The following is a 72,089-nucleotide window of genomic DNA, read 5'->3' on the forward strand; positions in this document are numbered from 1 at the left end:
TCCTATTTTAATAAGATTCTACAAATTAGCTGCAGAATGTAGCCTGATTCCACAGCTAATTGTGAATTCCGCAGCTAATTCCGAGGTTTAGCATGTTACAGGCATCCAATGAAGAAACCAACCACATGGGCATCTCTGGAATTGTCCCGACATGGATCCTATCCTAGTCACCCAGCCTAGATTGATAAAAAATCAACTTAAGACCTCAGTCAAAATCCTAGTTTTAGCATATTTTTCCTGAAGTCTTTGCTACCTGAAATTGAAAATCATTAATCATTCTTATAAAATTTCACAATTTCAAAGAAAAAAAGGAAACAATCAATGACTATCCCCAATTCCAGTTTTCCCTGTGGCCTCAATAGAAAATTTGCATACCTGTTTGAGCTTTGGCCTTGAAACAAACCTGCAAAATCATAGAAAAAATAATAATAATAAAAATAAAAATAAACCTGCAATGTAAACAATTCTCCCATTTTTATTGCAGCTTGAAATATCCTCTGTTCTTTGGCTTTAACCTCAAAATTGAAAGTTGTGGGATTATTCTAAGCTATGAAGAGAAAAAGCAATCAAATAGTAGATCATCACCTTCACAGTTTCTGCACAAAAATCAGCAACTGAAGTCAAAAGTTGTAGATGAATCGAGGCTCAGTTCCATAATTATAAACTATCAATATTTTACTACCCTTTCTCCTACTAAGCTTCAAAATGAAGATCTCCTCGTGTTTGACACTTGAACAGCTGAAACTTATATCAAGGTTATCTGACAGAATTGAGGAAAACTTATAGATAAAGATCGATGGAAGAGCAGTATCATTTTCTAGAAAACTACCCATAGCTCAACATGTGAAAAACTTAGTTTGTTTCTATGAAAACATGGGATAGTTACTATAGAAGATGTTTACTTGCTGCCACTCATTAATGTAGATATTGCAATCTTTGAGAGGTCGATTGCTTCTGATGCTGGAGGACAATTGTATGCCATTTTGGAGATTTGTTTCACTGGTTCATACGCTAAGAGTACATCTGAAAACAATTTTTCTCTCAGAAAATCATTTCATAGCCAAATACAGCGACTCAAGAAAAATGCAAAGCATTGAAAAACGTCAAACTTTAACTGCATGATCCGGCCAAACGAAGATGAATTTGGGAAAAATAAAACATGGGTTTTTTTGGAAATAGGGTCAATTAGATAACCCAAAAATCGTTTTAATAAATTTGAAGCGATTTGGGAGATTTTCCCAGTTCTTTGAAGCCCATTTTTGCTTGCTGTGGGAGAGAAAAACAAATTTTAATTGATGAACAGTCTATTGTTTTAACTCAGCGTGCTTGGAAAGGACAAAACCAATTTGTGAACCTAGTATGTGCTGGAATTCAATCTTATTTACGTGTCTTTAATTACTAACAGTCTCATGCAACCTCCGTGATTGTACTTCAGTTTAATGGCAGACAGCAAAGACATATCCCAATTGAATATGATACTTCTCCAAGCACCTATTTAACGGTTAATTTTGTCACTTGAACAAGTTGGATATGGCTCTTTTACATCCGTATTATTCTGAGCTTCTCTCTTACACCTCCGCAGCTTTCCTATGTATACAAGCACTTCGATTTTTCATTATGTTTCCGATTTTCTCTATTTACGTGGGCATCCACCCATTTCATATAACTTCTGCACCGATTCACACATATAGCCACTCCATTCTTTTACCTTGAATGTACAGCTACCCATATCCATAATCAATTTTCTGCCCAGTCTCATATGCATAGTTGTTTTACTTCCCATACCCATAGTAATTTTTGTTCCTGTATACCAGTTGTACCACTACCATTTGCACAATTTTCTCCATGCAGACAATGCAGAGAATTAAAAAAAAATAGCAGAGAAGCTCATGACTAATTGGTCCTGTGCACCAACTACGTCTTGGGCTTTCTCCTTGGTACTTGACTGCATAAAATATTTTTTCAATAACTTAAATAAGAAAACTGGTGGTTGGTTGTCTTTTAGCTATAGAATGCAGCTTGATTCCACAGTTAACTGGCAATCCCACATCCGTTTTTATGCTTTTGTAGGTTACAGGTGTCGAGAGACAAAACGAGCCACATGGGTAGCTGGGAAAATTTCAGTGCAAGGATGGTGTCCCATCCATTTGATCCAAATCGATGAAAAATACCCCAGTCAAAGAGAATTCAAGGTGTGTGTTATCACTAAGTTGCCGCATGTCAAGAGAAAAAAATTGAATCAATGAAATGAATAAGTTATTTGATCACTTTTCTAGAGGTATTGATTAATTTTTGACTGATGATGAAAGATGAATGGCTAACTTTTATTCAAGATTTTTAGCTATAGAAACTATGCACATTCCGCAGCTAAAGTCCAATTCTGCAGCTATTCTCCAATTTCGCCGCTGAAAAAACCTCATTGTTCAAATCAGCCTAACTTTCTCATACGAAATCAGATTTTGATGATTCAAGTATTATTGGAAAGATCTCAACAAGATCTACACAATGAGAAATCCACTATTAGAGTTTGAAATGGTAAATGATGAAATAAATTGCTGAAAAGAAGCAACATTCAACTTGAGGCACCAATTCCAAAGCAGGTATAAATTCTTTTGATTTTTCCTTTGAGAACTTGTTTCATTAATACAAATTCTTAGTTTTGTATCTAAATATCATAAATAGAGAGATTGATCACCTCTCTCCTTTGGTAATATTACATTCCATTGTAGAAGAAGTATTAGTTTTTTTTGTAGGTTCCAAGAGGAAGGACAAATGACTACAAGAGAATGGTGTCCCTCTAAGAGACCAATTTGTTTCATAAGAGGATGGTGAGCAACAAAGAGGAAATATGTTGATGCAAAATCAGATGCAAACACTTGAAAAACTTTCAGATACTATTGTCTCCATCATATCCATATTTCATAATAAACCATTCATCTCATTTTCCTCCATATTTTCCATTTACATTCACATATACTTCCCATTACCTTTTCTCCATTCATAACCCACAAATAAAAGCAAGAGGCTCATTCACATGCTTATTGCCTATTGCAATTTCTACTCTCCATTGCCAACTTCCATTTTCATCTTCCCTTTCTTGTTATTTTCAGTTCACAAATAAGCCCTGCTTCAATGCAAATTATTGAGTCCATAGTCCTTTGAGTCTAAGTTCCTTGTAGAGACACCTTGAGGCTTGCATGCCTTAATGGCAATTTCTCATGATGACAAAGAATGGGAATACATTAATGTCCCTTGTTCATTAGATCTTCCAGGTGACTCGACATCAACAAAACTATTCGTACCTAGCAAGATGTGTTTGGGCATCTTAACTCTCATTGTCATCAATGGTGAGAGTTCTCGTGTTGACTAGTGGCATCCATTAATGGCCACTAAGTCAACAATTTCCTGTTATGTTCGACATCAAGACATTTTTTCACATGGTAAGAATTGTGCCAATGAGTTTTGAAGACATGAAGACTATTATTTTCAGCTTTTTGGAGTAGATTCAGCAAGTTTTAGTAGAAGCAATAAAAAGTCATCTTAACTCTTTATCCATGACTCTTCCTATTCAGCCACTTGAAAAAGAATATGATCAAAATTTTGCAGCCACCACACATACAACTCATCCATTCCAAAGGGTAAGTTAAGGTACGTCACTTTCTAACTCTTGACCATAGAATTCCATAAAAAGCTAGAATGATAATTGTTGGAAAAACATTTCTCTTCCTCATTTCATAAGATTGTGAATACCATCAGTTGGGAGTGGGGGGAGGGGGAAAATACATTCATATTCATATCTCGCCATGTCCATATCATATTCAGGAGCCCACATACTTCCCAAAAAAGTATATTAACTATTACATTGCTATTATGAGCATACAATGGCTTTTCAAAAAGTGCTTAAAGGATAAATTGGATACAAACACAATCATAGTTGTCACACAATAACCAACCATCATGCAATCCAATAAAGATACACTTTGTAACAATAATCAAAATATCATTATGCAAAGTTCAAAGATCAAAGTAGAATGCAACAACAAAATATGGTTGTTAGACAAGAACCAACCATGTTGCAATTCAAGAAAAACACTTTGCAAAAGTATGAAGTTATCAAATGATATCATGCAAAGTTAAGCCAAGGGTCAAGGGTCAAAAGAATTAATGTAATATATATTGCATGAGGACATGCAATAGCTTCAGTTGGGGGGTATGTTGGGTCTTGAAAATGTCATTCATTTCCATTACACTTTTACTATTATGTCCATTATATCACCTCCATTTCACTACTATGTCACTACATTTATCCCACTTTCCCTATCATTGGGCCACATTTCTATTTTTCCAAACTTTATTAATTATTAGCCTTTTAAAGTGAATTTGTGGTTAAAAATTAGAAAATAATGTGCATATGCTTATACCTAATAACTGGGTTGAGATTGTTGACATGTGTAGGTCAAAAGGAGGCTTCTACAAGACCTTTATGTGGCGCCCTAAGGCCAAATTCGAATTTAGGTGGAGAGAATCATAGGATCATGAGGATATGTGTCACATCTCCTAATTGTATTGAAACTCTAAGAAGACATGTGTCTTATTAGTTCCTATTTTGATTAGGACTCTAGAGGTAGAGGGAGAGATTCATGGACTCTCATTAATGAGATGGATTCTCATCTTTTTGTATAAATAGGAGATCTTTCTCCTTCTTTTGTTAGCTTAGCTTGTTAGTTCTTAAGCTTGTAGATTTTTCGTAGCTCTTTAGCTTGGAGCTTGTAGCTCTTCTTTGATGTCTTTGGAAAGATTTGGAGAGCTTTGTTGTACTTTGTAATTTTGAAGAATTTGAATAAAGATTTGATGTTCTCAACATGGAAGGAGATGTGAAGTAGATGTCATGGAGCACATTAGAATGTAAGGTAGAGTAGATTTTGTTTTGAAGTTTTGCTTTGATTTCATTCAAGTATGTCATTTTATTTCTTTCAAGTTTGATAGTTTAGATTTTCCATTCATGCAATTTTAATTCATGCAAGTGTGTTCAACTGGTTGATTGTACATTAGTTTTTCTTTACATGTTATTGTATTTGCTTAGTTTTTGCATCAAGTGGTCATTTGAGACTTGCTTCTTCTGCTGAACTTTAGCTTTTAATTCTAGTTGTTATGCTTTTATTTTAGTGAGATTTGTTTACTACTTTTAGAAAATTTAGATATCAGTTCTTCGTGCTATATGATGATATCTCTGGTGCCTTTAGCTTAACCCCATTTTAGAAGTTAATTGGCGAGCTACTGTGATTATAGGTGAAGTAATTTGATTTTGCTTTCATTAGCCTACAAGTAGATAGTTTAGATATCATTTATTCATGCTACATGATGATATCACTGATGCCTTTAGCTTAACCCCATTTTAGAAGTTAATTGGTGAGCTATTGTGACTGTAGGTGAAGTAATTGATTTTGCTTTCGTTAGTCCTCAAGTAGATAGTTTAAATGTCATTCTTTCATGCCATATGATGATATTTCTGGTGTCTTTAGCTTAACCTTTTTTTAGAAGTTAATTGATGAAATATTGTTATTATGGGTGAAATCAGTGACTATTTTCCAGCTTCCTTACTTTTTGGTTTTGAGTGTAGTAGTTTAAATTTTATTTCTGTAATTAGACAGACAGCAGAGACAGTAACCTCATTTTTAGTACTTCATCTTTTGCTTGATTTATGTAGTTGCATGTTTACAGTTTTGTTCAAGTTTCGAATTTATAAATAGCATGTTTTGAGAACTTTGAAGTGCTAATTTTGGAAATTATCATAAGAAGCATGAAACTTCTCTTCGACTCTACATCCACACTTGATCTTTAAAAGCATTCTTAAAATTTTAAACTAGGATTTCCATTGCATTAGAACACTTTAGGAGACCAACAAGAAAAAAACCCCAAAAGCAACATAAACTATAAAACAACGAAGTAAGAAAAAAGGTTAACTAAGCACATATGGTGCACCACACTTCATCAGTTTACGATACCCAGATTGATAATTTATGTAGAGCAATTTAAGTTGTTAAATTGACTAGATAGAACCCCTGATCAAACATAGGGCAACTTGCCACTAATGTCTGCAAGTACCAAGGCACTGAATGTGTTTCTGGGTTATCTTCCTAGATAGAGTGTTGAAGTCGATAGGAAGAAACCTGTCGAAAGGTAGGCAATAATGTGTCCTACATCAATCGACACGAAAGGGGACAAGAATGATTTTGTTTTTTGAGGAATCTTTTGAGCATTTGGGCCGAAAAAATGGAGGGCATGATGAAAGGATATGTTTGATGGTTTGATGGAGGAAAAAAATGGTTAACCCTGGAAAAATAGAAGGCACAACAACGGTTTTAACCAGACAGCACTAGACTCATGAACACTATAGAGTGTTAGGATACAGAGATGCAATTATGTCAGGGTATATAGGCTAAACTCATAGGATGGTAGGGTTCATATTGAGAGGCCGTCAAAAAGAAGGTTTATCTTAGGGAGTGCCATGTTCAAAGGAACGACTGCTGCCAAACCACGCTTTCTAATATGAAATATAGTTATATTGTCCACTTTCCCCATCTGATTAATTTATTAAGTCCAGACGGGTAAACTCATCAATCTTTCCATATTTAAAGATTCTGAAAAGGACCATAAAAAGAGTGAATCTCTGCCCTATCTAATTAGTTTAATGAGTCCAGATAGGCAAACTTGTCAATTTTTTCATGTTTTAAGAGTCTGAAAAGTATCATAAAAAGAGCAACTTTATACCTTGTCTGTGTAATTTAAAGAGTCCAGACTAGACAACTCAGTGGTCTTTTCATATTTAGAGACTCTTAAAAGGTCATAAATAGCAACTGCATGGTGGTCCCTTTGTCATAGTTGTTAATTGGGTGCGACAAAAGGTTAATAGTATAACCAGATTAGTTACTTTTCCATTTAGTTAATCTATTGAATCCAGATAAAGAGAAACCTATTTTCAATAGATGTCAACCTCATTTTGTTACGAGTATGAGGTGACAGACTAAACTCATTTTTCATCGTGAATTTTTAATGAGTCACGCGATGACAAACTCAATACCTTCATCAAAATTTTTAATGAGTCAAATGAAGAAAACTCAGGGTACCCTTTTTAGTTTAGTGAGTGAGAAAAAGAGGGAAAAGAATTGCTCATTCCTTCTTCATAGATTTAATGAGCTCGAAGGTGGAGAAAAAATCGGGGATTTTTCGATTTAAGAGCGAGAAATGGTCCCAAAAAAGAAAGTTCTCTTGTTGCTGTCGTATATTTTTAACGAGCTCGGTAACAAAAACTTAAGATTTTTTGGTTTAACGAGCGAGAAAAGTACCTAAAATAATTCTTGGGTCATCTTTATAAAGTTTAACGAGCCTAAAGACAAAGCGCAAGAGTTTTTCAGTTTAAAGAACGAGAAAAAAATACCTAAAAAGAATGCTCCATTGGTCTTTTTCAGTTTAATGTGCTGGAAAAAGATCAAAAAAGAGTTGCTCAGACCATCATCGTATAGATTTAACGAGCTCAATGATGAAAACTCAGAGATGTTTATATTTTTTAAAGAGTAATAAAATATCACAAAAAGTGCTCTAATCTTCGTTGTAGTAGTTTAACGAGCCCAAAGAAGGAGACTCGAGGTTTTTAAGATTAACGAGCAAGTAAAATACCATAAAAAGAACACTCGATATTTCTTGATCTCATGCTTGACATTAGAAGGTTCTATGCCATGCATTTCCTCATAACACCAAGGAAAAACATCGTGGAAGTCCCGAAACAGGTCAGTGAAGCTCACAATTTTCTCAGGATTTTGATTGGCTCCAATATGTATGTTTTCCACGATGCCTGTCATGACAGAAATATTGATGAGAAATGTTTTCGAAATATTGCCCCTATTTCCTTTCGAGTTCAAAGTGTGGATAGTTGTATATGGTGAGGAAACTATTTTTGGTGCATCAGGTGACAGGATTTGAAGAGGCATCATGTATGAATCAGATATCGAAACACGATGGTGCGAGTCCTCCCAAGGTCTCTTTTCTAAAATCGTGATCGTTCGAATAGATTCATCCATAGGTAGGACCTGATTGAGTGGATCGAAAGGAGTGGTTAGTGGTACCGATGGCCGAAACCAAAGTGACCAGAGATTCAGATGCAATTTGAATGGCTTGGTAGGTTGATTCAGTTGGTGACAGCGGCATTTGTTCTCCGTAAGTGTCAATGTATGAAGGAGCCGGTAGGATCCATGGATCAGTCTATTCATGAGGAATAGATGAAAGCATATTGACCATCTATGAAACATTTGGCTGCTGAAGAGGGAAACAATCCATGAGGGAAGAAGCCTTCAAAATACTGGTACCAATACTGACATAAGAGTCAGGCACACCACCCACTAAGGGTACAAAGCTGCTAGGTAACGGAGAGTAATCTGGGGTGCAAAAGGATAGCTGGTCCACTGTGACTATCTTTCCATCCAAGGGAAAGAGTATGATATGGAAGACCGAAGACACAATGGCCTTCATGGCATAAGTCCAAGTGCGGCCAAAAAGTAGATTATAGTCAATTTTATGATCCACAACTTCAATATCTACCGTTACGGTTTTCCCACTCAAGGTGATGGGATAGCTAGCTAGGTAACCTTTTGGGATAAAGGTGTGCCCGTCAAAAGCTTGAAGGGAATTCGACGGTGGGGATAGGGTTGGAAAACCCAGGGCGAGACAACATGAAGCCGACATGATGTAGGTAGAAGCACCTTCGTCGATGACAGTTCTGTGTATACCTTTATCTTTTGAAGTTATATGCACTTGCAATGCAAGCTGGTGAGAAAGGGGAGGTTTACACTTGTCCATGTCGAAAATAGCAAGCATGGAATCCTCTGGGTCGATACTACCAATAGCCAAAAGAAAAGATTCCCATTGTGTCGGGCATGTTTGTAATACTTCGAGTGCCGATATAGCCGACGACACTTGCACCAAATCTTCTACAATGTTGTAGTTTTGGGTGGCACATGCAGATGTATTGTGTGTTGTGCGTCGAAGTGCCCCTTTGGGGGGTCGAATTACAAGGTCCATAACCGGCCTTTTGATATGCAAATCATTGGGCGGCGGTGGGTTTGGAATTGAGGAAAGTTCTTTTGCAGGAGTGACAGGAGCTCTATACGATTTGGCTCATGTTTGTAGATCTACCATTTCAAATGTGAAAATGGTAGAAGATCCTTCACCAACTGAAGGATGCTGCGAAGTGCCGTTGCCCCCTTGCGAGGGTTGCTATTGGTTTGCAATAAGGTTTTGCTATTGTTGAGCGGGGAAAGGATTTTTGAGGACAGCGGGGGTCTGGCTAGTATTCTTTCTAGCAATGTGTTCCGTGCATTCCTAAAGATGCGGACAGTGATAGGTCACATGGTCTTCAGCACAAATTTTGCAAGGAAATGTGGTGGGTTTATCCTTTCTATCATCAGTAGGCGCAGCGACCTTCTGTTTTGGGTTTGGCTACTTTGTTGACTGCTCCTCAGAAGGAGCGGTCTTTTTCTTATTCTTCTTTTTCTTACCATCGAGATTTTTTGTAGATTGCACAAAGTTTATCGTAGTGGTAGGAAGAGAAGTCGATTTGGTAGTAGTGGAATCATTAGGGTTGCTAGGGGCATTGGCGATTATGTCGTAAAGAGTGCCAAACTATGAATATATTAGATCTAAGTGTTGAGCATGACGTATGGAATGGTCTTGTCTGACTGCACCACCTAGAGTGACATCTCTAGTGATTCAAGGGAGTAAGGACTTGCAGAACCAGTCCATTAAGAGAAAGTCTGGGATGGGAGCTTTGCCTAACCTCCACCTACTTCTCCATTCATGTATATGATCGGAGATGTGGGTGGTGGTATCCTGACAAAATTAAGTGAGGAGCTCTGTCCCAGTCTCATAGCAGATGGGTAGCTGGAAGTGCGTTAGGAATTCCATCGCTAAAGCATCAAAGGTGTTTACTAACGTGTGTCATAACTCAATATACCATTTCTCTTTGTTGCCAGTGAGGGTGCGGGGAAGAAGACGTAACCAAACACTATCATCCACCATAGAGCTTGAAACACACTAGAGATGGTAGGTGGTGATATGGGTGCCCGGATCCTCCCCTTGTTTTCCATCGAACTTTGGGTTGTCCATTGGTATGTTATGTGGGATCGGTGGCCATTATAAGTTGTGATAGATGGGGTCATTCTCCAGTTTGTATAAGGCGCGCATATCGAACATTTCCAAGAAAGGGAGAGAGTTAGGTGCCCCCGACTTGGACCATGGTGATGACGGATGACTTGAGGAGCTTTGTGCTCCTCCCATTGTTTGGTTCCCCATATTATACATGGGTTGCGTGGTGTAGCAGTTTCTTTGGGGTATGGTGTTGTAGAGTGGATTTCCATGAGGATTTTGATATTGGGGTATAAAATTTCCCCAGTATAAGTGGTACCCCCTTGACTCATTTGAATATGTGAGTAGGGTGCCCCCATGGATTGGTTGGGAACCCCTTGAGGACTCCTGCCCAACACAGAACTAACCATTTGTCCTTGATTGACAGAGGGAATGCTCATGTCAATTAACGACTGACCATGCATGCCTGAGAACGAAGGGGGAACTGTTACATTCCTAACCAGCATGTGCATATTGGGAACCCCCCCAGGTATATGGATCTGGGTGTTTGAACTGTACATTGGCAGCTGACCATATTGTTGGTAAACAGGAATTGTGCCCATAGTGCCGCATTGAGTGTTATAGGGAGCACTGTATGTGGCACTTGTCGAAGGTATGCAGTTTGACACCATAGGGGTGGAACCCGACATTGGCTGGGTTCCACTCATAGAGGGTGTCATGTGAATGGTTGTACCTGGGACAAACAGGATAGCGGGATTTTCCATTACCGGTGTTGTGGTGACTGTCGACTGGGGAAGTGGTGGAGGACCAAAAGTGTCCTGAAAGTTCCACAACCCATTAGTCGTCGACTAGATAGATGGAAATGTTCCAACTACTAAAGCCAGAAGTACAGGTACCACGAGAGCCAAGATAGGTTCCAACGGATTCATGAGCGGAGGGTTGGAGGGAGGAAGAAATCCTTCGGTAAAGAAATCCTCCGGCAAACTTGAATCGTCGGTTGTCCAAACAGATGCCATGTGAGATTTAGGAGACTGATTCCCCAAAGATGGGGAATCCGGTTCAATGAAACTCGACAGAAGTCGTAGCAATCATCTAGATTGACGACCAGGGCCAGATGTAGCCATGGTGACTGTTAATTTTTATCAATAATTTTTATCTTGATATTTGTTAAAGTCTCAAAATGATAACACACCAGTGCCTAAAAATAATATAAAAAATACACCAAATGGATCAATCAGCAAATAGAGGGAAATTGCCTTGTCTGATAAGCACTAATCACTAGAGATGAAACCTAGTATCTCAATGAATAACAGAGAGGGATGACCAGATGTACGGTTACGGTTACTTAGAGCTTTACCCAAACCTCAAATTGAGGGGCCAAGTACTCTTATGAAGATGAACACCCTCCCAAAAACTAAAGACAGAGTAGATCTCTCCATTTTACGTACCAGGACAGCCTGTTCCAATCACCTTGTGTAAGTCCATAAAATTTTGGCCACTAAAGATACCTCAGATCATAGACACCACCGGGGGGGACATAGTCGTAGACAGCACACTGTGTGGGCAGGATACCTGAGTCCCCGACTCAGTTCCGAAATCCCCGAAGGGACCCCCAATACACAGAATACCCAAAGGATTTGTAAGAGAAGGCGGGCTACCTTCACTTACAGTCTGATGTTGTCTCACATTTCGCTTCGCTTTTACTAGAGTGGTCCCAATAGTATGAGTGTAGAAGGAATTTTTCTCTCGTTTAATGACACCTGTTTGGTTTTCGACCTTGGGCAATTCACTCACATGCTTATCCCAAGATCCTAGCCTAACTAATGTTTGTTTGCTCAAAAGAGTTACTAATTGACTTTAGGTAATTTTTATGTGTACTTGATTATTGTCTTTGGTAGGGGAGTTGGCGTATGGAATGTGATGACACTCTTGACTCAATAAATCATGCAAAAACAATGCTTTGAATTTTTTTTTCAATTTGATGCAAACAAGTTGTATTCTACATATTCATATTTTTCACATATTCATAGTATCTTGCATGCATCTTTAGTCTTTCAACACATGCATAACTAAAAGATTGTTTTCCAATGTTTCCTAACAACTACTTGAAACCAAAATGAACCAACTTATAACTATTCAAACAAAAGGATGAATAAAAATTGTGAGTTTTTCTTTCAGAAAAAATGTTTTTAAGAGAGAAAAACCAAAATCATTTTCCTAAAAATAAATTTCTAGGCCACCAATTTTGCTGAAAAATATAGTTACAAATCTTATTTCAGCCCATCAAAAGATTTCCTATCCCTTTTGGTCCACAAACATAGCTAAAAATCAAGGTATTGGGAGACTAACGCTCTGTACCAATGGCTACAGAGAGTTAGTAGTCCCACTAACGCTCCCTATGAATAGGCACAGTGCTTCATAAAGCTCTTTGTAGCCTGCTAACCTGCGTTAGTGTGGGAAATTAGTCAAAAAGAGGGCTTTCAAGATCAGATTCTAAGATGAATGCATACAAGAAAGATGCAGCAAGATTCTTGGTGGGTCAGAAAAGGATTGCAGAAGTATAGGGAGATCTTAGAAAGAGGAGAGAACCCAAAAGAGTCTGGGTAAACTGGGAACTAGATGTATAGTCCCCAGTGGAGTCGGCAATTCTGCTATGGGGTAAAATGCATGGTGTATGGAGAATGAAAACTACCCTCAAAGGCCTTCCTGGAACATTCAACAGACTATAACATTATCTGCAGATGCTACCAAGTTATACACATGTTCATAGACAAATATCAATTAACAAAGTATGGAAAGAGGATTACCTCAAGTCTCCTTCTAGATTTGTTTGGAGATCACAATGCAGCCAAGCAGAACTCCCTCAAAGCCAGCTCCAAATCAATTCCTGCACAAAGGAAAGGAAAACACAATCACCGCATATAACCTTGAAAACCAATATATGAATACACAATGAACATATATTTGCATACAACTAAGCTACTCATATAAACAAGTATCGACTGAACAACTTAATGAACTATGTTACCGACACCATAGAGTAGGGAACACAACTACAGTTCCATATTAATAACGAAAGAGTGATTACAGCCATCTGTTGTATCAGTCTTCCTTTGCCCCTTCCGCTTCTCTCTCTCTCTCCCTTCCTGCTCACTTCTTTAGATATGAGACAGTTCTCAATAGCTAAGTAGGCTATCCTTTCAAATGCTCTAACCTCTTTCATAATGAGCCTCTCATTTCTTATGTAGTAATCAAGTTAGGGTTACCAAGCTCCTCATAGAGTTCACTAGGGAAAAATCAATGAACTTGCCCTGCTTTTCAGCTATTTCCCATTTGCCTCCTTTTTTCAGATTAGAATTTCTCCAAATAGGTTGATTTTGGATGTTTCTCTGCTTTTCTTGAGTAAATTTAGGGACAAATATATAGATATTTGTGAGTCAATTCGTTTCTTTGACCCTTGGAACTTCCCTTAGTTTCACTAACGCTATCACCTGACTAGCAACATGCTTTAGTAGGGTCACTAACACACCTCCGTGCCCAGTAACAAGATTTATAAAGCAGGTTGTTAGGGTACAACCAATGTTAGTGTGGAATCAAGGTCTATAATTGTGGTCTTTGCTTTAGTCATCATGTCTTTCCCTTAATGAGGAGGTCATTTCGTTGTATAACAGCTACGCCAGGACTCACTCCCCTAAAAATTTGCACAGAGGCTGCAGACCTTGCTCGTTCTGCCAACCGAGAAAATTTTGTAGACACGTTGGACAGATACTGAGTGCCCGTCCTTATCTCACTTAGAAAATTGTGAATTCTTTCTAGCTAGCCCTCCAAGCAGTTGACCGGCTGCTCTATTGCCCAGCATTTTTCTCTAGTCAAAAAATGTGCATAGGTGATCAGCTGGCCAGCTTCCTAGCATTAGCATAGTTTTTCCTACTAGTAGCTCCCAGCAGCTGACTGCCAATTTCCTCCAGGAATTACACACTTTTGGCTGCCAAACAATAGCTCCTGACTTCCAGTTCCCCTCAGGAATTGCGCAAGTTTTTCTACTAGTGACCCAGCAGCTGATTGCAAGTTCCCCTCAGTAATTGTGCATTTTTTGCTGCCAGTATCCCAACAACCATTTTCTAGTTCGCTCGATGAATTGCGCAGTTTTAGCTGCCAATCTCCTATTGCTAGCTCATTTTGGAAATTGCACAGATTTTTTCTACCCAACCTTCCCACAACCCGGACCGTTCCTCCCAAAAATAGTGTAGTTTTGTCCTCCAGCTGAGCCAGACCCTACGAACTGTCACTATCGATTTGGATTTCCAATCTTCATCACCCAGTGACTCTTGCACAGTTTTCATCAGCAGTCCCCAGAGCTTCCATCCTTACTAGCAACCTTGTCATCTCTCCCGGTCACCCGCATCCGAAATGATCATGCATCATGGTAAACTAGGAGGTTTATGGATTTGATTTCGTCTCGTCATGAGTGACTACAGAAACAAGTACACAAACAAACATGGTGCAACGACAAATGGTATGAACAAAGGGAGAACATGTAGAAGGACAGGTTCATGGACGAACGAATAATGATGCATGTGAAGAGATGTGTTTGTGGACGAATGAGAAAACATGCAATATGTGTTCATGGATGGACGAACGAACATGCACTTTTTGCGAACGAACGAACCTATCAAGCCTTCCAACAAACAAGCAAGGAGCAATGTGAGAATGCAACATCAAGCGAGTCAATGACCATTGAAGACTCCACGAATCTTGCCATGTAGAGGTGAAGCTGTGACACACTGTTGGGCAAAGGATCCCCCGCGTGATGGTTTTGGGGCTTAAAGCCCACAATTTTGGGGTATTGGTATTTTAAAGGCTCCCCGAAGTGTGCAGAGCATGAGGTTTAATGAGTCAAGTCAAAGGGTAGTCCACCCAAAAATAAGGTAAAATAATAGAAAGTGAGTTGGCCTGCCCATGGACTGCGGACCATGGGAATGTATAAATAACGCAAGGCTCTAGGTGTAGAAGGTAGCTTTTGAAGTTTTAGATGGGATTTGAAGTGTTATGGGTTGTTGATGGTGATATTTTCTCTGAGTCTGTAAGTCCAAGTCGAGGGTTGTAGTGGTAGTGGTAGAAGAGGCTTTGTAGCTGTGTGCGCAAAGGCCTGGTAAAGTCCGTAGCTATGTGCGTGAATCCCTGCAGATGAGTGCACAGGGTGGAATTGGATTGTACTGGAACACAAGATTAATAAAAGATAAGTGTTTCTGAAATATTGTGCATCTACCCATAGATCTGTGTGGTTGTTCTTCTTTCATGGTTTTATGCATCTCTTAAGGTTTAGGTTTGTGCACGCTAGTTACAAATATTGAATGATTAATAAAATCCCCTGAGTTAAGTCAGATCCATAATAAAACCATATTGAGGATAAGGAATCTAGATAGCACCTCTTCACTAGGGCTACGCGAAGGTTTGATAGCTGCGCGAAGCAGTACAAGTGTGAAATATCGATTTGCGACCTTTCTAGACCTCATCAAGACATCCCTAAGGTGTGAAAACCTGGTTCTAGAACCCTCCCATACTACCTCAAGTGAGACCTCAGTCCGCGCTCCACGGAATTTTTCCAAAAGGGCCGGTAGTTTAAGGGATTTGTTTGGCTAAACATTTCTAAACCCAGGTCAGGCCCTAATAAGCCAACAAATGGATCCGTTGCTAGGACCAAGATCTACCTAAGGGATGTTTAATGTCGGAACACTGGAACCGTACGATGAAGGAAATTGAAGATTGGTTCGATCAGAAGCTTCATGAGTTCATAACACAGAAAAATAGAACCCCATAGATATTTGAGAATAGGTGGCTGGATCACTTCATATATATGGAAATCCACGAGATCTTCTTCGCAACCTTCTCTTTAGAGTTGTACGATTGGATCGCAACACTAGTAGATAGCCAGGGAAGGTGCAAGCTCGATCAATCGATAGTGTGGACTCCAGAGTTGGCACGCAGGCTAGAGGCATCTGAAGATAAGATCACAGGGGCTGTAGACCATTGGTTGGATTGGTTAATAGGAGGGTTTATCACTAAATTTGCAATAAACACGACTGTTAGCTACAGCGAAGCAGAAAGATGTTTTCTCAAGGGACCATAAGGTGAGTACATCAAATCGTTGAATACCTAGTAAAAGATGTTGTTATGTGAAAAATGGGTGATGTGAATATGTTAATGAGTGGAATGATGCAGATCGGAAAGGTCTGCAAAGGTATCGAAGGGTTAGGAAACAGTCATTTAATTTCACTTCCGCGAGCAAGCGAGGAAGAGTGTGCTTGTGTTTCTTTGAGGAGTGCGGTTAGTTTGTTAAGACAATGCATTCTGTAGTTATCATCCCCACTATAGCCACCACTCGTTTCACCTCCTTCACCTCCATCTTCACCCACACCACCTCCACCAAACCAGTAGTTTAGCATGGCGAGTGTGATTAGGATGCCTATATTCAGACAAGTAGGGAACGAAGATCCAAATTAGTTTTGCTTCGTAGTAAGAGCAGTGTGGGAAGCACACGAGGTTACGGATGATGACATTAAGAAGGTTGCATTGGTAAGTGTGCTATAGGATGGTGCACTGACATGGTATATCAAGCACTTGAATGATCACTCGAACACCGAAATAGTGGAAATCCAAATTGTGTTGAATAGAGAATTTAACCGGCCGAAATTAGAGACGCAGTCGATCATTGGATTTAAAGAGATTGCAATGCTTCCAGGCGAAACTCTCTGGGATCTAGATAAGAGGCTGAAAAGTATGATCCATGAGGCTAATATGACACTGATAGATGTGTAGCACCACGCATGTTTTGTGGCGTCTTTGACACCACACCTGAGGATGGCACTGTCACAACAAAAGCTCTCAACCTAGGTAGAAGCATTGGAAATGGCGATGAGGTTGCATGAAACACTGATATAGGATCTGGGGTTGGAAGTCCAACAAATCCATGCACAACTACAAAACCTATGCTTGGAGATGCAGAGTTTGAAGCAGGATAGGGCAGACCAGCCAAAGGCGCGCGAAGAAGTATGGTGTATAAAATGTAAAGGCAAGGGACATGATAAGGATCACTGTCCAGTATTCACGAACTATTTGGCAGGAGGGGGACCAATGCTGTTAAGGCTAGAGGCACAAGTAGGGCTGAGTGCAACACCCGCGCTCTGGCGCGAAATTTGTCAGGTGGGAGGAAAGCACACAATGGACAACTGTCACCTGTTGCAGAAGTATACCCAGACTCCATAGCAACTATATTGTAATTTGTGTAGATCAGTGGGCCATAATGAGCGGACATGTTGGAGCTATGAGATAATGATGGATAGGATCCCAGCTTATTGAATGCAAACAGAAATGCGAGGCCTCGATCCAGCTGTAGCAATTACGTGGGGGGGATTTCAAGGGCGAGGTCAAGGACGAGGAGGAATGGGACCCGGATGAGGGCGCGAATAGTTAATCTGCTATAATTGTAGAGGACCCAGGCACTACATGTGCGACTGTATGAATCCAACTAGAATATGTTGTCCATATTGTTATCAATTTGATCATGAAGTAGTATATTGTCCGAAGTTTATCGCAAAGATGCACGAGAAAGGGGTACCACAACCTACTCCAACTCAAAATATCCAAATGATGAGGTTTGAACCATTTGAGGAAGACCCCAACGTGAATATGGTGCTCAGAAGTGGCACGACCACAGGGGAAGATAAGGGAAAGCAACCCAAGGATGATACATGGGTTCGCAAGGCTCCTACGAAAGAACCTGAGTTTGACTTGGAATGCGCAAGGGAAACAATTATGGAATTTAAGAAGAGCTTCAAGGAGGCCTCTACTTCAGGTAGTAAGGATCAGCCAGAACCAAGAATGGATCCTTCTATGCTTACTACCTTTTTAGAGACATGCATGAAGCTGCTACAAGACAATAAGGCAGTTAAAGGACTACAAGAGCTGATCACTAGGTGTGCAGGGTCAGGGGAACCACGCGTAGTTTGAAAGATGGGGAAGCATGCTTTGCGCACCGGGAGGGAAATGTAGTTGACAGCGCAAATTGGCGAATATGAGATGGATCAGGTAATCCTAGACCTGGGTTGAGATGTGGATGTGTTACCAAAGCAGACTTGGGAACGCATGGGTAGGCCTGCGTTATAGTGGTCTCCTATTCAATTACATATGGAAAACCAAAAAAAGATCACGCCCAAAGGAAGATTGCAAGGGGTAACAGTGGATATCTAAGGTGCAAGCACGCAGATAGACTTTAAGGTAATATAGATTGTGGATGACAGTAACCCTTACCCTGCATTTTTAGGGATAGACTAGGCCACAGATATGAATGGAGTCATCAACCTAAAGAAGCGGAAAATGACTTTCGAGAAAATGTCTCTATGTGTAGTAGTTCTGCTAGATCCAGCAGAAGGAGTGCACTACACTGAACCTGTCAGCAAGGATGATAGTGACGATGAGCTGGATTGCATTTACCAGATAACGGCGCAAGACCAGAATCGAGTGAACCCAACTGAAGATGGGATAATCTCATGGGAGCACGATAGTTCCTGTACTTTGGATTCAAACAAAGAAATAGAACGCTGGCAGAACCAGTTGCATGAAGTAACAATGCTAAATTGCAACATGATGATTAGATCACTGCAATGTGTGATGACTAAAGCAAGGGAACTAGAAACATATGAGGGGGACATAGGGGTGGATGAATTATTAGACAAGCTCAGAAGGTCGGTAACAAAACAGCAGTGGTACAGTGTGATGGAATGGGTGTTGCGTGCGACACCTGCACAATGGTGGCAGACACGCCAGAAGAATATTGGGAGTTGGCATGAATGCTAAAGAAGGATGCACTTATGGTTTGGAAGTCCCCAGCGTTAAACACGAGCCGGGTAGCCAGGGCAAAGAAGTTTGCATGCCACCTGTGTCGATGGGTGCAGTCGTGTGCTAGGCAGGCACATCCCAGGCTAAGGATAAAAAATCAGGATCTGACGCGATAACAGAAAGACCGACGCACGCTGCAAATACCCCATGACGAAGCATTCGCAAGGCTACACAAGATCATGAATAGAGTTTACCAGGTAGGACGAACGGATTGGGACCTGCATGTACCAGCAGTTCTATGGGCCTATAGGACCATAAGCAAAAACCAGAGCGTGGAAATGATCTCAATGGTGACAAGAAGAGAGGAAACTAGGAGGATAGAGAAGAATCCCCGACCATGGCTCCCATAGTAGGGATAGGATGCGAGGACCTCGGTAAAGGAATTAGGCAGTTGCAAGAAGACCTTCAGCGAGGAAGCATGAAACTTTGTGAACTCGATGATGAGTGGGCATGACTGAGGAAGAGAAGTATGGAATTGGATGAAGAAATCCGCAAACTAGAAACCGAAGTCACGTGAGTGGGCGGCAAGAAAATAAGTATGATGAGATCGAGTCCAACCAGCCCTACTACTGCAGTAGAAAGAGTTGCGACCTTGCTACCATGGCTGCAACCAAACCTTACTAAACAAATGAGTATACCATATAAATAGGAACATGATGCACTACTGGACACAAGGGCATGTGAAGGGTGCTCACAGCCCAGGCTAGCAGGAAAAGCAAAGCCTCGCACCAAGGGTGCAACCACCTGACTCTCTATAGGAGACATAGTCTCAGTGCTCCAAGCAGTTGAAAGAAGGCGCGAGACTATAAACAAGGTTGTAAGAAATCTGTGTGGAAAGGAGGCTTTGCGTAGGGCCCGTCTATCACAAGGCTCATGGTCACGCTTAAGGGGCTGCGCTACTGCGTAGGTAGGCTGGGAGGTGACCATTGATGTCATTGTTCATGACAAGAGGGCTAATTTAAGGCAAAAAGGAGCAAGTGATGGCCCATTAAGACAGGAATTATAAGCTAGATTCAGGGTGATCTGCTGCCAAGAAGGTACAGATGACTCAGAAATGGAGGGAATGGTCAAATTCAAATCTGAACGTTACTATAAAATTCCACGGGGTAGTTTTGAAGCAACACTCAGTTGTTTGAGATTTGAGCCAGTACAGAGCAGCGAGCCCCAAGCTACCTTGCCACCCGTGAGTACGTGACCGAGCGAATCCAGTATAGACACAATGTCGAGAACTAGAGAGCGATTCACTGGAGTTACCCTAGAACCCCGGGTGACCTAGGATGAGCCTGGAGAGGCAGCAGGCACACCAGAGGTACCAAAGTCCCCATGCATGCCATGACCACAGAAAAAAAGCAAATGGGGCCAGTCCGGGTGTCGCCATGGAACCCAAGAGTTAGTAAATTATCAATGACAGAGAAGGACAAAGTTATCACCGTGGAAACAGAGGAGGAGGAAGATTTGCAAGCCCTGATAGCCCAAATTGAGGCACAAGATGATGAGGTGGAAAATGTATCCCAAGTACCTTCAGCGATAGAGCTACCCCCCTACATTCCCCCGTGGAAAGGGACATCGAAGATACTGAAGGACCTGGAGGCCACGAAGAGTGCACTCTAGACCTCGCTTCTTCCGGATGACATAAGGTTTGACGGTCCACCACTGGTGGGACCTCGTGGATAGTGAGAAGTTCCCACAGTTGGCTGCAGAGAAATTACTATAGTAGAAATGGTTGCGAGGTGTGGAGAAGGCTGGGTTACTCCATCTGCGGTGGATACCCCACTACCACCATGCGCCTATCACAATTTTTGTCATCCGGCAGCTACTATGTCTAGTACATGATGGGTATCTTTGGCTGGAGGAGCTGATTCCCATCATGGCCGACTTAATTCACCAAATTTCATGGCTGCCCATTAAAGGAAGCAATCCCATAGACATCACCAGAAAGAGTAGCGACTTGGGCCTCGCGGAAGCTATGAAGGCCAAATATAAGCTAGAGAAAAGGAAGTGAGGGTATGTAATAGCAAGCATCAAGGACCGAGGGGTGCGCGTCACCACCCAGCTGTTGGCCAACAAGCTCATGAGGAAATGTCGCGTAGACGAAGTGCCAGCATCTGTAATTGCGTTGGCGGAGCAGTGTGCAGAAGGGGTCCAGTTCAACTAGGCGCAGTTTCTCTGCGATGAATTTTTTACGAATTGCAAGGAAACCCAGGACCAGGGTAAGACCTTGCACTACACGTGGTTTCCCTTATCCATCTTGTTGGTTGCCGAGGAGTTGTCAGCGGATAGCCAGTTTCTCACCATTGAGCGGAACCTACCCGAGGCCGTGAGGTACACCTCGCTCTGGGCAACAAAAGACGTGACGAGGATTCAGGAGATAAAGGTATTTTTGACATTCGTAGAGGTGAGTTTACGAACATGGATCAACCATAGGCCGCGCTTATCCCCAACAGTATATAACACTTTACAGAGCATGTCAGAATTCAAGGTGGATATGCATAACTTGTATATCCGGGCGCGCAAGGATCCAGCTCGAGCATGGGAAAAGATGTCATTCATTGCCACAGATGATGCAATCTTCGAAGTAATGGCATCATGGTCTCTGAAGTGGCGCACCTCGGACCTCATGGGATCAGAAAATATCGCAGCGTAGTAGAGGAAGAGGGAGACCAAGCTGTGCATCGTGAAGCTGGTGGAAAGAAAGCGTCAACAACAGGGAGTGGCCATGCAACAGAAGGCGGCTGAGGCAGCAACACTAGAGCAGATGGTACAAACCACAAAGCGCCCACTGAGGAGACCGAGGAAGGCCAGGAAATGTCCATGGAGTAGGACATATAGGGGGAAGTGGAGACATAGGAATGCGTGGACCTTACAACAAACTTGACCCAAATCAAGAGGCCATGTGTCCAAGAGCAACCACTCACGTGCAAAAAGACAAAGAAAATGAAGACCGTGGAGGGAACCCTTATTGAAAATAGAAAACCCATTCGCGATGCCACTAAGGATGCCTTGGCAGAGTTGATGATGGAGTAGACAACTGTGTTGGGCGTGCTCAGAGCGCAGTTGCAGGCATTATAGGTGTGACCCCCAGGAATGACGACACTAAACGTTGTGGAAGGTATAGCCAAAGCTGAGTAGATGTAGCGCACACGCATAATGAGCACTTTGGTGTTAGCAAAAGGTGTCATCTTAGCAGAAGCTGAAGGTGACATGAGGGGTTGGGGGTTGAATTTGGCCGCCCTTCTGAGAGAAACCCTATACTAGCTACAGGATGGGGTAACTGCTGAGCTTCATGCCAGGGAGGGCCGCGCTGTTCAAGTCTTGAGTGAGCAGAAGGTAAAGTTAGAATAGCTCAGCCTACAGTGTGACAGCAGGGTCGCCCAAAACCATGGACTACAACAGGCAGTGGAGGAGGCCTATAGTAGCATTGTGGAGTTTGCCATGCCAGAGGCACTCCCCACCATAGAAAAGATTCATTAACTAGCAGCTCGAGTCCACAAGAGCCAGGAGGAGGATGCAAAGGTTTAGTTGGAGCTAAACTTGTAGATCGTGGAGCTACGACTGAAGACGCAGTCCTCTACACCCCCAGAAGTTATAGAGCATCGCTACCATGCCATTCAATCAGGGTTGAAAGAGATAAAGCATGTTGTATAAGACTGCATTGGCTTGTTGGACCAGTCCCTCTTAATGCTCAGCTCACTCCAGGAGGACCCAACGCTACAACAGTTATAAATAGAAGCATGGGAATTGCAGCAAGCCTATGATGATGTTCAGGGAACCACACAAATGGTCGCCCTTACCCTGTGATTGGCCAAGATAAGGGAGGCCCAGGATCTGAAATAACAGGTGGACGCCACATGCCAGAAAGAAGCAGGGCTTAAAGCATGTATTCAGCCTTGGCTCGAGGAATCGTTCACAGTCACCGCCACGATCAAAGGGAAGCTGGCCTAGATGCAGGACACATATTCGAAAAGGAAAGAGGATGCCTCTGAAAGCAATGCATCAGAGCATTGCACACAATTGATACAATAGACAGTGAAAGAATGTGTGGCAGATGTCCATGAAGTGCAGAGGTTGTTGGATGGACTCCAAGCAAAGATCACCACACCAGCCAAGTGACTCGGGATGAGTCATGATGTTTGTGTTGGGGGCTTGTTGGGTAGAGGATCCCCCGCGTAATGGTTTTGGGGCTTAAAGCCCACAATTTTGGGGTATTGGTATTGTAAAGGCTCCTAGAAGTGCACAGAGCATGAGTTGTAATGAGTCAAGTCAAAGGGTACTCCGCCCGAAAATAAGGTAAAATAATAGAAATTGAGTCAGCCTACCCATGGTCCACAAACCATGGGAATGTATAAATAAAGCAAGGCTCTTGGTGTAGAAGGCAGTTTTTGAAGTTTTAGATGGGATCTGAAGGGTTATGGGTTGTTGACGGCGATATTCGCTCTGAGTTTGTAAGTCTGAGTCAAGGGTTGTAGTGGTAGAAGAGGATCTACAACTATGCACGTAGAGGCTTGGTAGAGTCCATAGCGATGTGCGCGGACCACTGCAGCTGAGTGCGTGGGGTGGAATTGGATTGTACTGGAATAGAATATTAATAAAAGATAAGTGTCTCTGAAATATTGTGCATTTGCTCATAGATCTGTGTGGTTGTTATTTTGTTATGGTTTTATGAATCTCTTAAGGTTTAGGTTTGCGCGTGCTAGTTACAAATATTGAATGATTAATAAAATCCCATGAATTAAGTCAGATCCATAATAAAACCATACTGAGGATAGGGGATCTAGATAACGCCTCTTTACTAGGGCTACACGAAGGTTAGATAGCCATGCGAAGCAGTACAAGTGTGAAAGATCAGTTGGTGACCTTTCCAGACCTCATCAAGACATCCCTAGGGTGCAGAAACCTGGTTCTAGCACCCTCCCATACTACCTCGGGTGAGACCTCAGTCTGCGCTCCGCGGACTATTGCCGAAAGGGCCAGTAGTTTCAAGATTTGTTTGGCTAAACATTTATGAACTTGGGTCAGGCCCCAATAAGCCAACACACACCATGATGACATCCATCACTAGAAACACTACAGCTTAGCATGTACACCAACAACAACATGAATGTGACTACAACTATCATGTCAAGTCTTGTCATGAGTCATGTCGTCCACATCTCTACTATGGGCCATACTGTCAATCAATGTAATGTAACATGGAAGTCCAAGAGACCCACTTGTTGTTTGAAGAGTCATGTAAAGTTGAAGAGTCATGGAAGTCAAATAGCCATGAGGGTAGTCGAACAGCCACAAGGGTCAGTTTCACCCTTGGATATAAATACCCCCTCATTTGCACATGGAAGGAGTTTTCACCTCAACTCCTCCCACATAGCCTTGACAGTATGTAATCTTTTCTTTGAGGAGTAAGTAGTGGCTCCATTGCCCCTCTCATGGGGTTAGTGATGTATGTTGTAACGATGTGTCCTGGAAATTTCACTTAATTCAGAAGCCTACTAACAGGCCACTACGTTTTCACGCATGTATTGTAACTGTTTTAAGACTAATCTTGAACACTTGTAATGCATTTTGATTTAACCTCTGTTTAACACTTGAACTCATTCACTTGTTGTAATACATATCTATTAATGAAAATATGTTGCATATGTTGTTAAAGTTGTCTCGCCCATGTGAGTTACCTCCCCGGACATCAGACAAACCTTTCACATAAAACTTGCCATAAAAATTGTTGCACTCGTGCAGACTCATTTGCTGAGTGTTGTACGTGTTATCTTCCCTTATGTGTTCTAACTTCCGCATCTGTGTGGATTTTTCTTCTTGAAGAGGTGCACGTCATGTTGTGTTGTGTGTTCCTAAAAAACTTGGGGCTTCCTCCCAACGGACTTGGGACTCACTCCCACCCCCTCCATCTATAGTGAAAGAAGCACTGACACAAGTAACACTAGCAATCACTAGGCACATGAACCTCACTTCTCGAAGACAAAGGAGACCACTCTCCTATGCTGACAAGCAAGAGTTGAGGAAAATCTTCAAGATAATGGCAACTGAGCCATCATACCAGATGGGAATCCCACACCAAAAAGTGTTAGGTATAGTTGGGACTTCAGATCGGGGTGATCCCTTGAATTTTAGCAGCTCCAACACCATCAACACTTCGTTTTGGAGCCTCCCTACCAACCATCCTCAACAACATGTCTTGCACTGTCATGTACATAAGCTTCATGTGTTTTTCAGTAGCTTGCTAGCCTGTCCATGATAGATTGCTTCACTCCCCTCATAGGATGCCACTCTAGACTTGTGCCAAATGCTGGCTGAGTAGATCCCTCAAGAAATTACACAATTCTGGAGGGGAACCAGTATTCCGTCAAGAAATTGTGCAAATCTGACTGGTAGCATGCTGGGCCAATAAACTGCGTAATACAGTCAAACAGTCTTCCCAGTGAAAACTACACAATCTGGCCCAACAATGTAGCTCAGCTCAGAAATTATGCAATTTTGGGTAGTGGTTAGTTTCTCCTCCTAGAAATTATGCAATCCGTCTAGACAGCTAGCCCAGCTTCCTCCCAGAAATTGCACAAAAATCCCTCTCAGTCAAGAAGGCTATTTCATGTGCCTTTAGGTTGACTGGTTCCCTCCGGGACTGAGAAAGCTTTACTTCCATGCATGGGATGCTTTTTCGCAAAATAGAAGAAAATACATGCAAAAATCATCCCTATATTTTAGGGAGCTATTTTTAACTATTGGAAGTTACATGCAAAGTTCATTTTAGAAACTTTACTCCAAGTGTCGCTTTTTCCTAGATTTGTGGAATGTGCATCATGAGCCTCAAACTTATTTATTTGACACTTCAGAGCTCATTCTTCACATCGATCTTAGAGCTCTGTCATCCCACAACACATCTAGGAGTCTTCGACACATCCAACTCATCTATTTCCAGGTAAGTCCTCTTTACTTGTCTTTTGCAACATTTTTGTCGTGTTTTGTGTTTTGTCTTGTGTGAGTGTTGTATGTTTTATTTTTTTGAATGCTTGTTGTCATTTGCATGCATGTTAGCTTGTACAAGAACTTTTTCAGTTTTCGTTTGCATCTCACTATTTTTTTTCGCTATGGTTCACAAACACCCTGGTCAATGGGTGGTGGCTACGTCCATGGAAAAATCTGGGTTGATTGACCCCAAAGAGAATCTATCCCTGTAGCCCACTAGCTATGCCTAACCCCAAGGGCTTTAGGGAGAATGGACCCTGTGACCTCCCGATCGGCAAGGAACTGATTTTGACCAACTGAGCTAACCCTTGGGGCTTTTTGGATGTGGTTCACGCATGCCTTGGTCAATGGGTGGCGCTACGTCCATGAAAAAGTTTGGGCTGATCGACCCTGAAGGGAATCTAGCCTCATGGCCCACTAGCTAGGCCTAACCCCAAGGGCTTCGGGGAGAATGGACACTGTGACCTCTCGATGGCGAGGCACTAATTTTGACCAACTGAGCTAACCCTTTGGGTTCATTTGCATCTCACTATTGTCGCATGCATGACACTATTTTGCATGAATGGTCACCGATTCATCGACTCATTTCACTAGTAGAAAATGATGAAAGTAGTGACTAGGTGACTAAAATCATTAGTCACTATAGCTTTTCCAACTGAAATACTACCAAATTAAGCAATCTCAATTGACCCAACTAAAAACAACTAACATAAATGACTAATTTAGTCGTGGATTAAAATATATGACTAGCTAATAAGTAATACAACTAAGAATGACTAATTTAGTCTACAAACAAAAATATGACTACCTAGCAAGTACTAAAATAATAGAAATTAGACATTTAAGTTAGTTGTTTTAATTGTGTGACTTCTTCAATCTAAACTTATAAGTGATAGGGGATTCAAAGGTTTTTATAGATTGGTTGAAAGGTTATACTTCCTTAAACACTTCTTTATTGGATCAGTGGATGGTTACAATTACGGAGTTGATTAGAATCTTCAAGGTTATATCCTTTGATAACATTCACAAGGAATTAAATTCAAATCATTTTTCAAGAGTGAATGCACATAACATCCTTGTGAACCCTCAAATTTAACAACAACCTCACACAACTTCCACACATCATCTAGAAATACTGATAGACAAATACAACAATGGCAACATCCAACAAAAAACCATGTAATGAAGAGGAAACATTAATAAAAATACACAGAATCCTCAATCATTAGTTCTAAATATTACACTGCCCTACATGATGCTCAAATCAACTAAGTAAAATCTATGCTATGGGTTATTAGTGTGGTAATATGAATGAGAGGGGAAAAAATATTAGCAAATCATCGACTCCAACTTCACTCTCACCCTCCACATAGTACCAAGCGTAACAATTTTTCTAAAGCATCTACAATACTAACAAGTAGGAGTAAATAATTTTATCCTCGTATTCCTATCATAATTATATGTATCCTCTCTAACATGCTTTGGGTTTTTTAATTTATTCTATATATGAGTTCACTCTATATCTAGCTTAACATTATAACAAAAACTAAATAATTATTTGAATTTGCAAAAACTAATAGGATATAGTTTACACTCAATGAAATAAAGCATTGGATTATAACTTACAAGTAGGAACATATTTTATATCAATATAGTAATCAATATTTTGAAATTTTTTTCCATGTTGAATCCATTTAATTTAATAATTTATGTTATCAATGCACCAAATCATTATGATTGCAAAAAATAATAGGATATAATTCACACTCAATTAAAGAAAGTGTTGTATTATAACTTACAAGAAATAACATCTCTTATATCATAGTAATCAGCATTTTGAAATTTTTTTTCCATGACGAATCCATTTAATTTAATACTTTTTGTTATGAATGCACCAAATCATTTTTCAATTTACTAATAGTGAAATCAATGCACCTTGTTGATTTGCATCATATGATTGTACTTTTTTATTAAGTGAAAGTGTTTTCATTCCATCAAATCATTATTTTACATCAAAAGAGGTTGAAATATTTCATGGTATGCCACTATAGAAACCAAACCAAGCACAAAATTTCATTTTCCTTAAGAGCCACACAAAAAGTTTACTAATAGTGTACCAAAAAATGAACAAGTTTGTCAAAAAAACATGGGCTATAGGGATATATTGAAGCATAAAACAAAGTTAGTGGTACTTGATATAGTAGATAACTAGAGAACATAATTAACATTTAATATTTTCTATATTCTAAGGCTTCCAGAGGGATAGGATCCCTTTCACTTCCTAGAGAACAACCTAGAGTAGGGGGCAAGTCAAAGTGGGATTTAATTTTCCCTAGTTTGTAGTCCATGAAGCACATTAACACCTACAATTCATCCAATTAAAAACCATCTCTTCTTAGGTAGTGTTCTTCTCCATCACCATGTAGCCGAACAATAACCTGAGATGCCAGTAATGATTGCCTATATGTATATAGTGATTGAGTAAACTCTAGTAGTGGGCCATGCTTGCAACCCATCTCTCCACATTAGTAAGCACCTAAAAGTTAATAACGCATTGTATTTCATCTACAATGTCACGTTTATCTTGAAAAATTCCCTCTTAGACACTTCTAGGAGTAAAATCATGATAAGGAGTAGCAAAGATTTCAACTCATTCTTGGGTTTTGGGGCTTCCAAAGTCCCTATAATAGGCAGTTCCATGGTAGACCTATGCTCTCTATCTCACCATGGTCTCCATAGGAAAAGGAAACTATAAGAAATCATAATGAAAGAGTTTATAGGAAGGACAATTCCACAAAGATAGGCTAATGGGAAGTGGAAGGTGAAAGTGGAAGGTGGAAGTGGAGGGCGAGATTGTGTGCCTAAAAAGGGGAGAGGAATTCAAGATAAGAAAATATAGTGAGGAAGTAATTAGCTAGAGTCCAAGAAAAAATGAGGAAAATTCAGTAGAAGTAGCTCTGATGGACTAGGGGAATGGTCTCAACATAGTAAGTTCAGTAAGAAATACTACCAAATTTATTGAGGGGGATGAATCACTATAGGGTGAATAATATAAAATGATAAAAAAATGACCAATGTTCCTTCTAAATACCTATGATTGGGCTTGAAACTCAAAAAATATACTAGACACCATTACACCATTACTGCACAATATGAATTTGCATACAAACTATTAGCCTCAACCTCGTGTATAGAGAGATGGCTCAGGTGCCATCATAATTTTTTAATGTGGAAATTTAGAGGAGGCTTACAAGCTATGTGAGTCTTCCAAGTACAAGGGGGGTTAAAAGACTAATGATCCAAGGGAAATATGCCATTAGACAAACACGGGGGACATGGTTGATGGGGTGGTAATATAATTATGGCACATAATGCAATTGTATGTGCATTTTAATTCATTGGGGGAAATGATGGAATTTCTCCCTCCTCTTTTAGTGAGTGGGACTATGGTCTCATTCCCCCCATCTGTTTCATGCTAGCTAACCCATCTAGGGATACATTATATGATTACTGAAATCAATTCAATTACTTGATTTTTCTCAGGCTTATTTGATACATTACATATATTGAATGAGTGGCAAGATGGTTTTTATCTTCACTAAAAATCAATTCATAACATTCATTGGTTAAACATTTTTCATCAAAAAGTATACTAAAAGATTAGTATTGGATAAAAAAAGTGTTGGTCTTTACCTTGTAATAGAATATTTATTTTATAACATTATAATATGTATTTCTAAACTATTTTGCAATTTATAAGTTTTGAAATCACTTAGATAATTTTCATTATATTAGAGTTGAAATCAATACTTATCGATTTTCCCACTACCATTTCTTAAATCAATGCATATAATCATTTTTCATTGTATAATTATTTAAATTAATGCACCCAATATAAGCTATGGATTATTAATGTAGTAATATAAATGAAAAATAAATACATTAGCAAATAATATATTCCAACTTCACTTTCACCCTCCCACATAGCACTCAGCACAAAGATTATTCCAAACCATCTACAATACTAAGAAGTAGGAGAAAATTTGAGAGAATGCAAATACTAATAGTACACTAATAGTTAAAGATACCAAGCCAAATCCATCCGATTGATTGTAGACCATAATGGAGATGATTTCAACATCAACAACAATAAGTCACAAAATACGTTAGATCCATCCAGTTATAGACTGAAATATTGCAACATCATCTTGCCAATTTGGTGCTAATTTTCTTAAATTCAAAGAACATTTTGAATTTGTGCATTGCCTTTTTCTCAAGTTACTCTAATGGATGTTAAGTTATGGTATGTTCTATGCTTATAATAGTTTACTTATTTTTCTTATTATATTCCACCGATTAGCAATCACATGTACATAAAGTAATGTGCAGATAGAACATTAAACCATCGACAGAAAACAAGCCAAGACAAGAGACACAAGATGTGGCGGCTAGCCAGGGACAAACCCCACAATGTGTGGGGAAACCCTTTGATCAAATCTTCTTTTATCTTCAATAATTCAGCAGAGAGAAATAGTACAATAAATCTGATTCATATCAGTAGTAGCAAACCCTAGATCAGTAGCATCAACATTAGCGGCTTCATTATCAAACTAGGACAGACCATATCTCACAAACCGACAGTCGGATTGACTTCATTCCACCACCAAAAGTTTCAGCTTCCAGATGAGGTTCAGATGAACCTACAGTGCAGTTTAGATGAGGAGATCTTCTAGGCCACGCAAGTCAATCTTTACTTCTACAGTTGCAGCTTCAGTTTCAGAGTTTTCGGCTTCAAACTAGGGTAGTCGATATCTTGTAAACCGTTCGTCGAATTGACTTCATTCCACCACCAAAAGTTGCAGCTTTCAAAGGAGGTTCAGATGAACCTACAGTGCAGTTCCAAAGAGGAGATATTCTAGGCCACGAAAGTCAATCTTTACTTCTGCAGTTGCAGCTTCAGTTTCAGCAGTTTCCGGCTTCAAACTAGGGCAGTTGATATCTTGCAAACCGTTCGTTGGATTGACTTCATTCCACCACCAAAAGTTGTGGCTTTCAAAGGAGGTTCAGATGAACCTAAAGCGAAGTTCCAAGAGGAGATCTTCTAGGCCACGCAAGTCAATCTTTACTTCTGCAGTTGCAGCTTCAAATTCAACAGCTTCTGGCTTCACATGTGTGAGAGAGAAAGACCCATTTCAGCGCAGTAGAGAAGAGACTCATATCTGTGCAGTAGAGAGAGAGAGATGTGATGAGATGAGTGAGTCCAAATGAGGAAAGGTCCTCTTATATTTATACACAACGTTGGTGGGTGAATAGATGCGACTGTTGAGCTTCTGAGCCTACATGAGTTGTAGGTCGGCTTGATAATAATTCCATAATCGAAATAAATTCATATCTCCATGAATACTTATCGGAATTGGATGATCTTTATATCAATCCTACACCTCTCGACGAGAGGAATCTAATAAAAATATTATTAGCCATGAATAAGATGACCCACATGAATTTTTGCCCTGGTTTCCAATTTTAACACTCCCTCTCAACCATGGAGAACTTCATCTGCAATCTGTCTATCGGTCGTTACTATTCATCCATCAAATGCACTGCCTTGTACAGCCTGACCCTTGCCCTGCTCTACTCTATTTTTCCTGTTCTTCTTTGTCTTGTTCTGCCCTGCACTGATCTGTATTGTTTTGTTCTGTTCTGCTCTGCTCTTGCATTGTTCTGTTCTACTCTGCTTTTATCCGAATTATGAAGAAGAAGAAATGATTGAGGATGTATCATACTGACTCAAAGTCAGTCTCAGAGTATGTACCACTGGTCCCAGACCAGTCTCAACCAACCTAAAGTCAGCGTCATAGTGAGTACAACTCCAATGGTCCCAGACCAATATCATCCTCCACTGACTCAAAGTCAGTCTCAGAGTATGTACCACTGATCCCAGACCAGTCTCAACCGACTCGAAGTCAGCGTCATAGTATGGTACAACTCCTACCCCTGGTCCCAGACCAGTATCATTGATCCCAAATCAATGGAGGTCATCCTAGCGTAGGGAGTATGGTAGTTACAATGATGCATCCATCGGTACTACTATGGTCCCTAACTTCATTTCCCTGCTCATTGATTAGATGATAGGTACTTCCCATGAGTCCCAGACTACATGGGTAGGATGCCTCAATAGGAGAACTAATCAATCCTGTCCTCACAGGAGAACACATCAATCCAGGCCTCACAGGAGAACACATCAATCCTACTACAATTGCCATGGAGAACACATCAATCCAGGCTGCCATGGAGAACACATCAATCCAGGCCTCACAGGAGAACTAATCATCCTGCTACACAGGAGAGCGAATCATCCTATTCCACAAGAGAGCGAATCATCTTGTCCCACAAGAGAGCGAATCATCTTGTTCCAGTATGCACCACTAGGGGAGGGTGAGTCACCCTGTGGTCATTTGTTGCTCCAGTAGGAATCGCAAGCCCTCAGAACTCCCAGAGCTCAATGTATGCAACATGCAGGACCCTTGTACAAGGGTTTCTTGCCGACTCCAAGTTGTTTGGGAAAATCACAGATTAGATCTTTCCTCGGGGCTTTGACAAGGTGTATCAACCTGTACATCATCTTAATGTGATGGAGCTTCCTTGCTCATCGACTTACCATATCCCAGATGATGTTATCTACTGGAGCAATTGACGAATACGAGATTCCTCAATAATTGAATCCCACCTCTGGTTGTTACAGAGAATCACAGTGGTATCCAATGTAAATCCAAACATCTCACTGAAGATCTTTCACAACCAGACTGCCTCACATGAGGTTATGCTAGCAACAATATATCCTGCTTCGGTGGTGCTCAAAGCCACCGACTTCTGCTTCCTGCTCATCCAGGATATCGAAGCAGATCCCAAGGTGAAACAGTACCCGAAAGTGCTCTTACGATCCACCGCACTGCCTACCCAATCAACATCAGTATATCCAAGTAGTCTCACATCTCCAGCAGTGTATCTTAATCCATGAGAGATTGTGTCCTGAAGACATCTCAGAAGATTCCTGCCATCAATCCAGTGAGGCTCAACCAAATATGAGCTCACAATGCTAACTGCAAAACATATGTTCGGACGGAGGTTCACCAAGAACATCAATGCGAATGAGTTTTTGAAACTCAGAGGCATTTCCCAAGTCTGGTCTGACATCACTACCATATAACTTCTAAAAGTTAAGATCCTCGAGGTAGTCACAGGCTTGTAGTCCATCATACCAAATCTTTCTAATATCTTTACCACATATTTTCCTTGAGATAAGAAAATTTCCCTTGGCTTCTGCCATACTTCAAGTCCTTGGTCCTTCATTTCAAATTCAGAAGCCATCTCCCTCTTACATTTGTGAATGAGAGGGTTTGCACCTGTTAGAAAGAGGTCATCCACGTACAACACTGATATGAGAGGCTTGTCATCTTCAACCTTAAAGTAAAGGTTATGATCAACTTCACTCCTAGTGAATCCCAGCTTCATCAAGTAGCTATCGATCCTCTCATATCATGCTCGGGGTGCTTGCTTCAGCCCATAAAGATCCTTCTTCAACCTGCATACATGAGTTTTTCAATCATAAATCTCAAATCCTTCAGGTTGCTCCACATAGATCTCTTCTTTGATAAAACCATGTAAGAACACGATCTTGACATCCATCTGATGGAGGTTCCATCCTTGTAAAGCCACAAGGGCTATGATCAAGCGGATGGTCGTATATCTGGCAACAGGTGCAAATATCATAGTCTATACCTCCCTTCTGGGATAAACCACGAGCAACAAAATGAACCTTATACTTTTCCATACTTCCATTTGCTGCATGCTTTATCTTGTAAATCCATTTTGAAGTAACAATTGACTTGTCCAGGGTCTGGGAACTACTTCCTAGACATCATTCTCCATAATAGACCCATATTCTATGGTCATAGAATCCTTCCATAGTTAATGCTTGATGACATCTGAGAATGATGAAGGTTCATTTTGTATGATCGTGATCATGATGGTCAGGTATCCCTGATACCTGTTAAGTTTCTTACTTTGATGGAAGGTTCCTCAGGGTGCAGCATGTCCTTCAGCATCATCAAGTATCCCCCTAAGCCATGAAGGCCTCTTCCTAGAAGAGGAAGGCTCATGTGGATGAGGATCAATCGAATCCATGGGTTCTTCTACATCAGGCATTGATTCATCATCCTTTTCTTTCGGTTCCCTGGTGTCGGCTTCTTGAGAGCTACTCAAAGTCAGCAGATTGTCCACCTTGCTGAGGGCCATATCTTTGTCAAAGGTGACATCATGACTAATCATGACTTCCCTTTGACCGATGGTGAACATTTCTTCAGGAGTTTAGGAACCCAATGCTTGATGAGGGCATTGATTTTGTACATATACAACGGTGATTGTAGTTTCAGCCCATAGAAACTTCGGAAGTCTTTGATCATGTAGCATGGCCCGGACAGCTTCCATCATTGTGCGGTTCTTCCTTCTCACCACACCATTCTACTCAGGAGTATGTGGTGTAGTAGTCTCCCTCTTAATGCCAACCTCAGGTATGCCCGAGTGAACCAATTGTAATATATTGGAGGTCTTGCTTTGGCTTGAGGGGAATGGTCCCCTTTTGAGCTTTCCTTCGGCACATCCTGGACATACACCTTCTTTCTCTACTCAGAATTCGGGCATCCCTGTCACCATCTGTCTTACATCGGGTAGAGCTTTGTAATGAAGGTGGGCAAACCTCCGATGCCAAAGTTCGGACTAAATAGTTGTGTCACAAGACATGACACCTAGCAGACTTCCATCGACCTAATATAATGAATCAACACTAAACCCAAGAGTAAAGGCATCTTTAACATTATTTTTCCATATACATACCTTGCCATCGCTAAAGGTTACCTTGTAGCCTTTGTCTTCCATTGTCGAGGTGGACACTAGGTTCTTTTTGAGGTCAGGTGCATTTAATACATCTTGGAATTTCTAGCCTTCTTGAATTCTTGTCCTCTTCCTTGATTCCCAACTCTCCTCTTACCTTTGCTGTTGAATTTGTCATTCCTTTGATTGCCATCAGAGGGATTTCGAGTTGCACCACTGCATATTGTACCATGCTTCTCTAATCATGATTATTATCATGCTTCCCATGTCCATGATTTTATCCATCATAATGCTGCTCAAACTAGTGTGCATCATCATCATGCTATCCTATATGTCCATGATCTCATGTTGCCCTTTATGTCCATGATCTCATTCATCATGATGCTCATGATCTCATATATAGTGACTTGCTTTATCGCAAATGTAACATCGTCATTTTCTTCTAGCCTTAGGTCCAGCCTTTCCTTTTGATTTAGTCCTGGAATTATTTCTTTTCTTTGCATGAGAAGAAAAGGTAGCAGGAGGACCTTTAGGCATGGGCATTTCTTGCACTTCTTCCCTTGTTTCTTCTTGAATGCATCTAGCCATTAATTCCTTGAAACCAGGAATTACATTATAGTTCAAAAGAGTAGTCCTAAACACATACCATTCAAATGGAAATCCTCCAAGAGTTGTGAGTGCCATTTCTCTGTCAGTAATAGTTTCCCCAATAGATAGGAGATCGTTCTTGATCTCGGCGATTCTTAAGAAGTATGCTTGCATACTTTCATCTTTACCCTTCTTGATTTCCCTCAGCTTATTTCTAAGAAACAAAACTTGATTTGCATCATTAACTTTAAATAAACACACAAGTATATTGTAGATTTCCTTGGAGGTGTCCAGTTCAAAGATGTAGGCCACCAAGTGCTTGTCGATAGAGTCTCGTATGATATTCTATTGTTTTGACTTCTCCATTTTTTTCATTTGTTCCAGGCAGCAGCGGATGCATTTGATGGAGGCTCAACAATATTGCCTCTCACATGATCCAACACTCCTTCATTCTCAAGGGTTAGATCGATAGACATCTTCCATCCATGATAGTCAGCTTTCTCACGGAGCTTGTCTTCAGCAGGAAAGAGTGTTGAGGACCCCATAGTTCTTTTAGGATAGCCTTGCCAATATTCTCTTCAATGATTGTTCTTGCTCTTGCTCGGGCTTTGTCTTCACCTCAGCTCCGATACCATGTTAAGTTATGGTATGTTCTATGCTTATAACAGTTTACTTATTTTTCTTATTATATTCCACCGATTAGCAATCACATGTACATAAAGTAAAGTGCAGATAGAACATTAAACGATCGACAGAAAACAAGCCAAGACAAGAGACACAAGATGTGGCAGCTAGCCAGGGACAAACCCCACAATGTGTGGGGAAACCATTTGATCAAATCTTCTTTTATCTTCAATAATTCAACAGAGAGAAATAGTACAGTAAATCTGATTCATATCAGCAGTAGCAAACCCTAGATCAGTAGCATCAGCATTAGCGGCTTCATTATCAAACTAGGGCAGACCATATCTCACAAACCGACAATCGGATTGACTTCATTCCACCACCAAAAGTTTCGGCTTCCAGATGAGGTTCAGATGAACCTATAGCGTAGTTCAGATGAGGAGATCTTCTAGGCCACGCAAGTCAATCTTTACTTCTACAGTTGCAGCTTCAGTTTCAGCGATTTCTGGCTTCAAACTAGGGCAGTTGATATCTTGCAAACCGTTCGTTGAATTGACTTCATTCCACCACCAAAAGTTGCAGCTTTCAAAGGAGGTTCAGCTGAACCTATAGCGCAATTCCAAAGAGGAGATATTCTAGGCCATGCAAGTCAATCTTTACTTCTGCAGTTGCAGCTTCAGTTTCAGCAGTTTCCGGCTTCAAACTAGGGCAGTTGATATCTTGCAAACCGTTCGTCGGATTGACTTCATTCCACCACCAAAAGTTGTGGCTTTCAAAGGAGGTTCAGATGAACCTATAGCACAGTTCCAAAGAGGAGATCTTCTAGGCCACGCAAGTCAATCTTTACTTCTGCAGTTGTAGCTTCAAACTCAACAGCTTTCGGCTTCACATGTGTGAGAGAGAGAGACCCATTTCAGCGCAGTAGAGAAGAGACTCATATCTGCGTAGTAGAGAGAGAGAGATGTGATGAGATGAGTGAGTCCAAATGAGGAAAAGTCCTCTTATATTTATACACAACTTTGGTGGGTGAATAGATGCGACTGTTGGGCTTCTGAGCCTACATGAGTTGTAGGTCGGCTTGATAATAATTCCATAATCAAAATAAATTCATATCTCCATGAATACTTATCGGAATTGAATGATCTTTATATCAATCCTACAGCTCTCGACGAGAGGAATCTAATAAAAATATTATTAGCCATGAATAAGATGACCCACATGAATTTTTTCCCTGGTTGCCAATTTTAACAATGGACGACACTGAAGCTCCTATATTCTCTCGAGCCCTCAATTTTGAAAGGAAACGCTGGTCATTCACTCTTGGATATGACAATAATGACGAAGAATATGAAAACCCATCCATTTGTAACCAAGATGATGAAATCACATGTCGTCCAGAGATCATTGACATATCAGAATCGTTCCTTGGACCCTGGGGCTTCCAACGACAAGGATCGAGCCTAGGAACTCAAGTTTTCCTAGATTAAGACGTGCATATCTATAGTGCTGCAATGAAGAGTTGATTCCAAGACTCAAGATACTAAGTCAATGACCCCTGCTAATGATTATTTGATCCTCGCTACTAAATCCCACTATCAAAATTTAGGTCAAGGGATCGTACTAAAAGAACCCTAGATCGATTTTAATGATATTGAATATTTTTCCACATATGACAAATTTCTCAGAGTTTAGTTGAAATTAACCCTCAAGAAAGAGAATTTTTTTGTTTTAACTTCTACCTTGAACTCCTAACTATGTACAAATTCCTGATATGTGGGGAAACCCTTAGCGACATCTATAAGTAAAATGCTTTTTATTGTTAGTTCATTTTTGTAATTGCACTATAAACAATTGTTTTATTGGAATTCAGATCTAAATGGTAATATTAAATTTAGATTTTCAATATTAGTCTCGTTGTCCTAGAAGTGTGTTGCACACACACTAAAGAAAATTATTAGTGTCATTGAAGAGTTCAAAGATTCAAGATACGGAACGACTAAATTCATGTCACATGGGGATGAATCAATGGATCTACAATTTGTGTTCATAGATTATCTGTGTGTAAGGGCAGGGGGAAAGGTATACAGAGTGTTGGCTTTGTTATCACTTAGAATTTTCTCAAGGTTAAAGAAAGAAATTTCCGAGGTAACCACAACCCAATCTTTTAGACTCGTGTTCTAGCCAACCTAAGTCCAATGAGGGCTCTCTCTTTATAATTTAACTTTGTTTTGGGTAAGATTTTAGGCTAGTTCTTAGTGTTCATGATTGTTTATTTTGAGTGGGTGGTGGAATTAAGGAAACAGTTGGGTAGAGCAAGTATTCAGGCCATTGGGCTATGGAGTCAATCAAGAAAGGCTTAACTGGATCTGATCTATCACTAAGGTAAGAGTCCACAAGGTAGGCTAGCACAACAAAAGAAAATCTGTAGGTTTAAATGGATGAGGTAGTCCCAACCAGGGCAAAGGGCAATGAAGAATCCTTAACCGAGATTAAGATGAAGAAAGGAAGGATGATCAGTAGCAAAGGGAAGCTAAGAATCCTTTACTATGGACCAAAGAGAGGGGAACTACAGAAGTAAGGGAGAAATAAAGAATTCCCAAACCAAGATAATTTATCAGAAAACATATAGAAAGTAAAGAGTTAAAATAGAGAGCATTTAAGCTAATTTTGAGATATCATTCCTTGTTTACTTTTCAGATTTCATAAGAGACGCATGTGAATATTTATAACATGGCGACAAAACAATATTTAAACATGAAGAGATAATACTTATTTGGTTCCAACTGTGTACAAGAATCCAATGAAATGTCCTTAGCTTTATTTCATAACCCAAAAAAACTAGTCCAGTCTTGAGTACAATAGCTCCTTGGCTCAATATAAAATGTCGACAGAAATGTATTTTAATCCACCCAAAATACTTCAAATGAAGAATTATTTATACTAATTCTAAACTAAAATATCTTGAAGAAATATCAAGATTGGTTTTACAAATATCTGAAACTTTTTTACATTAATAAAACTTAAATAAATGACATTCAAAACTAATGAATCTATTTGGCACTATTTTTATGGATTTATGGTGACAAAGAAGAGAAATTCGAATTTGATAGAAACTCTTAATTTATGATGAGGCATCCCAGTCACTAACTGCATCCTTTCTTTGTGCATTCTGCTCCAGCAATTCTACAAGATTAGGGTCCAGTGATACCTTTGTATATCCCAATCCACGATAGATATGTAAAAAGTGAAAGAGTTTATTGTAGATAAGTACGTTTTTGAGATAAACCTCGCTCCGTTTTCCAAAATTCAGCTCCATCTGTTCACAATATTCTCTGTAAAACGATGTCAAAAACAGGACTTTGCACAGTCCGAAACATAGGCTGTGAAGACATGCACTTATGTCCCTTTTGGTAATACCTATGTGAAACATGAGATAGGTTTTTGTAGATTCGCTTTTTTGGAACAAAAACGGCCTTCAGTTTCTCAAAATACTTCTTGGATTGGACACAAGAGTTTCTTAAAAACTATGACTTGAACAGGAAATTTCTGAAGAATGTACCATTTCTGTTGTGATTTGATCTTTTAACATTAAATTTCCTTTAACTGTTTTTCACTTTTACTTTGGATAAAATTCATTGTTGTTGGTAAAAGTGTTTTCATCTCTGTTTAACCCTTACTACGTCCATGTTTACTTTTACTGCTTTGTTTTTTCATTTGTCTTCACTTTGACATGAATGTTTATGCTCTGTAACTATCTTCCCCGCTATTTATATTCATTCTAGCAGATTTACTTGACTTGGTTTTCAATTTGATACTCTTTGACCCTGATACACTTTAACTATTCTTTATTGTTTCATTTTACCTTCACTGCATATTTTAGGTTTTTACTGTCTATTTCAACAGTAAATCATTTAATTCCATGTTTCCTCTGCTTGTCTTTTAACTGTATGTTTTATTTTCCTTCTCTATTTGAATAGACTTGATAACAATCTTAGAGTAAACAAGTCTTATGACTAGTATTAAGACTATTTATCCAAGGCTGTGGTCTTTTGATCGCCTGTAAAAAAAAAAAAAAAACTGTTAGGAAATCATTGGGTTGATAGGGAGGGTCATTAATGGCTTTATCAAGATTTATAGGTCTATGGAGTGAATCCAAAATGATTTCGGGAAGTAAACCATGCTTGAATTGGTTAGCAAAGGCTTCAGGTGGAGAAGAAGGGTTACACAGGGTTTTACTCCACAAACAGGTGAAAGCAAGCAAAACTAGGGTTTTTGTGTTTATGCAGGTAAATGTTTGATTTGTTTGAATTTTGGCACAAAGTGAATAGTAGACAGTTTGTCGAGTAACGGGCAAAGGTATGCGGTTTATTTCACACCACTTATGAGCGTTGGGTGGTTTTGGGGGAGGTCACCCGATTCCATAGACTGAACGTCATGTAGCAAGGGGGCTCGGCCTAAAACCACTCATATCGGGTAGGTAACGTTCAAACATTGGGCCCACTCAATATGGTTAATAACCATCGGATCAAAGGGGCAGCAATCGCACGATGATCAGGATTGGGAGTTGTGTGGAGGGTAATGGAGGGGCCTGACTAATGTTTAAGTGCAGTGGTTTTAATTAAATGATGGATTAAGGCGGGGTTAATGCATCGGGCATGATTTGATTGGTTAATGGATTTGACTTTTTAATTAATTACAAATCGATTAATTTACGTCGTTTGTCGAGGTTTTATTCATAAAGTTTATATTTCAAACTTTCGGGGTGGGGTATTAATATAAGGGTTTTATTGATATATATATGAGAAGGGTTTATATTTCTTTTTTGGATTTAATACATATATAAGTGTTAGAAATTAATATGAGGATGGCGGAGAATGGGTTTTAGCACTAAGTGTAATGTATCTAATTCATTTGCTTTTCATAAACACATTGTAACTTAGGCTAAAAAGGTAATTTTTGGGTTTTTTGAGAAAAGGGGTCTTTTCATGGAGGATGATTACTTTTTCTAGGATAACAAGGTCTTATCCTTAGAGAAAGGGGTTTATTAGGGAAAAATGACTTTTCCTTAGGAAAATAATGTTTTTTCTTAGGAAAGGGGATTTGTTGGGGAATATGAGTGTTTTAAAGGGGGTGAATGTTCATGAGGGGCCTTTTAGTACTTAGGACCTATAAGTCATTGGGCCGAGGGTATGGTCCCTCCAGAAGTTAGAGAAATGCTCTGAGCCCCTTTGACTTAAGATTTTAGGTACTTAAGACTTTTCTTGGAAATTAGTTAAGTGAAAGGTGTAATGAGTGAGGGAGGTTAATCAATTTGACTTTGTGGATTTGATACATGCCCAATTTTTTTCCATACTTAGAAATTTGATGATGAAAGTGATCAATATGCTTTTATCTAACAATCATCACAATTTTGCAACCATTCTTCTACTTACCCACCTACTCATCCTACCATTTTTACTCCTCTTTATTAGGGTGCACTTAAGCTGGCAAACCCTTATCAAAACATTTTCTTTTCTTTTACAAGAGTAATCTATCTAAGTCTAACCTTATTACATCCAAGGGCTCAGATTAAACTATTGAGCTCCTTTTTATTTACTCTACCTAGCTACTTATTTGCCAAGTTTAAACAGTTTGGTCAGAATTTATTCTCTAGCTAAAAAACATGAAATTCAAAGCATGGAATAACCAAGATTAAACTGTTTGATTACCATGGATTGTGGCATGAATAACAAGTTGCACACAATAATTATTATGCATAAAAAGTAAATAGTAGTGGCATTTTGACTTGCACACTTTCATGGTCTTTTTGTTTTTAGGGTTCATATTTTTCACTTTTTTGGACCTTTTCTTATTCTCTTTTGTCCTTTGATTTTTCTTTTAGGACATACCCTCTTTACATTTTTTAATTTTTATAATATGGAAAACATTTTCAGAAAGCAAAGGTATGTAGATATTACAGGTTTAATCTTAGTCATTCAAAAATTATGACTCCTATTGGTATAGGAACCTAACAGTGGCTCCACTTGGGGATGGCATTTCCTTGTGAAATGTCAAGAACACCATCGACTAGTAGCCTAATCCATTGGACCAATCCCACACATGTATATGCTATGTTGTATAATCTTTGTGACTAAAAATCTTGAACTAAAATTGTAGCCTTTTCTGCAAACTGAAATCTGATCTATGCTCAGACTATTGAGCTTTATTTGCACTCATCTACCTACTCTAGTCTAATAAAAAATATTTCCATATCAAGTAATAACAAATTTCCAATGTAACCAATCAAGTAAATGGATACTTAACAAAATTTTGCATTCCACTTTTTTAGGTAGAAAAGTAACTTCATAAAATGGCATTTTAACTTTTCCACTAGATTTAATAGCTCTATTGATGAACTTGGTAAACTCTTCTTCTACTGATGACTGCAATACATTTACCAAAGGATAATGGTAATCCTGCCATATAATATCTTCTGGATGATTTGTAATAGGAAAACAAACCTCATTCCAAACTGCTGCTTGATTTAAGTGATTGGCCAATTGTTTCTCCTCCTTGTTATCCACTATAACCAAGTGATCTGAATGCTCTTGATCTTCATCAAATATAACAACCATATCATATACAACAGGGAATTATTTATCATTATCTTTATCATATAGAAGCTTGCAAGGGAGTTGCAAACTCTCATTAATTTCAAATGAAAGATCATGATTATCTTTGTCATGTAGAAGCTTGCAAGGGAGTTGCAAACTCTCATTAATTTCAGATGAAAGATCATGATCTATTAAAGTATGTTGTCTTATACTATTTATATCGAAGGAGAGAAAACTTGAGAGATGGTTTTCATCAAATAAATTTGACTGGTCTTTAATTTTTGAAGAAACCACTACTTGCTGAAGATGCTCTTGTGGATCAATACTTTTAAGCTCTACCACCTCTATCTCCAAATCACCGGTCTGCTGTTGATTTTCACTGTTGTCTTCTACTTGAGCCAGTTTAGGGAGTTGAATTTCTTCTTTACACTGATCAATTTGTTGTGCTGCAAGAATTGTTTCCTGTGGGGAAAGTTCATGGACCTCTAAACAACATACATCATCTTTTTCTTCCTACGGAGAAGATAATTCAAGTGAGGCTTCTACTTTTTGAAAAGGCTTTTCTTTTAAAGCCTCTAATATTTCATAATCCATGAACTGATCATCATCATAGTAATCTTCAAGATATTGAATAAAACTTTCAAAATTGTCACAATAGTCTTGAATTAGCAATAGAGATGAATAACTTTCCATGTATTTGTCATGAAATGTAGTATGAAAATGCTTTAAAGAACATATGCTAGAGGCTGGTAAATTTTCATACCAAGATCTATCATTTTCCTCTAAATTTTCCATAAATATTTTCATAAGACAATCTTCATGGAATTTAACTTTAAACTTTCGGATGTGCATATGAAACCTGAATAAATGTAAAGCAACATCATTTCCTATTTCATCTTTAAATAATGGATGATTTTTTTACTAATGAACGTGGGCATAGGATTTCGAAAACCTAGAACCTTTGACCTGTCCAAAGGAGCATACTTGCGTTGTATTCCCGAGTACATCTTGAAAACACTTTAACGCTAGAATGGAGTCACCATAGGTTCTCAAAAACTTTGGATTCTTTTACCAGTGGAGTTTTGATTATTTGAGGCTTTTTTATTAGAAAATGATCATCATAAGAGTCAGAAGAATGATGCTCAAATGTGTAAGAAGATTTTATATTTACAATTTCCAAAGGAAAATAATTAAAAACTAATCCAAGATCTTCTCTAAAATACTATATACATTGAAAAACTTTCTTGATGAGAAAGAACATAATGCCTTGGATAACAATCCAAGTTAAAAGCCTAATCTTTTCACATAGTTCTTTCAAGTTCATTCCTCCAGTGGATTCTTTATTATAGAATTGGTTTTGGAGTCACTAGGTGGATGATTTTAACCTTTGTGTGTCTGATCACTATCCACCATCATAGATTGGATCTAAACCTATAAAACAATTCTGAAGAAAATGTTAGTTATCCCAAGTATGGTTGCCACTATTTTATCACTCAGAATTTTCTCAAGGTTAAAGAAAGAAATTTCTGAGGTAACCACAAACCAATCTTTTAGACTCGGGTTCTAGCCAACCTAAGTCTAGAGAGGGCTCTCTCTTTATAATTTAACTTTGTTTTGGGAAAGATTTTAGGCTAGTTCTTAGTGTTCATGATTGTTTGTTTTGATTGGGTGGTGGAATTAAGGAAACAGTTGGGTAGAGAAAGTATTCAGGCCATTGGGCTATGGAGTCAATCAAGAAAGGCTTAACTGGATCTGATCTATCACTAAGATAAGAGTCCATAAGGCAGAATAACACAGCAAAAGCAAATCTGCAGGTTTAAATGGATGAGGTAGTCCTAACCGGGGCAAAGGGAAATGAAGAATCCTTAACTAGGATTAAGATGAAGAAAGGAAGGATGATCAGTAGCAAAGGGAAACTAAGAATCCTTTACTATGGACCAACGGGGGGGTACTACGGAAGTAAGGGAGAAATTAAGAATTCCCAGACCAAGATAATTTAGTAGAAAACATATAGAAAGTAAACAGTTAAAACACAGAGCATTTAAGCTAATTCTGAGATATCATTCCTTGTTTACTTTTAAGATTTCATAAGAGACACATGTGAATATTTATAACTTGAAAAGAAAACAATATTTAAACATGAAGAGATAATACTTATTTGGTTCCAACTGTGTACAAGAATCCAATGAAATGTCCTTAGCTTTATTTCATAACCTAGCAAAACCAGTCCAGTCTTGAGTAAAATAGCTCCTTGGATCAATATAAAATGTCTAGAGAAATGTATTTTAATCCACCCAAAATACTTCAAATGAAGAAGTATTATACTAATTCTAAACTAAAATATCTTGAACAAATATCAAGATTGGTTTTACAACTATCTCAAACTGTTTTACATTAATACAACTTAAATAAAGGACATTCAAAACTAATGAATCTATTTGGCACTATTTTTATGGATTTATGGTGACAAAGAAGAGAAAGTTGAATTTGATAGAAACTCTTAATTGATGATGAGGCATCCCAGTCACTAACTGCATCATTTCTTTGTGCATTCCACTCCAGCAATTCTGTAAGATTAGGGTCCATTGATACCTTTGTATATCTCAATCCGTGATAGAAATGTAAAAAGTGAAAGAGGTGATTCTAGATAAGTATGTTTTAGAGATAAACCTCTTTCAGTTTTCCAAAATTCAGCTCCATCTGTTCACAATATTCTCTGCAAAACAATGTCAAAAACAGGACTTTGCATAATCCGAAACATAGGCTGTGAAGAAATGCACTTATCTCCCTTTTGGTAATACCTGTGTAAGATGTGAGATAGGTTTTTGTATATTAAACTTTTAGGAACACAAACCTCCTTCCCTTTCTCAAAATGATTCTTGGATTTGACACAATACTTTCTTCAAAAATGGGACTTGAATAGGAAATTTTTGAAGAATGTACCATTTCTGCTCTTATTTGATCTTTTAACCTTAAATTTATTTTAACTGTTTTCCACTTTTACTTTGGATAAAATTCATTGTTGCTGGTGAAAGTGTTTTCATCTCTGTTTAACCCCTACTGCATCCATGTTTACTTTTACTTTTTACTTTTACTTCTTTGTTTTTTCATTTGTCTTCACTTTGACATGAATCTGTATGCTCTGTAACTATCTTCCCCGCTGTTTATCTTCATGCTAGCTGATTTAATTGACTTGATTTTCAATCTGATCCTCTTTAACCCTGATACACTTTGACTAATTCTTTATTGTGTCATTTTACCTTCATTGCATATTTTAGGTTTTTACTGTCTATTTCAAGAGTAAATCATTTAATTCCATGTTTTCTCTACTTGTCTTTTAACTGTATGTTTTATTTTCCATATCTATTTGAATAGAATTGATAGTAATCTTAGAGTAAATAGGTTTTATGACTAATATTAAGACTGTTTATCCAAGGATGCAGTCTTTTGATCATCTGTAAAACAAAAAAAACTGTTAGGAAAACGTTGGGTTGACAGGGAGGGTCATTAATGGCTTTATCAAGATTTATAGGTCTATGTAGTGACTCCAAAATGATTTTGGGAGGTAAACCATGCTTGAATTGGTTAGCAAAGGCTTCAGGTGGAGTAAAAGGATTACACAAGGTTTTACTGCACAAACAGGCGAAAATAAGCAAAACTTGCATTTTTGTGTTTATGCAGGTAAACCCTTATCAAAACATTTTCTATTCTTTTACAAGAGTAATCTATCTAAGTCTAACGTTATTACATCCAAGGGATCAGATTAAACTATTGAGCTCCTTTTTATTTACTCTACCTATCTACTTATTTGCCAAGTTTAAACTGTTTGATTAGAATTTATTCTGTAGCTAAAAAACATGAAATTCAAAGCATGGAATAACCAAGATTAAATTGTTTGATTACCATGGATTGTTGCATGAAAAACAAGATACACACAATAATTATTATGCGTAAAAAGTAAATAGTAGTGGCATTTTGATTTGCACACTTTCATGGTATTTTTGTTTTTGGGGTTGATATTTTTCACTTTTTTGGACCTTTTCTTATTCTTTTTTGTCCTTTGATTTTTCTTTTAGGACATACCCTCTTTACATTTTTTAATTTTAATAATATGGAAAACATTTGCAGAAAGAAAAGGTATGTAGATATTATAGGTTTAATCTTAGTCATTCAAAAATTATGACTCCTATTGGTATAGGAACCTAACAGGCTTATTGGGGCCTAACCCAAGTTCAGAAATGCTTAGCCAAACAAATCTTGAAACTACCGACCCTTTCAGCAATAGTCTGCGGAGCACAGACTGAGGTCTCACCCGAGGTAGTATGGGAGGGTGTTGGAACTAGGTTTCCGCACCCTAGGGATGTCTTAATGAGGTCTGGGAAGGTCGCGGACCAATCTTTCACACTTGTACTGCTTCGCGCGGCTATCCGACCTTCGTGTAGCCCTGGTGAAGAGGCATTATCTAGATCCCTTACCCTTAGAATGTTTTATTATATATCTGACTTAATTCCATAGTCTTTAGCAATTATTTAATATTTGTAACAAGTGCATGCAAACATAAGCCTTAAAGAGATGCATAACACCATAACAGAAGAAAAAATACACCAATCTATAAGCAAATGCATGGTGTTTTAGAAACACTTATCTTATATTAATCTTCTTGTCCCCGTACAATCCAATTCCACCTTGCGGACTTAGCTACAGGTGTCCATGCTCACAGTGGCAGACTCTACCAAGCCTCTATGCACACAGCTACAGAGCCTTTTCTACTACTACAACCCTCAACTCGGACTTACAGACTCAGAGAAAATATCGTCGTTAACTACCCATAACACTTCGGATCTGATCAAAAGCTACCAAAAAATGACTTCTACACCTAGAGCCTTGCTCTATTTATACATTCCCATGGTCCACGGACCATGGATACTGTTAGCGCTCGAATCTGCCTTAGGCTGAATGAAGGCAAGGTTCAAGGAAACATCAAAGCAAGCTCAGTCTGGTAGCTAGCCCTACCAGAGCAGGAGAGGGCTCTCTCCGAGTCACACTCAGTGAATGGATAAGCAAAATGGTCTGAGATGACTTACAATGCGATGTTTACCTTAGGCTAGTAAGTGAAAAAGGATTTTTGAAAATATTTTTGAAAGTGATCAAGCTTCTGGGATGTATATGGGACTGGCGCTTAGCAAAGAACAGAGAATTGAGAATGAAGGCACAGATTATTCCATGAGGCAAGGTAGGTGGGAAGTGCAGCAATTTCAACTTAAGGTGACGCAGAATGGAAAGATTTTTGAAGATGGTGAAAAGGGCATGGTCGCATGAATCCTTTTCAACAGAATAATGACACTGCACATGAAATTTTCCCACATGCAGAGCAATATAAATTGAATTCTACCTAATCTCACTTAGAAAATTTCACTGAAATGAAACATGAAATGAATTATGAAACATAACAAGATACATATGGAACATAGGAACACATTTGATACACTCAAAGCCACAAGAATCTCATGAAACAGAGCCGCTGCCTTTCATTCATCCTCTGTCAAAAATACACAGTGCAGAAACAGAGTTTCTTTCCCACAGTCTCCCAGAAGTTACAAGCCAGCCAACCCTTTGCAAATAACTTGCATACAATATATAGAAAGTGTAGAGAAGAAATGGAACACCCAGGGGTTGGGAAGTTACTCAAATCATTTCAAAAAGGAGATGGAGGGCCAACCATCAGCTACAGGTGCAGCGCTCTCAAGCATGACATTTGGCTGTGGTGACCCTTTGCATTCTTTTGCCACTTGGATAGATGCCCATCTGGAGAGAAAACTATTTAAATGCCACCTTGGGTGCCAAAAAATTGAAGCGTAGATGACCGATCCCACTTGGAGAAGTCACGAACCGAAATTTCGCAAAACGGGAGCAAATTGGCCGTTTTTCCCCTATGCGCCACGCCAAATTCTTTGTGCGTCATGCCACTTTGGAGCCTGTTTTGGGGAACTTTTAGGTGTCCAAAATGTGCCCAAGTGGGCTTGTTGGAAATCCTATTCTGTCTACTTTCCAACCCCATTTGAATTTCTCAATTTGGTTCTCATTTTCCCCTCCAAATATTCATTCTCCCAAGACTGCTTTCTGTGTGTCAAAAAAGTGGCGCAGAGGCCATTTTTGGGTGTTTTTTGACCTTTAGGAGACCCAAAACTTGTCAACATTTCTTGCCCGGACACCATTAGTCGTGATTTTCGATGCTGAATCCAAAAATGCAAACCATTCCTTGATTGGAGGGCTAGAATTTTAGCGTCGTGCCAGTGGGGCACAGGGAGGAATTTCCTGTTTTGTGCCCAAAAATTTTGCCTGTGACCAAAATTTGCCCAAATTTTTTGGAATTTGGGCTGGAGGTTCCCTATGAAGTGCTTTGTTGTGCCAAGGAAGCCTCAGCCAAGATTCAAAGCCGATCTTGCTCCTTTGCCTCCTTTGCCTATTTTCTCGCTTTGTGCAATTTTTCCTTTAGGCTCCTAATTCCTGCCTTGGAACTCATGTTGCGGGCCTGGTAGTGATAAGTCATGCACCTCAGCATGTCTTTCTCCGTATTTTATTTGTCAAACACCCTCTCCAAATGCATGTTGACCCTCTCAAGGTTGGACTCCCGGTCTTCATTGATTTCTTGCTCCAAGGATATGAGCGGAACCCTTCTTCTTTGAGCAACTTGGCGCTGCTCACAGATGTTCTGCAGCTCCATGATCATCTGTTGGTCCTCAAGCTATTTGTTTCTTCGCTCCAATTAGTTCATGTTCCACTTGGCCCTTTCTAGATCAATGGTCAAGTCTTCAATCTCTGATTGCTACTCCTTGATGATCTCTATAAGCTCCTCATTGGTGGGTTCTGCATCTGGCTCATCATCCTAGAGGAGAAAAAACTCGGTTTCTTGCTCACCTGATGGCCCCTCCTCCTACACTGGCTCCTTGACCTTAACTTTCTCCTATGGTGCTGATGGCGGAAGCGAGGCCCCTTCCACCCCGGGTGGAGATAACACTTGCTTTGCTGCTGCAAACAATGATCTGGTGCCTTTCGGATAGCCCCTCTAATATGTGATGAAAACTGGCCTGGTGGTAGTCTCATGGCTGTCAAACTGATGTGAAGGACTTCCCATCTCAGGCTCAAATTGATATGAAGGACCTCTCGGCTCATGCTCAGACTGATGTGAAGGACCTCCCACCTCATGTTCTGCCTCTGATATCACCGATGGAGCGCTGAAGAAATCACGGGAGATGAAGTCCTCCCAAGCTATACCCTATAATCCCAACTGATGGTCCACCAAAATCCGGATGAGAGAAAAATGATAGACACCATTTAGCTGTTGTCATGGGGTCTTGCGCTGCATGAAGTTTTTCATCTTCTCAATGTTGTTGCAGATGAAAAATGGGAGGCTCATCATCTTTACCCTGGTGAAGTGCATGAGCAAGCGGATGTGATAGGCATAAAGGCGAGAAAACCTCCCCTCGCAACTGAAATACTTCATGATCAATCTCATGAGTGGGGCATACTCTTCCCTCAAAAATCGGAATGGAAAAACTCTAGTGAGCTAGCTCAAGCAGCCGTTCTTGATATAAGGCTCATAGTGATGCCCCTCCACTTTCTTCTTCTTATGCCACTGCTCTCCAACGTTAGGTATCCCTGTTGCAATTGATATAGCCTCCGGTGTCAAGGTGAAAGTGAACCCAGCTAGGACAAATTGGCCTCCCTGTAGATGAAGTGCAAAAAGGCAGGCCAACTCATGATGTACTCTGACATTTGCCACCCTTTGGCAAAATTCATAACATGCCAAGTGCTAGAAACAAGACATGGCAAGTGGGCATGCCTGTAGCTCTGTGAGGGTGTTGGGCTCGTCTCTGAGATGTCTACCACTCTGGTGATGTCTCCTATGGGCCCTCTCTCCTGAAGATGTGTCACTGTGTGTACCCCCCTCATAATCTGATGAATTTTCTGATGCCATCACTGCTACTTGTACCCTGAGTTTAATGTTGCCCTTTGAATCCAATGGCACTGATGAATGCTCTGAAAATCTGTTACCAAGGGGACAATAAAACAGGAGAGTGTTAGGAGGGGGATGATGAAAAGTGGAATAGCGGTTTAAAGGGGAAATTTATCAGGGATTTGGGAGTGTTTGGGGTATGGTTTTGATGGGGTAGGGTTTGGGATATTCTGAGTTATAGGAATAAAGGGGACAAAAGGGATATGATTGCAATATAGCTAGGGTGATGGTAAGGGGAAAATGCTACAGGGAAATCAGCTGATCAAGGTAGGGTAGGAGCTTATTTAGCAATTGTGTTACTGTAGCAAAAACCCTAGCTTTTTGTCCTCCTTTGTGTCATTTTTGTGTTTGCTTAATAAAAATTTGTTTTTGATCTCATGGTCACCAACATCATATTTTTCTTTGAGTTTAAGGATCAATGATGAAGGTGTCTAGGGCCACTTTTGCAATGATGAGAGCCAATTTCAAAAAATTTGGGCGATTTCGTGGCTTTTTTAGGCTCACAGGCCTGTGCGCCGCGCGCTTTGCCCAGTGCGCCGCGCGCCGGGTATGCGCCGTGCCAGTGTAATGTTAACACTGTGGCCGGGCTCCCAGTGCGTCGCACGCCTTGAGTGCGCTCTGCCACCTTGTGTGTGCGCTGCGTGCTTTCAAACGACACAACTTTGCTTGGAACTCCGGGGATGGGTGCTTAGTGGGGATTTCTAGGGGTTTTCTTAGGAGATATGGGGGATATGGAGGTGAAAACGATGAGGAGTGAGGGGACAAGGAGAGGGGAGCAAAACCTTGGTGGCATCTTCACAAATTGGCAACCCTGTTTATCATTTTCGCTTGATGATTATTTCATGGAAGGCCAATGTGCTTTTGGATACCTTTCAAACATCTTACAAACATCTAAACATTGACCAAATTGATGGAGAAGAGGTTTCATAAGGCCTACCTCGTGATTTGATAGCTTTCACAAAGATTTGAAACGGTTTGGCACTCTTTTTATGCCCCTAGCTGTGTGCGTCGCGCGCCCTAAGTGCATCGCGCCCTTGTGTGTTTTGCACTATGGGCTGGCTGCCAATCCGTCGCACCTTCTGTGTGCACCGTGATCCCTGGTGTGTGCGCCGCGCCCTATGGTAACCGGATCTCCTTCACTCAAACCCTCATGAATTTGCTCTCTCACCTTTCTAATTTCTCTCCAAGCTTGCCAAAGCACAAATAGTCTTTGTTTTTGGAAAAAAAAGCATATATAGGCTTTGGGAGAGTTCGGTTAATTTTTTTCCTCTTTAAAGACCCACTTTCTAGTGTTTGAGTTGTGAACTTTTCACTGACTTTTAAAACACACTGTTTTTCCTTTTTTTCTTTGAAATTTTGGCTCTCATGATAAAATTTTCGGCATTTCTTTGCGGGCACTGTGTGACTGGGCCTCTCGCTTTGAAATCCATGACTACGTCTGAAAATGTCAACTGTCGATTTTTTGGAAAATTTTGTCATAGTTGACCTTGTTTGACTTTTCTTCAAAACAACGTTTTGGAGAAGAGTCAATGTCTCTTTAGGTGATGATGATGCTTTCTTGAACCATAGCTATATAAGATCTCCCTCCGGCCTGCATGACTTTGTTCTGGACATGTTTTTTCAAAAACCACATTGATGATTTCCTAGACCCAACAATAAAAAGGACTTTGACTTGTAATATGACTAGACCTTGGCTATCAAGAATTTCAGTGATTGTGGATCAAGACCTGAACCAGCAGGGGCCAAACATGAGGGAAAATGAGTAGCATGGCTTACTCCGTCAGATCATGACATGTCCCTAGCAAAATGCAGCTGAGTGGATGGAGCGGGACACCTAAAATTGAAATGCAGAAAGATCTTTGATCTCTGATGGAGGGCTGACCAGACCAACTCTAACATGTAGGTCGACTCACTTTCTATTATCTTACATTATTTTCTGGTGGACTACCCTTTGACTTGACTCATTACAATTCGTGCTCTGTGTACTTCATAGAGCCTTTACAACACCAATACCCAAATTTGTGGGCTTTAAGCCCTAAAACCGTTACACAGGGGATCTGATACCCAACAGCCCCCCAACATAATCATTGTGACTCGTCCCGAGTCACTAGGCTAGTGCGGTGATCTTCGCGAAGTTCATCCAAAAATCTCTGCACTTCGCTTACATCCACAACAAATTCTTTCATTGTCCGATGTACCCATTGTGTGCATATGTCTGATGTTTCATTGTCAGGTGCAATTCCTTGCCTGAGTGCATATACGCCCTTCATGTGTGCTAGCTTTCCCTCAATCTTGGTGGTGACCGTGAATGCTTCCTCGAGCCAAGGCTGGATGCATTCTTTAAGCACTGCTTCTTTTTGACACGCAAGATCCACCAGGGCCTTTAGAGCTCGGGCCTCCCTCTTCTTGGCTAGCCTCTCAGTAATGGCGACCATCTGCGTGGTCCCCCAAACATTGTCGTAAGCTTGCTGCAACTCCCATGCTTCTGTCTCTAACTTTTGGAGCATTGGGTCTTCCTGCAGTGAAGTGAGGGTGAGGAGTGACTGATCTAGTAAGCTAGTACAATCTTGTATGGCATGCTCTATTTCTTCCAACCCTACTTGAATGACATGTTTCCACTACTCTATAACCTTTGGTGGTGTAGAGGGTTGTGCCTTCAGCTTCAGCTCTATGGTTTGCAAGTTGAGGTCCAACTGGATCATCATTTCTTCCTCCTTCGCCTCGCGGAATCCACTGGCCAATTTTTGGATCTGTGTGCCTACTGGTAATTTTACTGCAATCTCAAGCTTGGGGACGCAACAACATGCTTCCTCAATGATTTGCTCCAACCACTGATTCTGTACTACTGCTTCATTGCGTTGGAGGCTCAGCTACTCGATGTTGATTCGTTGTTCACTGAGCATCTGTACTGCGTGTCCTTCCCTAGCGCGAATCTTTGTCGTCGCTCCATCCTGTAGCTAGTATAATATTTCTCGTGGAAGGGTAGCCAAGTTTAATCCAAGTCCCTTGGGCTGGCCTACTATGGCTCTATCCTCCACATTGTTTGCTATTAGTGCTCCTTCTAGAAGCGCAATAGTATTAGCCATTTTGGCGTGTAGCAACTGCTCGATTTCTGATGTACCTATAGCCCCATAGGCGGTGACCACTCCCTGCTGTGGGGGCCGCACTTGAAGTTCTTGAAGTTGCATCCTGAGTGCCCCCAACATAGTCTGCTGCTCCGTCATTACCTCCTGGAGCGCTTCCCTGGTGACTTCATGAACTATATCGCCGATGTCGCATAGGTTAACCTCAGTTAGTGTAATAGGCTCCCCATCCAACTTGGAAGTCTTGGCCTTCTTCCATGGTCCAGTTCGTTCTATCACACATGGCCGTTTCAATTGTGTAGAGGTGGTGCTTGGGTCTGCGCCTTCTGTCGTATCATCTAACCCTTGCCCGGTGGTCAAATTCGGGCCTCTTTCTTCTTGTGTCGTAGCAGTCCCTACTGTTGTTGTCTTTTCCGTGGCGGCCTTTGCTGCCTCCCGGGACGCCCGTACTTCTTCAGCTAGCTGTTCCTTTAGCTTCCGTTGTGCTAGAAACTTGGCAGTAGCCTTCTTTCTTTGAATCTCAGTCTCATCATGCACCACCAAATCATTGCACACCATTCCAGTGGCCATGTGTCGAGCACTACAAAAACAGCGTCATCTATTACGATGAAGGGGAGTGTGGTCGACTTTTGCTCTGGATCCTTCCGCGCCTTGATGTACATGTGGTGCATATCCACTTTAAAGTCTACAAACTCTTCACACTATCGTATACCAAGGTAGTTAGGCATGGCTGTTTGTTTATCCAAAGTCGTATGCTTGCCTCCATCAGTACCCAGAAGATCTTGGTTTCTCGGATTCGCGTGGCATCCTTCGTCGCCCATAGTGATGCGTATTTTTCTGCCTCTGGCCAGTCCTAGTCAAGGGGAGGAAATTGACTATCCTCAGGTAATTCACCTGTAACCAATAGTATGGATAAGTGAAACCACACATAGTGGAAGTTCTTACCCTATTCTTGGGCCCCCCCACAGTTCATCAGGAACTCATTGTGGAGGAACTGCGCCCAGTTGAACTGTACCCCTTCTACACATTGCTCAGCTAGTGCGATGACCGTTGCTAGTACCTCATTGCATCAACATTTTCTCATCACCTTCCCCACCAACAACTAGGTAGTGATACAGACCCCTTTATCCTGAATACTAGTAATAACGTACCCCCTCTACTTTTTCTCCAACTTATATTTCTTTTTCATGGCCTCTGCAAGCATCAAGTCTCCACTTGTGCCAACTATTTCCGTGACATCCCTTCTTGCACAGGGAAGCTGAGAAATCTTATGAATAAGCTCTGTTGTGATAGGAATAGGCTCTTCTAGCCATAAGTACCCATCATGCACCAGGAAAAGTAGTTGTATGATGACAAATATCATGATTGGGGTCCGATGAAAGTGTGGAATCGATAGGAGGTGGAGTAGCCCTGCCTCTTCCACCCCATGCAGCCATATCCGTGGCTGCAGTGTTGTAATGGCCCCCTTCATGCTTTGTTCCATTAGCTTTCTAGTTTCCAAATGAGGGAACTTCTCGCTATCCGCAAGGTCCTAGTCTTCAAATTTCATAGTGGGAATGCGGCCTACAGCCGTTCCTTCAAACAAAACCCCCTCAGGGAGGGATAGGGTTTTATGTGTGCTTTTAAAGGCATCCAAATATTTAGGGACCTTTACCCTCCCTTTTCACGAATCGACATACTTGGGCAGTTTTGCTAGCTAGATGTCTTCTTCCATCTCTTCAACAAAGGTCGGAGGATCATCTTCCTCATCGTCGCTCTCAATATTAGCTGTTTTGGCTTTTTCTTCCATCAACAGTTTACTGAACCACGAATTTCACGGAGACATATGGACCAGTCCTACTACCTAAGGGTCCTTCTTAGGCCTCGACATCTAGGGTGATTCAGGGATTTTTTGTGCATCCCCTACCGGTGGCGTAGAAATCTGCGTGACTCCTTTTGTTGTTGACATGATTCTAATCAGGGACTCCTGTGTATCCTTTAGCAATGCTTCAAACCACAGACTCGCTCTTACAACCTCATCATTCATCAGGTTCATGCCCGCTTGATAATGCAATGACTCTATTTGCAAAAGGCCAAGGGTTGTTGGATGGAGGGCTACCCGTGACTTATAGATGCATTGAAATTAAAACTCGTATGTCCCCCCATTTTCTTGCTCATTACTAGTGGTAGATCGTTTCAAATCTAGTTCTGACTTGGCGTCTTAAATGCCCATTGCCCACTCCTTTCTGCCTTAACTCAGACGTCTTGTCATGAACAGTGACACCAACGGTCACTTCCTTGTTTATCTACGTAGTAGCATAGCCCATTCTGCGCAACCATGCCCCTTGGGACATACTAACCCTATGCACACCCTCGTTGTTGCGTAGCTCCCTAATAGACTATTTTATAGTCTTGCACTCTCTTTCAACTATCTAGAGCACTGAGACTGTCTCCTCTTCAGCTAGTCAGGTGGTTTCACCCCCTTGGTGCTCTGCTAGCATGTCCTGGAGAACATCCCGTGACACGGTTTCTATTATCGTTGCTATGCACTTTGTTGGATGTGGCGTGCTCTCCTGATTTCCCTCAAGAGTGAGGCACGACCTTAACCATGACATTCAACCAATTACCTTGCGGTCATACTCCTCTAATTCATCCTTAGGTTTGCACGTATCCAACTGCAACTTTCCAGGTTTTTCGTTCAGAAAGTCCTCCTTTAGTTCCTTTTCCAACTGTTTAATCTCCACATCCAGCATCATATTCAGCGTTTTGAGTAGTGCCTTGCCTTTTTCCAATTCGTGAAGTTGCACATTCCCTTGTCAAATGGCTTCCTGAATGAAACAAAATCTTCTGATACGCAGAAATTTATATATAAATATTTTATTAAAAAGATGAATAGATAGATGATGTTAATTACAAATGGGGTTCCTAGCTTATATAATGCCATGGACACCCTTTGGAGAAAGGGCATGATCTTATGATCGTGCCCTTTCGTCTAATTTAACTAAAAATTAAATAATAAACCTAATCTAACTAATTTTTACATAACATTGCCATCCTCTCGAAAGAATGCTTTGTCCTCAAAGCATACGTAACGACGGATGTTGTTGACAAAATGCTTCATTCTCCCAAGAAGCTTCTTCTTCGGGTAAGTCCTTCCACTTGATCAGATATTCCTTGATAGTACGATATCGAAGCTTTCTTTCTCTAGTAGAAAAAATACCTTCTGGTTCTAAAATGACTCTTCCCTCATCATCTAGGGATGGAAATGTTGTCTGCACTGTTTGATTGTTACCTAGTGCCCTTTTAAGGCAAGATACGTGGAAGACGTTGTGAACACGACTTGTCTCTGGAAGGCTTAAACCATACGCAACTTGGCTAATCTTTTTGTTGATCTGATAAGGTCCATAAAACTTTGGTGACAATTTGTTTTTTCCTTTTTGTTTTAAGGATAATTGTTTTTATGGTTGGAGCTTAACAAATACCCATTCTCCAACTTCAAACTCTCTTTTGGTTCTGTTACGGTCTGCTTGTTGCTTCATACGATTCCTTGCATTATTCAAGTTTTCTTTTAATATTTGGACGATTTTTTGGGTTTCTTCTAGTTGATCTTTAACAGCGGGTAGATTTGTCTGGACAATAGCTAGATCCTTCCATTTCGGGGGTTCATACCCATATAGAGCTTGAAATGGCATCATTTTTGCTGATGTATGATAAGAGTAATTATACCACCACTCAGCAAGATGTAACCATTGAGACCATTTATTTTGTTTTTCTGTAGCGTAGCAACGTAGGTAGGCCTCCAAGCATTTATTAACAACCTCTGTTTAGCCATCTGTTTGAGGGTGATAAACAAAACTCATATTTAGGTAGGTTCCTATATGGCTGAAGAATTCCTTCCAAAAATTACCCTTGAACTTGGCATCTCTATCACTCACAATGACTTTCGGAAAACCATGTAACTTATATATATTTTTGAAAAAATATTTCAGCAATTTCTTTTACTGAGTATGACTTCTTTATTGCCATAAAGTGACATATTTGGTGAGTCTGTCGACTACTACAAAAATCTTGTCCTTGCCTTCAGATACTGGTAATCCTTCAATAAAGTCCATTGAGATTTCTTCCCATTTCTGATTTGGAATGTTTAAGGGGTGAAGTAATCCTGGTGTCGTAATATTTTCGCTTTTATTCCTTTGACATTTGTCACACTCTGCTACATACTTCTGAATATCATGATTCATTCCCTTCCAAAAGAAGGATTGACGTGCATTGTAGTAAGTCTTAAATAATCCTACGTGTCCAGCTGATGGTGAGTCATGTAATTCCTTGAGTATTTTAAACTTAAACTTGGAATTTGTATTTAGATAGATTCTTCCCTTATACCATAGGATATCATTCTTCCACTCAAATTTTTAGTTATTGGGAATGTTATTGATTATTGCCATTATTTCTGGATCCTTGGCATACTCACTTCGAATTTCGTTAAGCCACTCAGGAACAACAACTGAAATTGCAAGTAGTGTTGTTTCTTCATCTTTCCTGGATAAGGCATCTGCTACTACATTGTCTTTACCTCTTTTATGTTGTATTTCTAAGTCAAAAGCGGAAATTTTTTCAATCCATTTTTGTTTTTCTTCGGAAAGTGTTTTTTGTTGAAGGAGATGTTGGAGACTGTTATGGTCTGTTCGAATAGAAAACTTACTTCCCAAAAGATATTGCCTCCACTTAGCTAGTGCCTGCATGATAGCGAGCATTTCTTTGTTGTATGTGGATTTGAGGCGTTCTGTTTTGTTGAGCTTCCTACTTTCAAAAGCTATTCGATGTCCTTGTTGCATTAATACTGCACCTATACTGAATCCAGAAGCATCACACTCAATGATAAATGGTTTAGAAAAATCTGGTGTTGCTAATACGGGAGCATTAGACATAATTTCTTTTAATTTTTCAAAACAACTTCCTGCTTCCTCATCCCATAGAAATGAATTCTTCTTTAAAAGATTTGTTAGAGGTGCAGTTATATGTGCATAGATTTTAATAAACCTTCAGTAATATCCAGTCAAACCTAAGAATCCTCTTAGCTTGGATATATTAACAGGTTTGGTCCATTCTTTTATAGCTTTGATTTTGTTAGGGTCCACCTTTACACCTTCATGGGATATAATGTGTCCAAGGTATTCTACTTCTTCCTTTCCGAAGGTGCATTTGGATTTTTTTGCGTAAAATTGGTGTTCTTTAAGTAGTGTAAGAACCTTGTCCAAATGTTGCAAGTGCTCCTTCCAAGTTTTACTGTAAATTAGAATATCGTCAAAGAATACTAATACAAACTTTCTGAGATGTGGGCGAAATAATTCATTCATAGTTGCTTGAAATGTCGCCGGTGCATTGGTTAATCCAAACGACATTACTTTAAATTCATAGTGACCTTCGTGTGTTCGGAATGTCGTTTTTGGTATGTCCTCTAATTTGATAGTAGCCTGATATTAAGTCCAATTTTGTGAAATACCTTGCGCCATGTAGCTCATCCAACATTTCGTCAATAAAGGGGATTGGAAACTTGTTTTTAATTGTTATTTTGTTTAATCCCCTATAGTCAATACATAGCCTAAATGACCCATCTTTCTTCCTTACCAACACCACTGGAGCAGCGTAAGGACTTTTACTTTTCGAGATGATTCCACACTTTAAGAGGTCTTGGATTAATCTCTTGATTTATGTTTTTTGGTGATGTGGATATCGGTATGGCTTGATGTTGACCGGGTCTGACCCTGCCTTGAGTTCTATTGTATGCTCAATTTCCCTATTAGGCGGCATCTTCAGAGGTAGGTCTTGAAATACTTTTTCATGTTTCCTAATTAGATCTTGTATCTCTGGTGACTCTTCACTGGTCATATTCGCAAATAACATTTCTAACTGATGACATTGTACTACATAAGCAGGTGCTCCCTTTCGAATCATCTTCATCATCTGAGATAATGATACAATTTGATTTTCTGGTGCTTGGAATCCATGTAATTTGTACTTCTGACCTCCCCATTTGAATTTTATAAATTGTACTTGGTGGTTGGCGGCATAAGTACCTAAAGTTCGTAACCACTAAATACCTAAGACTACATCTACTCCTCCTAATGGTACTGTGAAAAACAGAGACTCAAAACTGAAGTCTTGAATCTGTAATTTAACCTTGTGGCATTTCCCCACCTTTTCTATCTTCTTACCATCAACTACAATCACCTTCATGTTTGGTAAGGGAAATGAAAAAATATTGAGTCTCTTTGCCACGGTTGCATCCAAAAAATTGTGTGTGCTACCAGAGTCAATGAGAACCACCACGTTGTTCTTCTTTATGTGTCCTTTTAACTTTAAGGTCTGAGGTTGTGATATACCTGTCATAGCTGATAATGATACTTGTGGAATACTTTCGTCATCTAATTCTGGTGAGAATTCTGGGGCATCTTCTGTTTCTTCAATGTCAGAATCTTCACTGTTTGAATCATTGGTTGCTTCACAATTATATAGGTTCTTTGGTTCTTTTCCTTTAGAACACCTATGTTTAGGGTCCCACTTCTCACCACAACGCTTGCATTTACCCTCCTTTATCCTTTGCGCTTCCACATTAGATTTTTCATCTTCACGACGATGTGGTGGAACATATCTTGTATTTTTTGCATCCACATACTGAGGTGTTCTTCTTCTTGAATATGTTTTTCGAGATTTTGACCAAAATATTTGTTCGAATTTTTTTCGTCTGTTTTTGCTTTTCGTCTTGCTACTTCTATTGATGAAATGTCATGCATCTCAAGTTCTACTTGTAAATGGGTTTTGAGTCCCAAGATGTATGACTGAATTAGACGAGATACTGATAACCTAGGTACTCATGTTACTAAGGTCTCCCATTCTTTAGTGTATTCGTCCACACTTCCTTTTTGTCGTAATTTAATGAGTTTTGAAAAGAACTCTTCTTCCTTTACACCTTGGAATCTTTTGAAGAATGTATCTTTAAATCTCCTCCAGCTAATGACGTGTGTTGTCATTTTCCACCACATATACCAATTATATGCTTCTCCCTCCATTTTCATGGATGCATGCCTGAGCTTTTCATCATCGTCATTAATGTCATATATCTCAAAGTATTCTTCTGCTTTATTTATCCATGCAACATTGTTTTTTTTCATTTCCATCGAATTTAGGCATCTCCACTTTTTCCCTTTGCTGGTATGTTGCTAATGGTTGAGTGAAAAATAGGTGTTGATTGGTAAAGTTATCCCAGAGTTGCTTGTTTGTAAAGGTTGTGTTACTCTCTTCTTAGTGGGGTGTCGCTGATTTCCTTGGGGATTCAACTTTTTCATGAGATTCAGTGGACTTTGTTGAATCTGATGAGATGTGTTCTTGATTCTCTTCATTTTCTTTTAGTAGTTGTTCGGGTGTACAGTTGATCTTTTTACACAGAAGTTTCAGCATTGTTATGGCATCTCTGATATGTACTTCTATTTGGACATGTTGATTTTCCATCTTTGTTTCTATTCGGTTTGTCGTATCGTGAAGACTTTTGATTTCGTCAGCTTGCTCCCCAAGCTTGATCTGGAATTCATTTAATCTTTTACTGACTTCGTCGTGGTTGTTATTTATCTTATGCTCCGAATCCAACAATTTTTTTTGAAAATCCGCCATGGTCATTGTCGACATTGAGCGGGTTTGCGGGGGCGTGTATTTATCTGCCAGCTTAAATATATATATATATATATATATATATATATAGATATATATATATTTGTTTTGTTTTGTTGATAAATAATTAAATTAAATTAATTAATTTAATTATTTGACATAAGTTTTTTTTTGGATAAATTTAATTAATTAAATTAACTGTACATATATAAAAAAATTATATATCGTATATAATATATGTTATATAATATATACCGATTTAATATAGTTTAGTTATATATATTATAACTATATAATGAAAATATCGAATTTATTTTTTGAAGGAAATATCGAATTTAGAATGTTTAATTGGAATGAAACGGTGCGACCGAGAGTCAATGGCCACGATTGTTGATGATAGACGTGGCAGAAGGTTAAGGGATGAGTCAGATGGCGGACAGCGGATGGTGTGGGCTTGTGGACAGGGTGGATGGGAACAACAGTTGGACAGGCGTAGAGTGGACATCAGATGTAGAATGGTGAATGACGTAGACAGGGAGGCAACGAGAGACGCGGGGAAACAAAGCGTATGGTCAACGGATGATAGGGACGCAATGCGGGTTGACTGGAGCGCCCACACAGGGCCATGAAGCGGCAAGCCCACCCGAGACGGGAGGTGGCAGTTAATACGATGCAGGAAAAGAGGTTTGGGCAGCGGATGATAGGTTCTGTGCAGCGTCTTGCCGGAGAACCGAACAGGCTCTGATACCAGATGAAACAAAATCTTCTGATACGCAGAAATTTATATATAAATATTTTATTAAAAATATGAATAGATAGATGATGTTGATTACAAATGGGGTTCCTGGCTTATATAATGCCATGGACACCCTGTGGGGAAAGGGCATGATCTTATGATCGTGCCCTTTTGTCTAATTTAAGTAAAAATTAAATAATAAACCTAATCTAACTAATTTTTACATAACACTGAATCCCTTCATACTCCTCTTCACATGTTTTTATGAGTCCTTCAGCATGGACTTCACGCATTTTTCTCTTCTCCGACATTAGTACATCCATGGCCTTTTGTGGAGGTGCTTTAGGGACCTCAGTTCTTGTACCATTCTTCAACCTCGACTTCGCGGCTAGGTTCTTGCATAGCGCTATACATGCCCATCTAACCTATGGGACATGTAGATCCCCTTTTTTACATTGTATTCACTGACCCTTATTCATGAAATCATGTACCTTAGCAAATGCTCCCCCCTCGCACTTGGTAGTGTGATCCTCTTCTTCCACCATTGCATCTTATTTGGGTCTGCGATTGTAATACAACCACGCGCAGGAAAAATCCGTTCTGTATACGTCTGTATCCATTGGCAAAGGCATGTTTGCCAGTTTTTCTTCCCTTCTCCAACAATCTGCCCTAGCTGGGGTCTTTCAAATTACAATCACATCCATTTTCTAACTTCACACCAATCTCCAATATTCTTCTGACGTATATGCCCCCATCATGCAGGTGTCATGCGCAACACCCATTTGAGCGAACTGTACCACTGCTATTCCGGTATGGTACTTTCAACTTTGTCTAAGGATTAATTTAATCTTGTTACCCCCTCATCTGTTAGCAATTCCCTTTCTTTGGTCGTCATGCACCGTAGTGATTGAATCATCAGGTTGCAATTCAGCATGGTTACTTCATGCAACTGATTCTGCCAACGTTCTACTTCTTCATCTAAATCCAAAGTACAGGAATTGTCACACTCCCATGATATTATCCCATCTTCAGTCGGGTTCACCCGATCCTAGTCTTTCACTGTTATTTGGTAAATGCAATCTAGCTCATCATCACTATCATCCTCTCACATAGGTTTAGTGTATCATGCTCCTTCGGCTAGATCTAGCAGAACTACTACGCGTAGGGAATTTTTCTAGAAAATCATTTTTCGCTTCTTCAGGTTGATGACTCCATTCATATGCCTAGTCCAGTCTATCCCCAACAGCACGGGGTAAGGGTTACTGTCATCCACAATCTCTATTACCTCAAAGTCCTTCTGTGTGCTCGCACCTTCGAGATCCGCTGTTACCCCTTGCAATCTCCCCATGGGCAAGATCTTTTGTTGGTTCGCCATTCGTAATTGAATAGGAGACCATTGTAACACCGGCTTGCCCATGCATTCCCATGTCTATTTTGGTAACACGTTTGCATCCAAACCCAAGTCTAAGATTACCTTATCCATTTCATACTCACCAATCTGCGCCGTCAATCTCATTTCCCTCCCGGTGCGCAGTGCATGCTTTCCCAGTTTCCGGACTACGCGCGGTTCACCCAATCCTGTGTATCTAGCAATCAACTCTTATAGTCCTTTAACTGCCTTATTGTCACACAGCAGTTTCATGCATGTCTCTAAAAAGGTAGTTAGCATAGAAGGATCTAGTCCTATCTTTGGTTGATCCTTACTACCTGAAGTAGAGGCCTCCATAGAGCTCTTCTTAGCTTCCATAAATGTTTCCTTTGCGCATTCCAAGTCAAACTCTGATTCCTTTGTAGGAGCCTTGTGAACCCAGGTATCTTCCTCAGGTTGCTTCCCTTTATCTTCCCCTATGGTCATGCCACTTCTGAGCATCATGTTTATGTTGGGTTCTTCTTCGCGTGGTTTTGTTACATAGTAATTTGTCACTAACCTCATCTCAGTCCCCGAGTGACATCTCTACTGTGTCATACATCAAATAAACATGTCCATATCTTCCCACTTGTTCAAGAAGATTAAACAAATTCTCTCTAATACTGAAGCTTGACCCTTTTTTCCTATGTTTCTGCATCGTCGCAAGTGAACGCCTTTATGTCTGTGACGATTCTCTGTTATGAACTATATCATTGTGACGTCATCATAGGTGTACACATGTTTCCTGTGACTGTCGAATTTTAGGGCTCGGTGCAAGTCCTCAAGATATTTCTTGTGATGATTGGTCTAAATGCACTATTTCCTTGTGACGTCATCGCTAAGCCCTAGTGTATAACTTGCGATGATCTGGATATGGCGAATTAGTTCAAACAATTTACCTTCTGGGTGATTCTATAACTAGTTGTTGGGTCTAATTGGTTCGCCTTTCCTCCTTTGGGATGGTGGTTCCACCTTTCAGGAAACCTCCCTTGAGGATAAGCTCCCTCTCCCTCATTTCATGGAGGCTCCTTCTCCTATAAAAGCACTCCCCATTGCTATGATCATCTAGTTCTTGGTTTTTGGATTGAAGCAAATTAGCTAGCTTTGGTGTGAGTTTGATAACTTTGCAGTGTGAATTGCTGATAGTTTAGCAATTTGGTTGTGGATTGCCTTAGCCTTGTGATAGAGTTTGTCAGTGAGAGAGAGAGTCATCATCCATTTGGGAGATCCATTCTTGAGAGTGAATGCTTGAAGAGACATACCGGCTGGACCCTCCGAGAAAGCTTGTGACATCAAGGCTTGGTTGTAAGCTTTGCTTTTGATTTAGTTTAATACAATCAATGATGATTTGCTATGTCTTGTGTAAAATATACTTGATAGGTTATGGTTCCTTGACTCTATAAGTAATTTGATCATTGTTGTTCTCGGTTACGTGTTCTGTTGTTCTCTTGTGTTTTTTCAAGTTGATTGCTCATTGAGGAAAGGAAATGATAGCTGGAGCGGTGCAACAAAAGCTTCATCGAACACCAGTTGAGGTAGGCTTTCAACGATGACTATTTAAGGAAATTGATTGTTGTTTTGTTTTGCTATGACTAGACCCACTCTAGGGCTAGAGGGGTTGCCTCTATCCGCAGAGGGAACATTTCCTACTTCACAAGTTGGCGACTCCACTGGGGAGTCCTTTGTATGTTTTTTCTCTTGTTTGCTTTTGTTTGGTTTTTGATATAGGGTCTATTGATTTTGTGGTTAAACCATCAGTACTCTGGGTTACCTGGGTCAATCTAGGAGTCCCTCCTACTACTTGCAAGATTAGCCTGGTGCCCTTCAGGTGTTTTATTTTGTCTTTTCCCTTTATTAAGATCATCACTGAAGATAGCTTAACAGTTGCGATGACATCACACCTATCCTCTTTAGTAAACCTTCACGTCGTAGATATCATGTCATGCAATTGCAACGATTCCTGAAATCGGACCGTCGCAGAAGACAGGTGTACTTCTGCGATGACATCGCCTAGTTGCTATCTCTGCTCTTGTGACAATTTTCTTTTCATCTCAAGTTGCTTGTTATAGACCCGCGATAATTCTTGTACAAGTTGTTTTTACAACTTTACCTCCTGAATCCACTAGTCTTGCTTATCCCCTGTTGCGCTTCTTGTCTCTCATCAGCTTGTTTTTAATTGACTTTGGTTAAGGTACCTTCTCTTTGGTTTCATTGAGTGAGTCTTATGTTTTTAGACCATGTGACCTAGATCCTTAAAGTTATCGTCAAGAAGTCATTTGTTTGGGTTACCCGTTCTTTCAAGATTCATCCACAACGATCTGATTGATTTGCTTGAGGTTGTTTTACTACTTGTTGTCTTTCTGATTGATCTTTAGTGTTTGGTTGTTGAACCAGTTGCTCACACTGATTCGATTTCCACACTATCATACATAGATCACAATTTTTTGGATCAGTCAGTATTACACTTGCTTGTTTGTCATTTAAATTCCAAAAAATCAAAAATATTGCATTCATACGGCATAAGAAAGTGAAAGTGCATTTGCATTGATGAATTTTCATGATTGAGAAATTGGAAAGTGAACTTTAAATCTTTCATTAGTAGTATGGATGCATTGTCAGATTAGTGTTTTGATGCATTTTGTTTCTTAGTGCTTGCATTTTCTTGTCTTGGTTTGTGTTCGCTTGGAAATGAACTCTTTACCCTCCTTTAGATAGTTGTTCATCAAAACAAATGATTTTTTTACTCATTGCAGCTGCATCCTAGGAATTTTTATAATACATTTAGTAGGGCCTGAAAACTAAAAGTTAAGTCAAGGTTAACTTCTAAAATCAAATGAATGAACTTAACAATGCATTGGAACTTAACGGACATTATTTAGAGGTTTAGGCTAGAGATGTGCTCCGGCATCGTTAAACCTAGTCACTATTGTTTTCGCTTAAGGTTGGGTGATTCCTCCTTTTGTGATTCAATAATTTCTAGTACGGACTTGTGCTCCCCGTACCGTCGAGTATATATCAGGAGACCCCACTAGGTTATCATCCTACATCCATAGGAAGCCGAGTTTGCTGCCTTACGAACCGTAATGCACCAAACACATCATTCGGGAAGACTGACTTCCGTATGGAAAATCCTTGGTCATTTTTTCTTTTATTTGATCACCAAGGTGTATATGCAGTTTTACGGTTAGTTTGGTAAGCCTCTTGTCTAGTTCTCCAGAGTAGTCACTTTCATTCCTTTTCGACTCTTTAAAAGAAAAGGATCATCTGAGCACTTGTCCTTTCAGGCTTATTAAATATTCGAAGGCAACTACAGTCATGTTTTGACCTTTTTCTCGACTCTTTAAACATGAAAAGTTCAAGTTTTATTCCTGTGTCATAAAATTTGTTGGACCACGCTCGCATTTTCCCTGTTAATCTTGATTACATTTTAGTTTGCATAGAGTTGTTTCCCTGCTCGATTATCTCTCTTTTCTAGGACTTTTGAGTTAAATCATCCTGGCGGAATCACCGATCCCATCTCCTGTATGAAGTGACCAACACTCTGCATCCCTTGTTGCTTCTGAGGTATCGGCTATTAGTGATACCCTTCCTATTATCCCGAGTATTCAACCTCTTAACTCTCACACTCTGGAAGGGGAACCTTACGATATCAATTGGAATCCTATTTGGGAACCTTCAGAAGAGGACTTCTCGATTACTCCCCCTAGTGTTTTAGCTGCAATGTCTTCTTCCGACATGGATGAGACACCCCCTGTATCTAGTGAAGAGAACCTTGTGTCAAGTGGTGAAATTCCTCTCTCTACAGAGCCTTTTCACATCACCTCTCTTGGTGTGACATTGCCCCTACGCTATTGTGCCTTGTCTGACATCATGAGTTCCCTATCTCTTAATTCGAGTTCTATGTGGTCTCGTACTATAGCCCCCACCTCAGAACCTTTCATACCTCAGATTCAGAATGTGTCTGTCATGTTTGTTCCATCCATGCCTATGTTTATGTGGCCTCTACATCTCCTGTTATTAGTGTTTTTACTGCATCGTCGGTGGTTACCATTGTTGCTGGTCCCTTAGTTGGTCCCACTAGTGGTGGTCCTTCAGCTTCATCATCTGGAGCCATTAATCCCACTGGTAGTGTTCTACTCTCTTCTTGTTCCATTCTGACAGGGTGGACATATGAGCAATACATGTATGCTCTTCAAAACCTCGGTCCACATAATCCATTGCATTATTACGATTCTCGAGGGACTCATATTTATCATACTGGATCCCTCCCACTTCAGCCTACGGTTGAGGTTTCCATTCCATTATCTGTTGGCTGGGCTCATACTACTTACCATGGTAGCTAAGAGCAGCCTTCGACTTTCCAAGGTCACCCGTATCAAGGGCAGCTATATCAGGGGCAGTCGTATCAAGGTCCCTTGTATCAAGGGCAGTTGTATCAAGGGCAACGTTATCTAAGACAACCTACTGGCCCACAAGGACAACCCTTACAGGGCAACCTTTGACCTTTACAAGTTCCTCTTTTACTTACTTCAGGCAAACTTCTAGTCAACCAGGTTAGCCTCAAATCCAACAAGGCCAACCCGTTGCTCACCAAGGTCAAACCTCTGGACAAGTAGGCCAGTCTCAAATCTAGCAAGGCCAGCCTACTATCCAACCTAGTCAACCCTCTGGATAGGTAGGCCAGCATCAGATTTAGCAAGGCCAACCTACTATTCAGTTAGCACAACCCTCTGGTCAACTAGGCCAACCTTAGCTTCAGCAAGGTCAACCTATTACCCAGCAAGCTCAACCTTTTGGGCAAATAGGTCAGCCTCCATATTAACAAGGCCAGCCTCCTGGCTAGTTGGGTCAACCTCAATTTCAGCAAAGACATCTGTCCGGTCAAATCAATCCATCTCCTGGTCAGCCGGGCACTCAACCGCTCTCCACTTCTCAAGCTCCACTCAGTTTTCAGACTCAGGCAGGACTCCAGACCCAACCTAGTCTCCAAAATCAAGTTGGATTTCAAACCCAACCTGCTTATCAAATGTAGCTTTGCCCTCAGGCGCAGTTTGGAGCTCAGTCGCAATATGGTCTCCAAGCACTTCAGCAATCCCAAGGGCAGCTTTAGACTACCCCATATCAAAATTATCAACAACCGCAAGTCAATCCCTATCAAAATTTTCAACAGCCTTATGCTGCTCCTGCTAGTTAGGCTGGTGCCCAATGGGTTGCTGGTGGTCAAAACCTGGGTCAACCGTCCAGCTATACTTATAATCCCTATGGGCAAAACCCTTACAAACAAACCCCCTATGGCAAAAATCCTTCTGGGCAAAACCAGTGGGGGAACAAGGAGCTAGATGGAACCCTAATGCTGGCTCTTATTAGCTTCCTATGATGTCCTTTAATCCTCAATTACCTTTCTTGGCAACTTTGGAATTGCCTGATGTGTCCAAGCTGATGAATGATCCCATCCTTCATAGTCCGTATTGGCCACCGGTTCTGACTAAAATTCCTGGTGATTGTCCCAAATTTGATGGTAAATCTGGAGAGAACCCTCAAGCTCATGCCATGGCTTATCACCTCTGGTGCTCATCTAAATCATGGCTTGACGATTCTATCCAGCTCCGTCTATTCCAATGGACTCTCACTAGCTCTGCCACGAAATGGTATATTTAGCTAGCTCGTGGAACTTTCCAAGATTTCAATTCGCTCGCTATGGCATTTCTTACTCACTTTCAATTGTCGATTCGTTATGAAATGGGCACACACCTCCTTACATCTTTGAAGCAGGACACGACAACGCACATCTCTGATCATATTCATGAATGGAGAAGGTGTCATCATTTGATTATGTTCTAGATCCCTGATCATCTTCTAACTGACTGGTTTACAACCTCGTTTGTCAGCCTGATAGCTCGTGATATTGCCATGGGGGCATGTGTTACTGAAGAGAAAGCTATCGTACGTGCTCAATATATCGACTTGGTTTATTCCTAGTTTAGTACACTATATGATTATTTGCCTGATGCTCCACGACCTGGAACTTCTAAGGCTCCATCAACACCATCCATTGATGGTGTCATTGGTTCCATTAATTCAACCTCTCGAAAGTCTTCTGTGACCCTTGCGAAGAAAAAATCTATTGTTCCAAATGAAAATGCTTCTCAGGCCCCATCTAATCTTAGTAAGACTTCTGAAGTCAATGCCATCCAGTCCACCATGGAAGAAAAAGCTTCAAAAGGTAAGAAAAAGGGGAAAAGCAAGAATAAAGTCGATCCTCCAAAGCAGGATCCTCCTAAGCCTCCGGCCGATGAAGGTACCAAACGCAAACCCAAGTACACTTGTCTCATTTTTTATGAGGAGCACTATATTAAAGACTGTCCTAGATGGTTTGATTTTAGTCGTTTGCTTAAAGGAACCTCTGGAACTCTTGTTGTGCTCAAGGAGCCTTTTCCCTCGCAACAAACTCAAATGGTGATCTATCAACCTTATTCTTCTTCCACTTTTGGCTCTCAAGAATTCATGGTTGGGACTATTCCCATTCATATTAGTACTCGATCAAAAGAATACCCTCCTCCCACCAGGAAGGACCCTGAAGCCCCTTCAGGTGCTCCTTCATCTAATACTGGTCCTCTCCATATTGAGCGGCCTAGTACCGAGTTAGTCATTCGACCTCCTACCAAGGGAGTGCTCCGGAAGTATTCTTACAACCCTCATGCTCATGCTACATAGCACTATAGCATTGTTGAGTACTTAGCCCAAGCCCCTTTGGCTATGTCCGCTTTGGAAGTCCTCCAAAGTTGTCCCTCCCAAAGGAAGTCTTTGCTATCAGCCATTGGTGGCATTGACCCGGCCGATTCAGATTTAATCACTTTCGATATTGATAATCACGTACCACGATTGTCTCACCAAATTGCTTTCCTCATTCAAGTCATCATTAACTCTAATAATATTCATCACACTATTATTGATTAGGGCACCTCCACCTACATCATGTCTATTGCTTGTCGGAAGGCTATCGGTTCCCGATGTTGATTCAGTTGCCTAATACCTTGGAAGCTTTCGATGGAAGAGATTCCCATCCTTTTGGTATCCTCTCGCATTTGCCTATTACTCTAGAAGGGAAGACAATTGAAGTTGAGGTCGAAGTTGTTGACGCAAATTTGACTTACAACCTCCTGTTAGGTCGAAGCTAGACATATGCAATACGCGCTATGGCTTCATCTTTATTCCATGTCCTTCGTTTTCCCCATCAAGGAAAAATTGTCACGGTTAACCAACTGTCCTTCTTCGCCTCTTCTTCTTTAGATGGCAACGTGCCATTTGTGGAGCATACCTCCATTCCTTATGAAAGCGTGGGTGCCGGAATCTTCAAAGATCCTAACCTTATGGGTGTCTTTTCACTTCCACCTCCAAATGTCACTCCCATTAACATGATTTCTATCCGTTCTAATCTTTGGGTTCTCCCTCCCATTGATCAGGTAGACTCTTGGGGTGACGTCATGCCGTTGAGTCTTGCTGAGCTCAACTATGTAGAAATTATTTCCGCATCGGCTTCATATTCTGATCCTGCTCCATCGAGCAGGCCTCTTGACATGTATGTACAATCCACTTGGCTCAGAGATAGCATTTCTTTGGATCCATTACAGGAGATCTTTCCTTCCGATGAAGCGATTATTGAGACTATGTCTTTGGAGGAGCCTCCCTAGTTCGATCAACACCATCGCTCCTTATTTCTTCTGAGCCATGGGGCCATGACTACCTGTCTAGAGAAGTTTGCCTCCTGTATCCCCTCTCAGCCTCTTCAAACGCCTATTCAAGTTCATGAGGTTTTCTCTGAAGGCAATATGGGGAACATTACACAAACAATGCCCATCAACATCTCTGTTAAGCCAAGGATCGTTGAGAATATTCACATTGGAGTTACCTGTACTCTAGAGGAGGTTCAGCTTTATACCGATCTTTTCAGAGAGTTTCATGATGTTTTCACTCGGTCATACGAAGAAATGCATGGTATTGACCCTAGTATCGTGGTACACAAGATCCCTATGTACCCTGGTGCCAAGCTTGTTCGACAACATTTATGCCCCGTGCACCGAGAAAGGCTGCGGCTATTAAGGGAGAAGTTGAAAAACTTCTCAAGGCCAGGTTCATTTACCCTATCCTGTTGACTGTCTGGGTCTCTAATATTGTCCCTGTAACCAAGAAGTAGGGCACTATTATGGTTTGTGTTGACTACCGTGACATCAACCATGCATGTCTAAAGGATAATTATCCTACGCCCTTTATCGACCAGCTCATCGACGATTGTGCTAGGAGTGAGATCTACTCCTTTATGGACAGCTTTTTTGGTTACAACTAGATCATTATTTCACTTTCCGATCAACAAAAAACCGCCTTCATCTGCCTTGGGGTACCTTTGCTCACAAGAAGCTTCCTTTCGGCCTTAAAAGTGCTGGTGCTACCTTCCAGTGAGCAATGTCTTACGCATTTCATGAAATTTGTCACATTGTTC

The sequence above is a fragment of the Pinus tabuliformis genome, chromosome 3_1, assembly GCF_031772625.1.
Source record: "Pinus tabuliformis cultivar Carrire ecotype Pingquan chromosome 3_1, CPIR1, whole genome shotgun sequence".
Taxonomy (NCBI): domain Eukaryota; kingdom Viridiplantae; phylum Streptophyta; class Pinopsida; order Pinales; family Pinaceae; genus Pinus; species Pinus tabuliformis.